Source organism: Rhodnius prolixus, unplaced genomic scaffold (genome assembly GCF_049639745.1).
Source record: "Rhodnius prolixus isolate KJV_2025 unplaced genomic scaffold, Rpr scaffold_27, whole genome shotgun sequence".
In the NCBI taxonomy this organism is placed as follows: Eukaryota; Metazoa; Arthropoda; class Insecta; order Hemiptera; family Reduviidae; genus Rhodnius; species Rhodnius prolixus.
The window spans coordinates 866105-938193 of record NW_027411607.1 but is presented as its reverse complement, the minus strand read 5'-3'; the positions used below and the strand labels follow the sequence as shown (position 1 = coordinate 938193).

Sequence of the window (72089 nt, the reverse complement as noted above, 5' to 3'; positions counted from 1 at the left end):
CCCAACATTTCATTAATTCTTCATTAATATTTATGTAATTTTACTGTATTAATTTTCATTAATATTTTTTAGAATTTATTAGATGTCACAGACCCTTATGCTGGCCACTTCATTTATAATATTTTTTTGTTATAATTATGATAAATCACACAAACGTACATGCATGTTAAAGTATAAAAAGACAAAGTTAGAGTAGGCTACTGTCTTGAATTCGTCTTACCGAAATATTCGTGAGCACAAATATCACACAGTTAATGTGTACAAACTTCGATTATTCTCTTCATGCTTCAACTCTAAGTAGATCTAATGTAGTGAAGGACCTTGGTGTTACGTTCTGTGCTAACCTTTCATTCAACCTCCACATGAACTCCATAGTCACAAAGGCAAATAAAATGCTTGGCTTTATATCTAGATCTACTCGAAACTTTAAAGATGTCAGAACCATAATTATCCTTTACAAAGTAATGGTGCGACCTATTCTTGAGTACTGCTCTGCTTTATGGTCTCCTTATCAGAAAACTTACGTCAACAAACTTGAATCACTTCAAAGAAGATTCCTAAGATTGCTCTGGTATCGAGAGACAAAAGTCATGGCGGAGGTACCGTACGATGACGTAATGGAATTTACTGGTTTGAGTACTTTACAGTTTCGTAGACAAACCACAGACTTAAATTTTATTTTCAAAATTCTAAATAATAATATAAACTGCCCTGAACTTTTATCATTGTTAAATTTTCACGTGCCAACAAACGGTACTAGACAAAAACAAGTGTTTTCTAAAGTGTGCCATGGTACCAATTATCGTAAGTTCAGTTATTTTCCAAGAGTTGCGGATCAAGTTAATCATCTACCCGCTGATTTTGATATATTTAACACCAACATGATCGAGATGAAACATTTGTTAAATGGCTGATTTTGCGGTGATTGGTACTAGGGAAAACTTACCGGTTATTTGTGATATAAAGATTTATTAATTGAGTAAAGTTTCTATTTTTAAAGTATATTTTATAGTACATATTTTGAAGTATTTTGTTTATCTATTAAGTAAATTATGTGTATATATTATTTCTATTTTATCTTTATTTCTATTCTACGATATATATATGTATAAATGTATGATGTATGTATATTCTATAATTATTATATATTGAGTTATTATTAAATGTTATTTTAAATTATATTTCTTTGTAACTGGGTGATTGCCCGTCTTGTAAATAAATAAATAAATAAATAAATAACAAGTAGATTATTCAACAACAATTATTCATTTCTCAATTGTAATTTAAATTAGTCTCCCTAATTTTACTTATTAAAACTGTCCGGTAGGACAGTTGTATAAGGGTTTAGTAAAATATTGGAATAATTAGCTGTCCTAAAAATATGCATATCTTATTTACTTTATATTACATATTAAATTTTTTGATAAAAAAAAGTTTTGAATTTTTTAGCCTCATAATTTTTTTTTATAACGTTTTTCTTTTCAACCAGTAATTAATAGTTTGATTATTATTGTTGGAACCCCAACTTCACTTTGCTGCATAATTGAACAGCTACATAATTTTTGTAAATAGAAAAAAAATAATTTTTATATGTACATATGATTGCTTATCAAAGAAAAATAAAAAAGGAAAAGAGGCAAATAGCCCATTTTAAAAAGTCTTTCTCAAGACTCTGGAATGGCAGTGTGGTTCTTTGGACGGTACAGAGATAGCGACGCAGTCGCGACGCCAGGGCGCAGCACGGTCGACTTCGCTATAAAAAGGGCAGAATCGGCCGTGTCTGCATCAGTCCAAGATAATTTTTCAACGGGAAAACATCCACAATAGCTACCCTAGCTGGAAGATTGCTGACTGGGCCTTACTCTCAACCTGGATCTCTGTACCGGCCAAAGGACCTCACTGTCCGGACCAGAACAAAAAATCGATCACTTAACCCCTGTATTGTGAAGAAAGAAGAAAGAAGGAAGTGCAGCACACGAGACGCCTTGGTTTACCAGCTACGAAGGCGAGCCGAACGCCAGCGCTGCCGCAGTGCGAGACAAGAGCGAGGACCAAGCCCAGCACACGAGCCGCTGCAGTTCGCCAGCTACGGAGGCAAGCCAAATCACCAGCGCTGCCACAGTGTGAGATACGAGCGAGGACCAGGCCAATTGGTACCGGGGTTTATCGGGGTGCTGGCCACACTGCCGGGGCTCCCAAAGCCGGTTGACTGGTATTAGCGAACGGCCCTTTTCAGGGCCTCTCACATCACTTTTGCTGTGGCCTCGCGCTGGGAGCAAGCCATTCTCGGAGCGGCGCAGTCACTTCAACCAACAGTGTGAACGGCCCTTTTCAGGGCCACCCAACTGTACGGCTACCCCGCTGGGGAGCGCCATAGGCGAGTCAAGCGCCGACACATTTTTTTGTGAACGGTCCTTTTCAGGGCCATCCAGTCACTTGTACCTGCGAGCGGTGAGAAGAAGAGCTTGTATACTGGACTTCATCCCTCGGCCGCATTAGTATACAACAATTGGTGACCCCGACGTGATGACTGAAGCGAGGGACGCACCGCTCGAGCCTGCACCGGACACAGAGGCTGTAAGCCTCGTGAAGTTACCCCAGTTCTGGGAGGAAAATCCAGCATTATGGTTTCTACAAATCGAAGCTCTATTTGGGGCCTACAAGATCAAGAGCGAGGCTGGACGATTTCAAGCCCTGGTTGGTCAGCTACCATATCAGGTGCTTACACAAATAGCCGGCTCAGTGCAGTCACCTGGTCCAGTGCCTTACACGTCAACGAAGGAAAAACTGATCGCTATCTACAGTCAAAGCCAGGAGAGAAGGATACTAAGGCTTCTGGAACAAACACAGCTTGGCGACATGACTCCTTCACAGCTGTTGCGACAAATGCAAAACCAAGCGGGTACAGCGATGTCGGACGGCGTCTTACGTACCGTTTGGCTGCGAGCACTACCGCAGAGAGTGAGAGGGATTCTAGCCGCTATTGAACAGGACGACCTAGACAAGTTGGCCACTGTGGCAGACAAGGTAATGGAGGTAGACTCCAATACCTCTGTTCACGCTGTGAGGGATACTGACGGCGACAGACTTGCTCGACTGGAGAAGCAACTGCAAGATTTGCATGAGCAATTTTCTGCATTGGCCACTACCATTCAGCGCAGCAACCGTGGAAGAAGTAGGTCCCGGAACCGTGACCAAGGAGCTCCCAAGGATGGGTATTGCTACTACCACCACAAGTTCGGGGAGAAGGCCACAAAGTGCAAGAAACCTTGCAAATGGGAGACCACCAGCCAGCCGTCAACAAATGGGACGCGGTAGACGGGAAGGCGGAAGCCGCTACCGCTAATAAATTCCGCCGTCTCTTCGTCACGGACATAAAAACAGGGACAAGATACCTGGTGGACACTGGCGCGGCGATATCCATCATCCCCAACTGTAACAAGGCCAGGGAACGAGACTCAGGATTCAGCCTGTATGCGGCTAACGGCACTCCAATCCCAACTTATGGAGAGCAAAGGAAGAGCTTGGATCTTGGCTTACGCCGACTGTTCGTGTGGGATTTCATCGTGGCCAACGTCACGCAGCACATACTTGGGGCAGACTTTCTCGCCGGAAGCAATCTGGTGGTTGATTTGGCCCAGCGCTGTCTAATAGACCGGACCACAGGACTCGCAACTATAGGGTCCATTGAAGTCGTGGAGCTACTAGAGCTATCTACTGTACCACCGCACGTACCATTTAGGGAGTTGCTGCTACAGTTCCCTACTTTAACGAAGGTTGGCTCACATAAGGTACGACAAAACAACGGGATATTTCATCACATTGAAACTACAGGGCCTCCCGTATGCAGCAGGGCGCGCAGATTGCCGCCAGGCAAGTATCAAGCTGTCAAGGAGGAGTTCCAGCAAATGATGAACGACGGTATCTGTCGGCCATCCAAGAGCCCATGGGCCAGCCCACTGCATGTGGTTGAGAAGAAGGATGGAACATTGCGACCTTGCGGTGACTACCGCCTGCTGAATAGCAAGACCGTGCCAGACCGATACAATGTGCCTAACTTGCACGACTTCACGATTCAGTTATACGGCACTAAGATTTACTCGGCTCTGGATATAAACAAGGCGTACCATCATATACCAGTGGCGGAAGAAGACATTCCGAAGACGGCTATAATCACACCGTTTGGCCTATTCGAGTTCGTCAAGATGACGTTCGGTCTAAGAAACGCAGCCCAGACCTTCCAGCGATACATGGACCACCTTTTTAGGGACCTACCATTCGTGTTCGTCTACGTAGACGATATACTCATTGCGTCCAAGGATGAGCGAGAACACGAAGCCCACCTAAAAGTAGTGTTCCAGCGGCTGAGTGAGCGAGGGCTGACGCTAAGGACTGATAAATGTGTACTGGGACAACCGACAGTCAGCTTCTTGGGGTACACCGTGTCACCAGACGGGATCTGCCCACTCCAGGAGAAGGTGAAAGCTATTCGGGAACTACCAAAACCAGCCACCATCTATGATCTAAGGAGATTTCTTGGGATGGTAAACTTCTACAGGAAGTGCCTTCCCAACGCAGCCACCACCCAGAGAGAGCTCAACAAATATCTCCACCACGCTAAACGCAGGGATAAGACGCCTATAGTGTGGTCGAGGGAAGCAGAAGCGGCCTACGAGAAGACCAAGGAGGACCTTGCGAATGCAACATGCATAGCACATCCTTCACCGGACTCTCAGCTATCAGTAGCTTGTGACGCCAGCAACATCGGCATGGGAGCAGTGCTACAGCAACAGGAAGAGGGCACACTACAGCCGCTAGGTTTCTTCTCTAAAGCGTTCAACAAGGCGCAACAAAACTACAGCACCTACGACCGAGAGCTTCTGGCAGTGTATGAGGCAATACGCTACTTCAGACCCATGATTGAGGGCAGGCATATCCTAATATACACCGACCACAAGCCACTAACCTACGCAATGCTACAGAGCAATAAGACCTTGTGTCCCAGGAGATTACGGCACTTGAACTACATCTCTCAATTCTCCACGGATATACGCTACCAGCGGGGAGAGGACAACACCGTGGCTGATGCTTTATCGAGGATTGCGGAGGTAACTGTACTGAACAACTTTCAGAACCTAGCTGAAGCTCAGAAACGGGACGAAGAAATCGATACCCAAGAGAAAAGGGAGACTCTTCGCCTCCAGCTAGTTCCGGTACCTGGTGCAGAGTACAGTCTTTTCTGCGAGACCACAAAGGGAACACCCAGGCCATACGTACCAGGGGAATTAAGGAAGCCAATCTACGAGAATCTGCACAGCCTTAGCCATCCAGGGATCAGAGCATCAAGGAAGCTGGTGACCGCTAGATTCTTCTGGCCAAACGTGGAAAAGGACGTAGCATATTGGGCAAAACACTGCATACCCTGTCAACGGGCCAAGGTCAACCGACACACCTCGACATCGCTTGGGTCCTTCATGCCGTCCAAGAAATTTGAACACGTGCACCTGGACTTAGTTGGACCACTCCCACCATCAGACGGGAAAGAATATCTCCTGACAATGGTCGACCGAGCGACCGGGTGGCCGGAAGCGATACCTCTGACTAGCATCACCGCTACCGCTGTGGCAGAGGCCTTCTATCGCCACTGGATAGCTCGATATGGAGTACCAGTCCGCCTAACAACTGATAGAGGAAGGCAATTCGAGTCGACGCTGTTCAACCAGCTAGCGCAACTTCTAGGGATCACGCATCTCAGAACAACGGCTTACCATCCACAAAGCAATGGAATGGTAGAAAGATGGCACCGTTCCCTGAAGAGCGCACTTCGGACGAGGCTAGAAGAGGCCAGCAAATGGACAAAGACCTTGCCTACGGTCCTGCTAGGACTAAGGTCGGCTCTAAGGAGAACCACCGGGTTAAGCGCAGCAGAGGCAGTGTTGGGACAGCCACTACGTTTGCCCGGAGAAATATTCATGCCCCCTCGAACACAAGAACCCACCGACGCCAGTTTGCAACTGTTACGGCAAGAATGGGCACGAACCATCAGTCCAACGCAAACGAAATGTTTTGTCAGCCCGGACCTGGAAAAGTGCACACACGTATTCTTACGAGAAGAGGTTCACAAGCGGTCACTGACGCCACCTTATTCAGGACCGTACCTAGTGCGGAAACGGGATGACAAAACGGCTACAGTGCAACTACCCGGCAGGGAAGACCGAGTTTCGTTGGACCGCCTCAAGCCAGCCTACCTACTGGAGGAGAGCCAACAGGATGCACCAAAACCTCCGGAGCCTTCTACCGCCAACGATGAAGGAAGCGAGCATCGGTCAACTAGACCATCGAGGACCATCAGGCGGCCAGTGCGATTTGCAACGTAGCTCTTCAATTAGGGCGGAGGCATGTTGGAACCCCAACTTCACTTTGCTGCATAATTGAACAGCTACATAATTTTTGTAAATAGAAAAAAAATAATTTTTATATGTACATATGATTGCTTATCAAAGAAAAATAAAAAAGGAAAAGAGGCAAATAGCCCATTTTAAAAAGTCTTTCTCAAGACTCTGGAATGGCAGTGTGGTTCTTTGGACGGTACAGAGATAGCGACGCAGTCGCGACGCCAGGGCGCAGCACGGTCGACTTCGCTATAAAAAGGGCAGAATCGGCCGTGTCTGCATCAGTCCAAGATAATTTTTCAACGGGAAAACATCCACAATAGCTACCCTAGCTGGAAGATTGCTGACTGGGCCTTACTCTCAACCTGGATCTCTGTACCGGCCAAAGGACCTCACTGTCCGGACCAGAACAAAAAATCGATCACTTAACCCCTGTATTGTGAAGAAAGAAGAAAGAAGGAAGTGCAGCACACGAGACGCCTTGGTTTACCAGCTACGAAGGCGAGCCGAACGCCAGCGCTGCCGCAGTGCGAGACAAGAGCGAGGACCAAGCCCAGCACACGAGCCGCTGCAGTTCGCCAGCTACGGAGGCAAGCCAAATCACCAGCGCTGCCACAGTGTGAGATACGAGCGAGGACCAGGCCAATTGGTACCGGGGTTTATCGGGGTGCTGGCCACACTGCCGGGGCTCCCAAAGCCGGTTGACTGGTATTAGCGAACGGCCCTTTTCAGGGCCTCTCACATCACTTTTGCTGTGGCCTCGCGCTGGGAGCAAGCCATTCTCGGAGCGGCGCAGTCACTTCAACCAACAGTGTGAACGGCCCTTTTCAGGGCCACCCAACTGTACGGCTACCCCGCTGGGGAGCGCCATAGGCGAGTCAAGCGCCGACACATTTTTTTGTGAACGGTCCTTTTCAGGGCCATCCAGTCACTTGTACCTGCGAGCGGTGAGAAGAAGAGCTTGTATACTGGACTTCATCCCTCGGCCGCATTAGTATACAACAATTATAAATATCTAGATATTACAGTCAATCTACAGTGCTACTTGAACATATATTTTGTAGACGAAAATGGCCAGCATAAGGGTCTGTGACATCTAATAAATTCTAAAAAATATTAATGAAAATTAATACAGTAAAATTACATAAATATTAATGAAGAATTAATGAAATGTTGGGTGCTTGCTGATTTGTGTACCTTTTGGCGTTTAATCAACCCTTATACTTAACATTTTAAACTGTAAGTTTTTGTTAATACATTGTAATATTTGAGTGTAGTAGATTTTTATTTTAATTAAATAAAAGGTATACATTGTAAAATAATGCTTCAATAGTAAATTTTTAAATTACTACAGAAAAGTATACATTGTAATATTTGAGTGTAGTAGATTTTTATTTTAATTAAATAAAAGGTATACATTGTAAAATAATGCTATATAAATTTTTCTTTTTATAAAATAAAGAAAACACCCACCAATGCCCACAGGTATTCAACATTGGTTAATAAAACACACCCAAACGTTTCGCAATAATATTGCCCGCGTATTTAACTTTATTTCTCGTTCCCGCTATATTTCTTTAACTTTTTTTATTTTATTTTTTAAACCATTTGCATAAATGTAATAATAAAAAACGAAAATAAGCAAAGTATACACTGTTTAATAATTTAGGTATACATTGTATAATATACATACATTTCATATTGTGTAAAGAGGAAAGAAAGTACTAAAAGTGTAAAAATCTAATTATTCAAGAAAGAAAAAAAGTTTTACAAAATTTTCAATTATTATTATTATTATTATTATTTTTTTTTTTTTTAATAAACTTGTATACATTTTGTTTAAGAAATATTTAATAAAATAAAAATTCTAAAAGTATACACTCTCAACATTGTTTAATTATTAAAGTATACATACAATGTAAAGTAGATTTTTTTTCAAAACTAAACTCGTATATAAGCTAATTAAAAAGTTATGGGGGAATCACAAAAGTAAAAACTATTATTAATAATTTATTTTTACTTGCTTATAATATTACAACTGTTTCAAGGGTTTGACTCCAGCATTTACAGATAAAAAAAAAAAAAAAATAGACTAATTAAATATATTCACTTCAATCAAATCAAATGGAAAAAAACTATTTATTAAATTAATAAATTAACAAATTTATAGAATTAAATGCATAAATACCTTATTTTAAAACACGTTCTCTAACACAAAATTTCATATTGTATAGATAAAGTAAAGTTTATATTTTGTACATATGTAAGTATTTAAAACATCTAACATCGGGCAGATAATTAGGAAATGAATCTTTATTGTTGCAACATAGCGGGCAGTTGTAATCAGTATTAAACTTATTTAACTTACTGAGGATGTATAGTTGAGGGAATAATAATCTTCTCAGAGATTAATCTTAGTTAAACGGCAATTCTGATCACACCAATGTGACATTTAAAATGAACATATTGTTCACCCAATCCAAAGCTGCTAATATCTATGAGGAAAGTGTTTAATCTGGCGTTCAACATTCTTACTAATTAGATTATTGTTAAATCTAATCTTGCCATGATATCAGATAATTTACCATAGTGAGTATATACTGTTTTTCCCAGACATCATCGGAACCAATAATCTAAAACTACTTTCCCAAATCAGCCAGCGGTCCAATTAAAAAAGATGCTAGGGCTGGCTATCAATGTTTTCAAGCAACACGTCAAGCTAGAAATCTATTTTCAGGCATGGCTAAAATTTTCTACCATAAAGAGACTGTTGGTTTAAAATTTTTTGAAATTATATGAGTATATTTCAACCTTTAACCTCACAAATGAATCTAGATTATTCCTAGATAGATTTAACCAAATTTTTTTCAAAAAAAATTAATTGTGTTCTTCTAGCAATTTCAGCATATTTGAATTTTAACAGTTTATACGAATATAAAAGAACAATAGATGCTAAAGAGTTTAATAAATAATAAAATAGAAGGAGCCGAAGTTGATCGCCAACGAAGTCTTAGGTTTATTTTAGGAGGGGGGGGGGAAATAAATTGAAGAACAGTGTTGGAACCCCAACTTCACTTTGCTGCATAATTGAACAGCTACATAATTTTTGTAAATAGGGAAAAAATAATTTTTATTAAAACTGTCCGGTAGGACAGTTGTATAAGGGTTGATCGTCAAAAACTGCACGAAATAGCGTAACGTTAAAAAACACCCAACTTTGACAATTTTTTTCTCTTTTTCTATAAAAGATAAAATTCCCAAATTTTCTTTAAAATGTAGGGCAAACCCTCCTTTATGACTGTAATTTTTTGCAACAACCCAGATTTAGTAGATTTTGAGAAAAATGTTGCCGAAAATGAGCAAAAACAGCTTTTTCAGAAAATGTTCTTGTTCTTGTTCTTCTTGTTCTTCTTGTTGTTGTTGTTACCTTTTTTGTAAACAACGTAGCGCTTAAACGCGCCGACCGATTTTTGAGAATGAGGAGTCATACGATTCGGAATTTTATGTAGATGTGCCTTTTGGGGGTCTCGACGCTATACGTCAGATGGGGGAGGAGTTAGCCCCATATAAGTGAGGCCCCATCTCAAAATTATTATTACTAATAACACTGTAAATGTTAACCCGATTTTGATAAAATTTGGCAGGATGAAAGGTTTAGGGCTCTCCTACGTAACATTTAAACGACGTTCTGCTCTTACCCTCATTAGGGGGACGTATGGCAATCGTTTCAAATGATCGACGCATGAACTAATTTTCATGAATAAAGCGTCATTCGAATCCTATATCTTGTACAGATTTGCATTATAGAAGTCTCGACGTTGTGCCACTTCAGGAGGGGAGGAAGGGGTAGAGAGGGAATACTATTTTTACTAATATTTCTTTAACGCTTAGTCCGATTTTGATAAAATTAAACAAGAAGAAATGGTTAAAGCTTCCCTACTTGACTTTAAAGCGCCATCATGCTCTTACACCCAATAAGAGGAAGCGCTGCAATCGTTAAAATTATTGACGAGTGAACCGATCAATTTACATGAATGAATTGACATTACAAATCGAAATTTTATGTGGATATATGTTAGCTTTTGTGGATCTTAATGTTCAATATTCATCAATTAATCAATATTCAATATTCATCAATTAATCAATATTCAATATTCATCAATTAATCAATATTCAATATTCATCAATTAATCAATATTCAATATTCATCAATTAATCAATATTCAATATTCATCAATTAATCAATATTCAATATTCATCAATTAATCAATATTCAATATTCATCAATTAATCAATATTCAATATTCATCAATTAATCAATATTCAATATTCATCAATTAATCAATATTCAATATTCATCAATTAATCAATATTCAATATTCATCAATTAATCAATATTCATCGCCCGATTTTGATTAAATTCGGCAGAAAGAAGGTTTCAACTTTTACTGCATTACTTTCTATTATTTAATACCCCTTCATGGGATGTATTCATCATTCATCATTTCATCCCATAACATTTCTCTCAATATCCATCTTCTTACCACCAACCACTTGTTACCACTCCCCCATAACTCGTAACATGTTTTTATTTTCATTCTACATCTTCCGACTAGTTGTTCACTAATCCTCCATAACTATTCTCAGTCTGCATTTTCTTCCTGCCAACTTGGCAACATTCCCCCCTAACTTTTCTCTAGTCTTTATCTTCTACTCACTGATTTGATAATGCTACAACTACCTTCCACTAACTTGGTATGAAGTATTAAAGTACAATGTATAAAACTATTGCCTATCCCATATGTTGAAAAAACCTGTAAACCAGAATAGCAACTTTACAGAATAGACTTTTAATGGTTTGGAATATTTTGGAAAATGATAAGGAGATAGTCAAGGAGGGGAGTTTGCCTCACCTAAGTTAACCCACTCTAAAATTATCATTATTAACTCTGAAAATCTTAGCCCAAATTTGATAAAATTGGCGAGGGAACAGGGGTTAAATTATATTGAAGTGCCATTCTGATCTTTCTCCACTAAGGGAAAGTATTGCAATCGTTTTAAATTATCGATGGGTGATCTGATTTTCATGAATGAACAATTAAACACAAAAAAATGTTTAAAATTTAAAAAGAAAACATACGACTTTATTTTTACAACAGGTTTGTTCAAAAATGTTTATTATTATTAAAAATATTATACCAGTGTTTAAAAAAGCACACAGACACACCGTATTATTTATTTTGCATTGTAACCTTCTGTGTCTCTAAACCTTGTTATCTGCTAAGTCAACTAGCGCGCCCCACTGTGAAAACTTCTAAAATTTTAAAAAGAACAACGATATGTCTATACTGATAATATATTTACAACTTAATGCTAACTTAATAAAATATATTTTACTATACTTTATTCTTTTGTCTGAGGTTGTGAACAAAAAAATAGTGTTTTACCTAATAAAGGTTATAGTATTGTGATTCCCCTCTCCTTTATGGTTTGTATACACTGTAAAATAGAAGTAAAGATATAACCTAACCTAAATCAAACGTCTTTTAACAGTTGTTGAAATAAGTGTTAGCAATTTTTGCGATTTTATTATTTATTAAGCAACTTTGTTGAAGACTTCATATTCATACATTCTTCTTAATTTTGTAAGTAGATATTTTGCTATTACTTAGTTTCATATAATTTACTTCAATAATTAGCTGAATATATGTAGAGCTTGTTTTAGTAAGATTGAGTGCACCTTAATTGCTGATGTCTCGTCAAAAAGTGAGCCTAGTTATGATTAATTGTTAAGTTTCAAACATTTCTTATTTCGATAAGTTATTATATTACATAGATTGTTTTCGTTGTTTGATCAAAAGAATAAAGTAATTACTTGCTAGATGTAGTTTTCTGATACAAATCCTCTTATTTTATTTATTTTTCTGTCTGTTTTTCGGAATGGATGTCCCCTTTATTGATCAATTCGCAATATTTTTTGTCTGCTTCTGGTGTGGAAAATATTCCAATCGTGTCAAATTTTGACACAAAATAGTACAAGTCGATAATAAACTTTCAACCGAAAGTGTCAACCACTTTATAAAATAGTTTTTCACTTTCACGATTACTAGAGCCCAGTTTACACCTATTTCAATAAATAGGTTTTATTCGAAACATTTTTCGAAGAGCTTTCTTTATCAAATAGGATTACCAGAGTCATAAATTTCCATGTTTGAAGATACTTCCAGTCTTTTCTCAATTCTCTGTCATTGTAAATATTCTTGTTTCAAGTTCAGGTTTTTTATTTTCATAATTTTAATTTCCTTTTGGGGTTTTATTTGGTTTTGTAAGTTGCAATCTGCAACTTAATATTCCATAACTCATATTCAGCTTGGTTAACAAAAATTTTTTTCTTCCATTTCTGTTTGTAGTTATGGTCAACTATTGTTCTGGAGTTCCTTTTTTTTTATTTTTTATTTTTACTAAAATATTTCAAATTACTTTTTGAAGTTCTATTGCAACAAACCAAAATCACTTTTTTTTACGAAGCTAAAAAATAATTTTTTTTTTGTTTTTGTTTTCAGAATCTAAGAAAAATATACGTTAAGTATTTACCTTCTGTATTAATTATTTACTTATATTTATTATATATTTACCAAAATGCCTTCTAAGTACCGAAAAAGAAAGCAAATAATTAAAAATTTAGTAACGGGTATTAGACAGACAATTGACAGCACTGCTGAGCTCGAGAACTACAATTTTATGACTCCCGACGCCACTAAGCAACAACGGTACTACGTTAAAAATCGCGAGGGAATAGTAAGAAAACAGCGACAATATAATTTAAGACAAAAAGAAAAAATCCAAGAGAAACAGGAAGTGTACAATTTAGAACATAAAGAAAATATTAAAGAGAAACAGAAAGAATACAATACAGAACATAAAGAACACATTAAAGAAAAACAGAAAGAATACGATTTATTTCATAGAGAGGAGATAAACAAAAAACAGAGAGAGTACGATTTATCTCATAAAGAGGAGATACAGAAAAAACAGAGAGAGTATAATTTATCTCATAAAGAGGAGATAAACAAAAAACAGAGAGAGTACGATTTATCTCATAAAGAGGAAATAAAGAAAAAACAGGGAGAATATGACATAGCTCATTCAGAACATAAAAGAAAGAAGCAAAGTGTATATAATGTTGTCCATAAAGTTGGCATAGCAAGGAAGCAGAAACAAAAAGACAGAACAAACAGTGAAAAGAAAACTGAAACACAAAGAAAGTACAATGAAAAGAAAAGAAACAAAGTCAGCAGTAGACAAAAACGTTATGATGGAAGAAATCGAGCTGTTATCAACTTAAAAAGAAATATCCGGTACTTTTTGACTCGGCAAAACGTAAATAAGCCCTCGGTGTCATTCGCTAATTTATTGAAAAAACGGATACAGACTCGAAAAAAGATAAATAGGTTTCAAGGTGAATGCGCGTTAATAAACAGATTGTGTGCAAATTTAAAGCTAAATAGTAAAGTTAATAAACATTATATTGTCAAAAATAAAACTAAACGCACAGTGTTTTATTACCTGATAAAACATTCTAATCATTTAGTCGGAATCGCTCGATCATACTTAAGATTTCTAAACAATAAATTAAAAGCCGTTGTTGATGAGGCCGTTAATAAGTTCGAAATCAATAAAATTAAAACCCTAACTCCTAAAAATATCGTGAAAGTATTCGGAGGTAAACAGAAACACACTGCCCATTCTGAACCTTATTTCTTCGAAAGCTCTTATAGCGCGATTCCTCCCGGTCATACATTACTTGCTAATAGCCAGCACGTTTTCGTGAACGCACACAATTTAAAAAAGTACATTACTAAAGGTAATAATATTGTAGAATGGCCTTGCGGTATCACATGTAAATTTTCTAAACAAAGTATGAGCACTACTTTAAATAAATTAGTTGAATTTGTTCACGGCGATATAAATACTGTGTCAATCAAAAAGCTTGCGAACAAATGTCGGTACAGACATCACGAAAAAAAAGGTCACACCATACACTGCGCCTCACACAACAGCATTTTTAAATGCAGTACACTTCTACAACTTCTATCGGAATTATCGGTCCACTACACCGCGTTTAGGAACATTAAAAGACAGATTTACATCATTCGTAATCTATTTTTCAAAATTAATCGTGTAACATCGTGTATAAATAGAGCAAATAATGTCGAATCTATTTTACGGTCCGTTAATGATTTAAAAAAGTTTCTCGGAACACTAAAAATCGATATAAACAAATTTAAGAAATATGTACCTTCTACTAGTTGCGACACCAATGAAATAAATATTCTGCATAAATATAAAAAAAACTTATCTTCCTTAAAACGTACAGTTCTTTCCTTTCCGGAGACTTTTTGCGCGTGTTGCAATATGTTAATTTATGACGAGGATTTAAAAGATTTCATAAATTTTCAGATAAACAATAACAAATCATGGCAATCTATAATTCTTTATATTAATAAAAATTATGATAATATTCACCGACGCAGTCTCAAAATTTGTTTATACTGTGCACGAAAATTGAATCAAAATTGTATTCCCGGACGCGCCGCGTATAACTGTTTAGAAGTAGATCCCGTGCCTGCAGAAGTTGGTAAGTTGAATATTTTCGAAACTATGCTGACTCAATTAGTTAAATCGTTTCAATGTGTAATTCGTCTCCAGCCGAAAAAAGGGAAAATTGCGGTCAGTGAAAAACTTAAAGGGTTAAAGGGTCGCGTCACTTATTTACCCCTCCCTTTGCAGAAAAACGTGGACCTACTTCCGAACGAACTGCCCCAAAATCATGAAGTGGTTGTACTGGTTAATGGCGTACCTACACAAAACCGAGTCATATGGCAAGATTTAGTGAGCGCGAATAAAATTTACAAAGCGATTGCCGCTTTAAAAGAAATTAACCCGTTGTACGCGAACGTAAATCTAAATGTAAAATTGTTACCCAATATTAACGAAAATATTGGTAATAAATGTACTTTTAAGGATATATCCGGGGCTTCCATAAAAAAAGTAGATAGTGCAACTTTTTACAAAACCGGATTTTATACTTTTCACTCCCTTCATCCGATAAATATGAATGCAGTGGAATCGAGTGAAATTGAATCGTATCAAATGCAGCAAATGAAGGGAGATTACGTGTCGGTTTTTGATAAAAATTTAGATTACCTAACATTTCCTCATCTATTTCCTAAAGGCAGGTTCGGAAAATTTGATGTAAATAGAAATATTCCTCTGTCGGACGCTGAGTACCGTAAAACGCGAATATTGAATAAAGACGGGCGGTTTCGGCGGGATCCTTGTTATTTATTTCACTTGTTAAACGATAGTGAATTTAAATACCTAGGCGGGGCGATTGCTCACTTGCTAAACGTTCGCGCTTACAAACCGTACACGGTGAATGATATTTTGACCAAAGTTTCCGTTAACGATGAATTATTAGAACAACAATTAATCAATCTATTTAGTTCGTTGCGAGGTACTAAAGAATATTGGCAACGTCGACGTCAAGAACTCAATGCCATGACACGCGATTTTGGGGCGCCGACTTTTTTTGTAACATTGTCGTGTGCAGAATATGATCATTCCGAATTATTGCAGTACCTTGTCAAAATTAATAAATATGTTCCTAACGTGGAGAAAATGTCCGCCGGAGAGTTATGTGCGTTAGATCCGACTAGTGTGTGTAGATATTATCACCGCCTCATCCGTAATATGTTCAAGTTTCTAATAAACGATAAAATAAATCCGGTATTAGGTTTCGTGGAACATTATTTTTGGCGCGTAGAATATCAAGAAAGGGGGGCGCCGCATTACCACATGTTATTGTGGATTCGGGATAGTCCGGAAATTAATAACGATTGCTTTAAAAAGGTTGCCGATTTTATTAATACATATATTTGTGCTCGGTTACCGGATCCTTTAGAGTCACCTGTCTTGCACTCGTTTGTCCGGAAATATCAAATGCATAAATGTAACTCGTACTGTCAACGTAAATATCGCGTTAATCAAAAAATGTATACTAAATGTCGGTTTGGATTTCCGCGTAAAGTTACCGACGAATTGATAATTAATGACATAATTTCCACAATCGCGTCTAGAGTTAAAGGTTTCGGTCCGAAACGTGTTTATGACTTGCCCAGACAGAGAAGTGAGGTACGCATTAACGACTACAACCCTGTCCTTTTATTAGCTTCCGGCGGGTTAACGTTCACGTGCAATTTGTTAAAGACGGAGATTTGAGATTAGTCATTTACGTAACTAGTTATATATCGAAAAATGAAAAAACGGAATTAGAAGATTTGTGGGCTGATATATGTAAAGAATCGAATAAAAAAGCGTTATGGAGTTTAGCTTTAAAAAAATTAACGCATCGTCAGATCGGGCTATACGAAACAGTGGATCGGTTACTCGGGCATCATTTGTACGGTAAATCGGAAGATATGAGATATATCAGCACCACGTTTCGCGAGAATAGAAAACTATGTTTAAAACCGTTTAACCAATTACAAAATATGCCGGCTAATTCAACGGATGTATATTTGAAGTCATGGCTAAACGATTACTATCCGAATCGACCCGACCATCTAGAAAATTTAAACTTATACGACTTCTGTCGTTATTACGATCTTTCCCGCGATCAATTAGAAGCCGATAACCGAATAAAATTAAAAAGTAATGTTGTTTTAAGAAAGCGTGGAAAACCTTACGTAATTCAACATCCGATGTACAAAACGTTAAATACAGAACAAGACCGAAATAAATATTATCATTCCCTTTTACTTCTTTTTAAACCGTGGCGAAATGAATCGGATATTTTAAAAGGTTTTCGGACGTACCAAGAAGCGTTTGACCATTATTCCGCGGAATTAAAACAGGCCATGACTTATCACGATAAATTAATTATGATTGAAGAAGGAATCAAAGAGCTTCAGAATAAAATTGCGGAATTCAAAGAAGAGAATTTCATTAATTTAGAAGAGGATAATATTATCCGAGAAGTGCAGGATGCAGACGTGGCGATGTTGGAAGTTTGCGCGGCGATGTATACTAGTAATGACGATCGCGATAATAATTTATTTAACTTAAATGAAGATCAAAGCCGGATTTTTAATAAAATAACTAAAACACTTATCGACCAAAGTAATAATAAATGCAACAGTCAAATTAAATTATTCGTTTCTGGTGTAGGCGGTACGGGTAAATCGTATCTCTTAAAAGCGTTAAAAGTTTGGATTAACAACACATTTCCGCCTAAGAAAGACACTGTTTCAGTGGCTATAACGGCTCCGACCGGCCTGGCTGCATATAATGTAAATGGCGTCACCATTTACCGGCTTTTATCGCTCCCGGTTGAGCACCAACAAACCGCCGAATATAATAAATTAAACGTTGAAAGTTGTCGGGCGATTAGGCACGTCCTTAAAGATATGAAATTATTGATAATCGATGAAATTAGTTTAGATTCGAGTCTCGTTTTTGCTTATATTCATCTTCGGTTGACGGAAATTGCCAAAAATAATGAACCTTTCGGTAATTTTAATATCTTACTTTTCGGAGATTTGTTACAATTGCAGCCCGTCAGTAGAGTAAAAAGGAGGCTTCTGGCTCAGTAAAGATGGCGGACTATGATGAAGTAGGGGTGGCGGGTGCAGTTTATTCCTGCTCTATCCTTCTCTCCACACTCTTAAGGTGCATCTTTCTCTTCTCTCCACACTATTAAGGTACATCTCTCTCTCTCTCTCTCGCCCATCCATATTAGTTAAAACTAAATAATAGTTGATTTGAATTGTGAAAATAAAATACTTAAATGGGTGAATAACCTGAAAAATCTCAACTAGTCTGCGTGAACATGCTCAAACTCTCTCTCTCTCGGTTAGTTTCTCTTGCTGCAGACATCAACTACATATATAATACTCATCATGTGTAGAAGCGGTGTAGTCCCACACATTCTCTACTTAGAGAGGGACCGGTTTTAAAAGACTATATAATAATACTATTGCAAATACGACACAGTCAGTCAACTTGCTTTGACTCCATTGAGCACTTCCTGCAGATTCTTCTATTATTAATTAAAAAATGGCAGATCAATGGAAAGTGATTTCAGTGAGTGATAATTATAATAAGTTTGTTACAACATTTCCCACCATTACACTAGCCGATTTGGATTTAGTACTAGCTTATATCAATCTACGTGATGATTTGAAATCTTTAGAAAAATACTCTAAAGAATATATTGTTAAGGCTGCTAATGAACATTATATTAACTGTGTTTGGTCGAATCCGAAGCAGACTGTTGGGCCAGATACTTGCCCTTGTTCGAACATTGCTTGGTTATCCCACCACATTACCAAAGAATTAAATCTGCTATGCAAAGGAGGGATAGATGATGAGAATTAGTGTAACATAGTCAGTTTGTGACAAGATGGCGAGTGGTACAGGATTGCAGCTTACAACCAGCTTCTCGTTGAACGCCAAACACTCAAAACAACTGGTAACAGGCTTGTCTGAAGATGGTGCACCACTTATTGCATTCAAAACAAAAAAAACAGTTATCTACTTAAATGAGGAAGATTGGTCAACTCTACAAGCTAACAAGCAAGTATGTGATGATTTTTTTGGTAAAAAAAACGGATCCGTACCGGCTGAAGTACAACTACAGCATGCAACAGTTTTCTTTGAGATGTTCACCCATAAAACTATGGTTATACGAGGAAAACCATCATGGTTAGAAGATCTCCTTCAATATCACCCTCCGAAGATAATTTTTTTAAAAAATGAATATTTTAAACTAGTGAGTTTAATAGACGATGTTAATAAACAATTTACTTATTTAAGAAAAATATTAAACTGTTGTAACACTGGTGTAAAAACTATTGAATAAATTTTGTTTATACAAAATAATCTGTTTTCATTTTTTATTATGTTCCTTAATGATGTGGAAGGTTAATTAAAAAAAAAAAACAAAAAAAAACTACACAATTTTATTACAAAAACTTTATTATTCTACTAAATCATTTTTATTTATCCAAGAAGGTTTCCTAAAACCTAACCACTTTACATACAGCTTATCTTGTTTACGTCTTAGTATTTTTTCTACAAGATATACATCTTTATATTTAGTTTTCTGCAGTTCTTGTGCATAAAATGCTCCTTGAATAGGTTGTCCTGTCAAGTCTTCCAACAAGTAAGTATATGGAATAGTGTTGCGGACATTTATAATTTTAAATACTTCGGTGCTCCAATTGGGTGTGTAACCTCTGCTAAATATAGTTCTCTTTTTCGAAACACGTACATAGTCTCCTTCTTTAAAGCGTTGTTTATCTATCCTTTTTACTTTAGAAGAGTATACATTAGCTAGTAAGAATGCTTCATTACTAGAATTTACTTCCGATGGTGTCATACCAACCGTACTGTGTACTTTGTTGTTGTAGGTATCTATGAGATCAGGTAAATGCTTTGTATAATTATAGCTTCCTCTGAGACTAAATAAGCGATACAACATAGATTTAAAGGTTCTATTAAATCTTTCTACAATTGAACTTTTAACTTGGCTGTAAGTACTATAGTGATTAATGTTGTGCTTCTTCATGAGTTTCGTGAAGGAAACATTGTAGAATTCCTTCCCATTATCAGTCTGAATATTTTTCGGTACTCTTCCACTTGAAATAAAAATATCATTCATAGCTTTAGTGATATCTTTAGCGCTTTTGGATTTAACAGGTTCCACCCAGGCGTACTTTGAAAAACAATCAATCACTGCTAATATATATTTGTAACCACTATTTTGACGAGCATATGGTATCATTTCCATTAAATCAGCTTGCCACAAATCATCAATACCTTTGAGCAATGTACGCCTTCGAGGGTAGCGTGAACGTGCTGGTCTGTGAAGTTCAACAACTACAGCCTCTTTGCTAGACATGACTTTATGGTTCAAAAATCGTTTTAAGCGTAGCAGCAGTTATAGGAACATTTGGATTCAATAAACTTATTCGATTCCTAAAAACAGTGAATAAACCGCGCACAAAATTATCTGTCACTTTTTTTCGGGCTTGGTCATACGTTTCTAAAAGATAACGTTTACTAACAAAGTGTTCTTGTAAATATGTATTTGTTACTAAATCTAACTCTTTTATATACTTTTCCAATTCTTTAGTTACAAATTGTTCAAGATAAATCTTATTAACAGCATCTGAACTATCAACTGGATTATTGATTCCAAGTAATCGTTTATTTTCAAAGTCGATATATTCTCCATCTTCATCATCACTAGCATGAAATACTGTTTTTAAGTGATGCAAAGGTCTACCAAACTTGTCTATAGACATATCGAAAACCAAACAACAACTGATAATTTATTCCACAAGTAATTCCTAATAAATAATATCTGCCTCTCTCAACTCTTCGATTATAGAATGAATTTCATTTCCATGTCCAGTGTGACCAGCATTTGTTGATGCATATAAGAGCCGAAGTCGATCCACTAATTCATTTGGATCATCCCAATGTTCATAAACATTTTGCCCCACATCCATACCTTTACCAGTAGTAGTGGTCGTATGTCTTAGACCGTATCTTCTTTTAATAGGCTTTGTTGCAATTGTAGTCCGAGGTGTCCTAGTAACTTGATCTGCGGTTGATGGTGGTGTGAAATAGGGTTGAGCCGACTGTTCACCCTTAGAAGGATAAAATAAAGGAGCTATTATATTTTTGTATTTGAATCCTTTGCTTGAGCTAAGATGTTTTTCATCACTAAATTGTTGTTTATGTGCGTTACTAACTTCTAAAATATCCTTATAATTTTCCAAATCTTCTACAGTGTATTTGTTAGGCTTTTTTAAAAATAATAATTGTAATAACCCAGGAGTACCTTTATACCAGTTTCCATTTACATTGATATCATTATCCTCAATGGCTACCTGTGCATTTCCTATCGTCATGCCTCCAGTAGGTAACACTCTAATGCCGTATCTATCATCTAGATCTTTAGTATCTGAAGTCATATGTTTCAATAAATATGGTTTTATTAAAGATCCTATATCTTCTACTTCTTCTAAGCTTTTCTCCAATTCCTCTTTACTATGTATTTGTTTTATTTGCTCTAGAGGAGAATCATCATCTTCAAACGTCTCTTCTTCCATTTTAATATCTAAAACATCCTTTCGTGGTATAGGAGTTGAAGCTTTAAGCGGTAATTTTACTTCTTCTTCTTCTTTGAGCGGTAATTTAACATATTCTTCAAGTGATGTCGTAGAAGTCGAAGCGTCAGATTTTAAAGCGGCTTTTTTAGAACGCTTTTTATTCTGTTCAACTAACTCTTGAAGCGGTTTTGTAATGGGCTTTAAACTTCTTTCCAGATCTTGCTGTGATAATTGAAGACCTCTCTTTAAACTTTTGAATTTTTCTCGCAGAGATTTAGAAGTTTTGATAAGATGTTGTGTAACTTTAGGATCCATAATGAAAAATGATAGACCGATGGAAAATATTGCTCTATATATAGATGTATGTATCTAAACCTTTTCGAAATCTACCATTGTGTACGTCTCTTGTTTTATCTATTGTTAGAAAACTGTACGGTGCATCCCAGCAGACCTCACACATTTCTTTAAAACTATTAAATGACACACTTGGTGAACTTACATGATCGTTATAGATATGCCTTAAATTTAAATCATCCTGCGTAAAAATTATAATAAAATTGGCATTATCACGTATAAGATGTTTAGGAATCCTTGCATAGCTTTGTGTTAAATAGAAACAATCAATTCCTCTATGCCTACCCATACTGAAATACTGTCTGATTATATCCTGTTGATCCATTGCAATATCATCAAATACTATGATAGAATTCTTTTCAGCATTGTCAGGAGTGATTACCTGCTGCGTATCGTTGATTTTGTGAAAACCTATTTCTGGTACTAATTTGAATACGTTTTCTAAATATAAATACTTTTCTTGTTGGAGAGATCGGCTACATAAGTACACATTTCCAAATTTTAACCCATTCGGTTGTAAAAGCAAACATGCTATGAGATTAGTTTTACCAGACCCCGAACTACCACAAATAAGTGCACGTATATTATCAGGCAACAATTGGCCATGGTGACCTTCATTTGCTTCCTGTTCTTCACCTGAAGGAATCACGTTATAAACAGGTAGACGTTCACGTTGTTTCTCCAAACGCATACTGATGATGATGGGTCTAATTCACAACCTATATAAGCATAATCAGAGCGAAAATAGTCATCATAATGAGAAAGAAAACAACGGGTAAAGGTCTAATAAATTCAGTGATTAACAAGCTTCCATTTGAAGCGCATATTCCAGGATATAGATTTTGTGGCCCCGGAACTAAATTACAAGAAAGATTAAGCCGTGGTGATAAAGGTGTTAACCCTCTAGACGAAGCCTGTAAGGAACACGACATTGCATATTTTAAAAACAAAGATTTGAACTCAAGGCATAAAGCTGATCGCATCTTAGCGGAAAAAGCTTGGCAAAGAACAAAGTCAAGTGACTCATCTTTTGGTGAAAAAGCTGCTGCTTGGGCTGTTACTAACGCTATGAAAATGAAAGTAAAATTGGGAGGAGGTGATGGTATCAAGAAGAAGAAAAAAAACTTACAAAGATGTAATAAGTGCTGCTCGCGTCACATCGCCTACATCAATTAGTGGAGCCTCCAAAGCGGCACTCAAAAAAGCTAAAAAGTTTTTATCAAAATCAAAACTAGACAAAATACCAAGAATATTACCAGTTCCAAGAACTGGAGGTATTCTCCCTTTTCTGGTACCATTATTTGCAGGTTTATCTGCTCTTGGAAGTCTAGCAGGTGGAGCAGCTGCGGTTGCTAAGGCAGTTAAAGATACGAGAGATGCTAGAGACCGTCTAGAGGAAATGAGGCGTCACAATCTGAAGATGGAGGAGCAAAAAATTGGCCAAGGTTTCTACCTTAAACCTTATAAAAAAGGATATGGTCTTTATATTAAGCAATATTGACTACTACTACCTAACAGAGCTCTCACAAATATAGAGTTGATGAAATTTGCCAAAAACGTACCTCATTTTAGAGGTGTTTATATGCGTGATTCTTTGCCAAGTTATCCTAAAACTAATGAATGTGCTATTGTAAATCTAGATTCAGTGAAAAACATAGGTACTCATTGGGTCGCCTATATTAAAAAAAATAATAAAGTAATTTATTTCGATCCTTATGGAAATCTAAGACCACCGTTAGAACTTTTACATTATTTCAGAAACTGTGATATTACATACAATCGTAGAAGATATCAAGATTGGAATACACCATATTGTGGGCATTTATGTTTGAAATTTCTATATAATAACGATGAATAAGCATTTACGGAATTCAGTCATGTCGTACACCTTTACCTTAACAGGAGCTTCAAGCATTCTTAGTGCAGATCTTTTTCCACCAATTAATTTATTAGACAGTGGTGGTGATTATAGCATTGGTTTATTAAGTTTTCAGTCATACAATTCCATACCGAATATCATTGAAGGAGTTAACAATCTTTTTCATTATGGAGACAATGTTATTAGTTTACCTACAGGAACTTATGAAGTGGAAGCTATAGCACGTTATCTTAAATCACATATAAGTTCTACAGATTCATTGAAATTGAAAGGTAATACCAACACATTGAAGGTGGAATTAACATGTACACAACCTGTTTACTTCAATAAAGAACATTCGATCGGCCCTTTACTGGGCTTTACTAAACATGAGGTGTTAGAAAAAATGATCGCTCATAAATCAGACGAAATTGTACAGATTCATAGTGTCAATACAGTTGCAATTAACTGTAATATAGCATCCGGTTCATATAGAAACGGGAAACCAGGACATACTATATATGAATTTTCACCAATAGTTCCTCCAGGATTTAAAATCGTACAAGAACCTTCTCCAGTCATTTACTTTCCAGTTATCGGTGAAGTAATCAACAATATAACACTTGTTATAACAGATCAAAACCAGAACTTAGTGGATTTTAGTGGAGAAACAATTACCATCAGATTACATCTAAAGAAAAATGGGTATTGATTTTCGAAAGTATAAAATGGATTACGCTGAAGTGAAATCAACTAGTATTCAACGGTCACCTTACCGAGCGTTAACACCATCAAATATTTACTTCCTACAAAGTATAGGACTTTTGATTAAACCAAAATGGAAGAAATACTAAATGTGGATAAAAAAGTGAGTTTTGAGGAGAGAATAACGGACTTTGAGTTTCACTCTCATCAGCCTTACAATCAATCATTAGAAAATTCTGACGAAATAATAATTGCAGTTCAACAGCAAGACATCTTCACTGTTCCATCCAAGAGTTTTCTCTACATTCAAGGACAACTGGTCCAAGAAGGAGTAGCATCTATAGATCCAAGTGTATTGAGTTTAGTGAGAAATGGATTTTTGTTTTTGTTTGACGAAATCAAGTATCAGTTGAATGGTGTATTAATTGACCATGTTCGGAATCCTGGAACTGTTAGTACTTTAAAAAATTATGCATCTTTTAGCCCAGACAAGGCATTAGGATTAGAAATGAGTGGTTGGATGATGCCTGCTGAATATGTGAAATTGGCAGATGAAAAAGGTAATTTTGATGCTTGTATCCCCCTAGACATTGTAATGGGTTTCTTCGAAGATTACAATCAAATAATTCTACAAGGAAAACATGAATTAATTCTACATCGCAGCAGAACAGATAATGATTGTATAAGAGTTTTAGGGGATCATACCAATGTTAAGGCATCTATTAAACTGAAGTCTATACAATGGAAAATGCCTTACGTTAAGGTTTCTGACGAACAAAGGTTAAAATTTTTAAATTTCATCAACAAAGGAAAAACGGTTCATATGGCATTCCGTACATGGGATTTAATAGAATATCCTTCTCTACCAAAGAAGCATACTTGGGCAGTGAAAACTACAACAAATTTGGAAAAACCACGATATGTCATAATTGCATTTCAAACAAACAAAAAGAATAATATACAAAGTGATATGTCTCAGTTCAATCATTGTAATATATCAAATGTTAAATTGCATTTAAATTCTGAGGTTTATCCTTATGATGATCTTAACATAGACTTCTCCAAGAATCACTTTTCAATTCTATACCATATGTATCAAAAATTTCAAATGAGTTATTATGCGAAGGAAAATGAACCTATTTTAAGCAAAGAACAATTCAGGGATGAAGCTCCTATTATTGTAATAGACTGTTCTCGTCAGTCTGAGGCAATTAGATCATCTTCAGTTGACATTAGAATAGAATTGGAAGCATCAGAAACTTTTAAACCAGATACAACAGCCTACGCTTTAATTTTTCATGATTCATTAGTTGAATATAATCCACTGACAGGTTTAGTTAGAAGAATTTAATTGGTTAGAGTGGGGGAAAGAATCATATAAGTGTAGAGCTGTACACGGTTGCTTATAGTTCACCAATATGCATGCCGCAGTGATAGATATTCAATGTTATCAAAGCGATGATCCTACTTTCATCGTAAAGGAGCTGGCAATTGTTGACGTCACCGGTCAACAGAAACATTGGATGTTCAAACCGCCCTCATATGGAAACCCGTACTCACCACCCAATAGATGGGTGTACAGAAACCTACATGGAATCAATTGGGAAGATGGCGACATGGATTATTCTGAATTTGACAATGTTTTAAAGGGTGAAACTAAAAACTACACCTACCTCTATGTAAAAGGAGTTGAAAAGAGCAAGTTCTTGGGGGATATTATGGAAAAAACTGTGTATAATCTTCAAGATTTTGGATGCCCCAGCTTAAAACAACTTTGCAAACAGCATTATTCAACCAAATGTGACTATCATTGCGGAACTAAATATAACTGTGCTTTGCACTTTAGTAAAATATTAGTGCATTGGCTGCTGAACAACTACTCCAAAGTTGATTTTACTAATTCTAGTGTTCGGGAGAAATCTTTCAGCGGGTGGAAATCAACTGTAAGTCCGGAATTACTTGCCTTTAACGGCTACATCAAGATAAGAGACAATTGTGTTCAATGTATTTATTGTGGACTACAGATTTTAGAAGATGTAATTAAAGAATGTCCATGTAAATTACACAGTATTCATAATCAAAATTGTATATTGCTTAAAAAACATGGTATTAAATAAATGTATTTTTTTAAATAAAAAGAATGGTAATTTTTTTCTCTCCTTTTTTTTCTCTCTAAACTTAGGGGAAGAAATAACACATTTCTTAATTATTTTTGTTCTTTATTAGCATAAAACAAAATACATATAATCAATATTACATTTTATAATATGAATATTACTTATCACTAATTTAATACAAAAAAAAGTAAAATAAATATTTGTATAATCATCATTGACCATTTCATCTATTCATTTAAAATATGCCCCAGAGCTCGAGTATTAATTGAATCAACTATGTACCTTTTATTATCTAGGGGACATAAACTTACTTTATTCTGTTCTACAGTCATCATAAGGTGATGCTTACTTCTAAACATAATCATTGAATGTCTAATTGCTTCGTTTGTCAGTAAGCAAGCAATATAATCATCAAACTTTATGGAATGTTTTAGAACCGGCTTTTTTACCCCTTTTGCTTTTTTTATTATTTTGGAATCTCCCATTCGAAGCGAATACATTTTTGGACGGAATCCAATAAATTCTGTTATTATTTCACCTGCAGCTTCATCCTTAAATTTACCTATAGCTGCTTTATTCTTTTGTAATTCATTATTTATATCACATGACGCTATATCTTTGAATTCATGACGAAAGATTTGAATCAATGGGTGGTCTGATGTGGTGGGATAGTTGGACAAATCTAAATAATTTCGCATCAGCAGTGAATCTTTAAATAAATTATCTGTTTCAATGAGGTAAATATATGCATCGGTATCCATATAGCAGAGATGTAATCTATCAGGCCCATAAAATAGAAGCATTACATCATAATGATACCAGTACATATGTAATTTCGATAAATCCAAAACACTAAGACCTATGTAAATAGGTTTATTAAAAAGAATACTATTCTTGGCTAAATGTACAGCCGCCAGAGATTTGTTGTATATAACATAGTCTAGACAGTCAGGTCGAGCTATTAATTTTTCTAACTTCAGCGAATTTGATACGAGTTTGATAGAAATTCTACGTCGAACATTCTCCATAGTTTTACCAAAAACTGAATTATTAAACAATTTGTATAAGTCCTTTTCAAACTGATTTGTAGCTTTCTTACGCAGTTCCGTGTTATGCTGTATATAAGGTGCTAACCACGCTGACTGTTGGAATTGCAAAACTTTATTGATTCGCGTTAATTTTAAACCATGTGCTAACGCCTGTTTTAAGACCATATAATGGCAAACATAGTTTTTACGAGGTCTAAAGTGTGGTATTAATTTAGTTTGCCCATCTACTAAAGTATTCTCTGCTAAGAATGGCAAATCATTATGACTGTTATGGAGTTCAGGTGGATACTCGATGTCAACGTCTAATATATATCCTATTTCATCACATTCTCCTAGACTATGCAAATTTATACTGTCCGGTTCAACCCATTTGAAATCACCAGATGGGAGGAATTTAGTCATTGCAAAACCGTATAAATTGTTGCAATCTTGGTATGTGATAAAAGTTGTCGGCAATGAAGGGTTATAATCATCCATGAAATGATTATTAGCTTCAGCATATCTCTTTGTTACCTGTGAAATTCCACCCTTCACCCCCTTCTCTATCATCAAAATTTGGTCATACTCAGTGAGGAGTTGTAATTTACAATGAGTTAACCTTAACATGGCATCCCAAGACAAACCTGGTAGGGTGAAATAATAAGCCGGGTCAAGTTTATGAGAACCAATAGTTACAGTTCTAAAGTGCTCAAATACGTCCGACAGAATTAGTACATCAATTTTCAAATATAAATCACTATATTCCCCCAGAGTTTTGCATGAAAATGCATCCCAAACGTTGAGGGCGTGTTGATAATCGTCTTCACTTATATCTTCACTCTTAACGCTACTATAAAACATTTCTTTAGGGGGTAATGAATTATCGCCTAACCTGTCCCAACTTGAAATATATTCATATGGGAATACACCTTTCCTAGTCACCAAACGCATCACGTCCGGACTGAAGAATTTTGATGTTTCTGTTAAATTTGCAAGGTTTTTCACTAAGCTATCCAAACTGGAGGCCATAAATCGAAATGTATCAATAAACCTTAACTTCATTTTTTCACTGACATTTTTTGTAAAAGAGATATACCGCTCTCCCGAAGTGGGGATAACGAATATTTCTCTATCATCAAATCCTAATTGGGCGATTAAAAAATGTGCGTCATAACCACTAAGATTATGGCAGAATACTGGTACAAAATTTAGTTTTCTACATAGCAAATTACATGTGTTATGTGCGGGGCCTCGATAAACGCCTGAAATGTGTGAATGATCCTTTACCTTTGCATTTTCATCAGTAAAAGATCTATCGCACATGTAACATGTACTGGCGCAGTTGAAATTTTCTTCTTCTTTATGAGTTAGGGGTTTAATGGGTGTGTTAATGTTGTACAGATTCTCCACAGCTTCGGCAATTCTCTTTAAATATAAGATACATTCTTTAGCCGCATCTGGTCCTCTGTATATGAATGGTTCTTTGGGGAGACTATGGTCTATAGCATCTAATTCATCGCTTATTTTAATGTAAACACCGAAACTCATTGGTGTGTGTAAGTGAGTAATTGTAGTGTATGATTCATCAGGGTTAGGATTACAAGTGCTCACCGGTTCCAGTATAGTTTCAAAATCTAAGTAAATTACGACAGGGACTCTCTGTATGTAACCCCCATGTTCAAATTCAATAAATGGTTTTTTTGTTGGTAAGTAGTAGGGTTTCGGTGATTGAGCCCCGAATTTTGGAGCCGCGGCCTTATGGGCGACAGGGTGAGGGAATGCAGGGGGGTACCCCCGCTTCCTCACCCCGGTCCACACTCGAATTGCGCTGTGCGCGTCCGTGCGCGGCCCCACTCCTATACACTCCTTATGGCCGAGGTTGCGCGCACACGAGCGTCCGTACGCCCTAGGTTGCGCGCGCACGTGACGTCATTTTAACACAAATCTTATCCGGTGGTTATTGTGATAACACGACTTGGAAATCTCGATTAAAGGAAGTTGATTAACAAGAATTAAAATATATATTACACTTATTAATTTTTTATCAAATATTTTATCCCAACTTGGAAATATTTTAACACATTTTAATGTTATTTTTATATATTACTTAGATTAACCGTTTTTTAAAGAATAATATGTACGATTTAAGACTTGATTAGGGTTGTGATTTAACATGAGAATATTTTTTTATCATTAAGTGGATAATCTTGACACTTTTAGCACAATAAACACTAAGAATATGTTCGTAATAATATTTTTAATATACTTACCAATAACAAGTGATTTTAGTGTAAGGTTATGGATAACCTAATGTAACCTCACACCAATTAGAATATTATGTGTGTTTTTGGTGCTTTTAATGTCACCTAAAATAGCATCTTAAAGACATTAACTAGGTATCTCACATATGAGAGGTATTGTTAGCATCTTATCACTCATTATGACGCCATTTTAACACAAAATACGACATCTTACTGAGAGAGAGAGAGAGAGACGTAAGATTATGGATAACCTAATGTAATCCCCTCCCTCACTAGATCTCACTAGTGGTGGAGGAGGAGGAGGACCATGAAATTGAAGAAGCATCATATAGTTTTACCTATTATAAATAATGATTCAAAAATTGGTGAAAACAAAAGAACTATTATGTCAAGACATAGTGAACTATTGCCGAACATTATTCGTTGTCTAATATGTGGTCCAAGTAATTGTGGTAAAACCAATTTATTATTAACCTTAATTATTCAAAAGAATGGTTTACGATTCACCAATCTTTACATTTATAGTAAATCACTAAATCAACCAAAATATGAGTATTTAAGCCATGTGATGAAACATGTGCCCAAAATTGGTTATTATAGATTTAATGATATGGATGAAATAATTAGCCCACAAGATGTTAAACCTAATTCGCTAATTGTCTTCGATGATTGTGGTATAGGTAGTCAAAATGTGATTAGTGAATTCTTCACCAGAGGCAGACATCAAAACGTTGATATATTCTACCTAATACAAACATATGCGTACGCAAAGAAACATATGCTACGTGACAATGCCAACTTAATTATTGCTTTTAAAATGGACGATTTAAATTTAAAACATATTTATGATGATCATGTTAATGTTGACATGGAATGGAAGAAATTTAAGGAGTTATGTTGTCTTTGTTGGAACGATAAGTATGGATTTTTGGTAATTGATAAGGATAAACCATTAAATAATGGTAGATATCGTAAAATGTTTGACATATATATTACTGACATATCCAAATAGATTTGTACCACCCCTTCCACCACCCCATACACATACACACACACACACACACACACACACACACATGTGCATTAGTATTAAGATGGAGCGTGTAATGAAAACAACGGAAAACGTGATCAAAGCTGCTGATTCGTTAAAACGTAAATATAAACTTTTAAAACATCAAGAACATGAACAAGAGAGTTTTATCAAGAAACAATTGAAACCAATTATAGAACCGTTAGAGCAATTAAATGTTAGAAAAAAGAAAAAAGATAATGTTGTGGAAGATGCCACCCTACCACTACTAGCAGATGGTGAACCAAAAAAAGTTAAGGAAGATGGTGACGTCACACTGGAAGATTTCACAGATGTAGATGATGTTGATGATGATGAAGAAGATGACATTAAAGTGGAAGATTTCTCAGAAGAAGAAGAAGAAGAAGGAGAAAATATATTGAAATCATATATCAATTTAAAGGGTTCAGAACGCGATTCACAATATGGTATAAAAACAGATGATGAAGGTAAAATGATGATGATTGGTAATAAAGAGATTCGAAAAGATGGAGATGATTTTATTGTCGATAAGCATCGATTTAAGGGAACAATAGGGTTATATGAATTATTGTTTAAAATAGAACCAAAACATTACACTAAAGACGATTTAAAAGCATATAAACAGATTTTGTTAATGTCAAATGCTCATAAAAGGCAATATAGCAACGATAAACGAATTAATGCTAATCGTGGGAAAAAATATACTTTTATCATATCAAAACTATTTCCTGGCACGTCAACCCCCACCACCACCACCAAACATAAATTAGGTCGAGGATTCATGAAAGATTATGATGGTGGTGGTGGTGGTGGTGGTGGTGAGACATCGATAAGCTATGAATATTACAATAATCCAAACGAATTGGTAGATAGATTAAAATTATGTTTAGCATCACAAAAAAGTGGAAATAACCGTTTAGGAAATGAAATACTATCGATTATAAGTGAATTGCAAGAAGATGGTTATATCAGTTAAGAATCAACAGGTGTGCAGAGAGAAAATGCCAATCGATAAATTTGGTAGGTCATTAGAAATACATAATCAAAGTGATTTATTGGATACATATACTATCGATAATGATATATATATCGATTTCAAAAATAAATCATTAACCGGTGTTAATGATCCCAAAAAGGATTCTGATGTGGTTAATAAAGCTTACTTGGAAAATTATCTAACTAAATTGGATATAATCACTAGAAAACGATTGGATGAAGAGGAATTTGTCACCAAAACACATCTGGAAAAAGTTATTAAAGAATATGATGATAAAAGAGTGAAAATTGTGCAAAAACTTCTACGTGATATATTTAGCACGTTTAGAAATAGAATTAGTGTATGGCCAGAACATATGTATGTTTCCATTAAGATACTTAAAGATCTTTTTACTTATTAAATATTATTATTATTATTATTATGAGCGACATAAAAAAGCAAATAATTGATGAGTTAATGAGACCTGTTAGGATCAGATACAAACGAAGGAAAACAATCATTAAAGGGATAGATGATCTCCACCAGATTGATCTTATTCACTTCCGACAATATGCAAAGCTCAATGGTAATCATAATTACATTTTAACTGTAATCGATTGTTTTTCCAAATATGCTTGGGCCGTACCAGTGAAGACAAAGAATGCAAATGATGTTACCAATGCTATGAAAAAAGTATTCCAAGATGGTAGAATACCTAAGAATATTCAATCGGATCAAGGTTTAGAATTTTATAATGCTAAATTTAAAGCGCTTATGGAAAAATATAAAATAAATCATTATAGCACATTTTCAACAATGAAAGCCTCAATAGTGGAAAGATTTAATCGAACATTACTGGAAAAACTCTATAAACAATTCCAATATAATGCTTCATATAAATATTTACATATATTACCTCAAATTGTGGATGAATATAATAATACGGTGCATAGAACAATTCATATGAAACCTGTAGAGGTTAATAAGGAAAATGAAAAACGACTTTTGAAAAATGTTTACCTAAAAGCGAGTAGTGGGGGGAGGAGGAGGAGGAGGGGGGTTACATATAATGTTGGCGATGCTGTGAGAATATCAAAAATTAAAAATATATTTGCTAAAGGGTATAAGGGTAACTGGTCAACGGAGATTTTTCATATTTTTTCAGTACATAATACAAATCCGGTTACTTACACTTTACAAGATGAAAATGAACAAATTATTCAAGGTAAATGGTACCGTGAAGAGTTATCACCGGTTAAACATGATAAAGTTTATTTAATTGAAAAAGTGTTGCAACGGAAACCACCAGATAAAGTTTACGTAAAATATTTAGAAATGAAGAGTAAAGGTTGGATTAAAAACAAAGACTTAATATTATAATTAGAAAAGTGTTATTTTTTTTTTTTGTAATTATTGTTATTTTTTTTTAAATAAAATATTTTTTTCTTTTATTTATTAATCTATGTGTTGTTTCCTTTAGCGTTAAATAAGTTTTTTTTTAGATAAGTTTAAATAAAATACTCAACTTGTTTATCGTATTATTAACATCCTTGTATGTGGTTTTTTTAGCCGTACAATTTTTTTGTTTTAAACAACAGGAAATAGTGTGTGTGGTTAACTAGCTACATGTGCACGTGTAAATTTGTTGAGTTCAATAATTTTTTTTTTTTTTTTTGACACATTTCCTTTTCTAATAATAATTATTATTATTTAAAAATATAAAATAAAACAAGATTAACACATTTCTACCAGTATGGATAAACCGTTTGTGTTAACAGGAGTAGGAGGAAAGGGTATTATCAATTCTGTAATCAACAATCTTCCTTTTGAATTACATATCCCAGGTTATAGATTTTGTGGGCCTGGAACTAAATTACAACATAGAATACATCAAACTGGTATAAATCCATTAGATGATGCTTGTAAAGCTCATGATATTGCGTATTCACAGAGTAAAAGTTTAGAATCAAGGCATAAAGCTGATCAATTGTTGGAGCAGGAAGCTTGGAAACGTCTTACAGCCAAAAATTCCTCATTATTGGAAAAAACTAGTGCATTAATGGTGGGAAATATGATGAAAGCTAAGGTTAAATTAGGAGCTGGGAATAAAAAAAAAAAACGACCAACATTTAATCAATTGGTAAAGGCCGCGGGTGTTACAGAGACGACGGCGACTGGTGGTGGTGATTTAGTAAAATCATCTCAACTTGCCTTGAAAAAAGCTAAAAAATATCTAAAAAAACATAATAATAATATTAAACCACCACCAAGAGTTATTCCATTAAGGAGAAAAAGATGGGTGGGAGGTGTACTACCCATTATTCCGATTCTAGCAGGACTTTCCGCATTAGGTTCTCTTGCTGGCGGCGCGGCAACAATAGCAAGAACGGTAAAAGATGTAGATCAAGCGAAAAAAGCACTTCAAGAACAAAAAAGACACAATATGGTTATGGAGGCGCAGAAAGTAGGTCAAGGGCTCTATCTCAAACCATATGGAAAAGGTTTAGGCCTTTACCGGAAAAAAACAACAAATTATTAAATTTACCCCATCGGGCGCTTACAAATTATGATATAATTAGAGTTGCTAACAAATATTTACCTCATTTCCGTGGAGTATTTATGCGAGATAATCTACCATCCACGCAACCATGGACCCGAGAACAGGGTATAATTAATTTGGACTCATCCAACAACGCCGGTACACATTGGACGGCGTATTCAAAAAAAGGAAATAAAGTATTCTATTTTGATAGTTTTGGCAATTTACGACCACCTAAAGAGTTGATAAAGTATTTAAAAGGTTGTGATATCTATTATAATAGGGAACGCTTTCAACATCGAAACCCTTGGAATTGTGGCCATCTATCATTACAATTTTTAATTAGAGAAGCATCGCCGCCGCCGTCAGGAAAACAACAACAATGAGCAGCTATTCTTTTCTTTTTGTGATTCTATATTACACTCAAATGTGTTTCCACCATTGGAATTGGATGCTAATAAAAGTTATAGCATTGGACTATTGCGGCTAGAGACGTACAATTCCATACCAAATGTGCAAGAAGAGGTAAACAATAAATTTCATTTCTCATTCAACAATACACCTCACATTGTGGAAATACCAACAGGTACATATGAGATTAACGCTATTGAAAAGTACCTTAGAACGCAAATATTGGCTTTAAATAAACGTTGTGTATTTCATTTAACACCAAATCATAACACCTTAAAAACTAGTATTAAAGCAACATTTGATATAGATTTTTCACAACCTCACAGTATAGGTACATTACTAGGATTTGACAAGGTGATGCTGGCGGCCAACAAAACACACATATCCAACAATATTATCGATATAGCACCCGTGAATGCAATCAGTGTTGAATGTAACCTTGTGAACGCATCTTATAATAACGGACAGTTAAGCCATAGTTTGCACACATTTTCACCATTAGTGGCCCCCGGCTATAAAATAGTGGAAACACCCACACCAGTTATCTATTTACCCATTAATACTAATTATATTGATGAAATTAGTGTAAGATTGGTGGATCAAACTGGTCGATTGATCTCTTTTAGAAAGGAAAGAATTACACTTAGTCTACATTTAAAGGATAATAATGGGTATTGATTTCATAAATAATAATTCCTCCACATTATCGAGACCGCTACTGCCATCCTTTTCTTCTTCTTCTTCTTCACTTAAAGCTAAACAGACAAAGAGTGTTGACAGCAGTGCGTATGTGAAAGGTGACAAGCAACAACCGCCGACGCCGCCGCCGCCGCCGCCACCACCATTATCATTACGTAACATTAAATTTTTAAAAACGCTTGGATATAGGGTGAACAGATATGGATCACATATTAAACATTAATCAAGAGGTTATTTTCAACGATAATATTGAAAATTATCAATTTCATTCTTACCGGCCATTTAACGCCGACAGTCTTTCTTCTAACGATGAGATAAGGATTTCTATGTTTCAAAATGACATTTTTACATTGCCCAGTGAAAGTTATCTCTTCATCGAGGGCAAATTGGAGAAGAATAAGAAAAGCGGTGGTGGTGATGTTGCCGACGACCCCGCCGCCGCCACCACCACCACCTATGCTAAATTAATAAACAATGCTTTTGCATTTTTATTCGATGAAATTCGATTTGAAATAAATTCCGTTGAAGTGGACAGTATTAGAAATGTTGGAATTGCTAGCACGTTGAAGATCTATTCATGTGTTTTCCCCAATCAAATTAGAGCTTTAGAAAATGCTGGAATTGTTGATCCAAATAATAATTCTGATAACATGACATTATCCTCCTCCTCCTCCTCATCCATCATAAATGAAGAAGACCAGAGATTTAACGTTTGCCTACCACTCAGCTATCTGTTGAATTTTTTCGAAGATTATAAGAAGATATTGGTAAATGTGAAACAAGAGTTAATATTGAAAAGATCAAGAAGTGATGTGGATTCACTAGTTGGTGACCCAATAACGGCTAAAGATTGTACTATTAAATTGGAGAAAGTTATTTGGAATATTCCACATGTTAAGCTATCGGATAGTGCAAAATTACAAATTTATAAAATAATTGAAAGCGCAAGTAGAGAGGATTTGCCGATTCTGGCGCACCTAAAATACAAAATGGCGGCCATCCCCTCCCCTCCCACCCCCCTCCCCGAACCCTACCCCCACCCCTCCTTATTGACCAATCATCGATTTCGACGAGGGTTTAAGCCACGCCCCCTACCCCCACCCCACCTTATTGACCAATCATCGAACTCGACGAGGGCTTTAGGCCACGCCCCTTCCCCCACTCCACCCTTTTAATCGACCAATCAGCGAAATCGATGACACCCCTTTTACCCCCACTCCTTCCCCCACCCATAATTATTGACCAATCAGCGAATTCGACGACACCTCATTACCCCCCACCCTAGCCCTACTCCTATCACGTGACACCTACCTTTACCCCCTCCACTCCCACCACCTCTAGGTCGTCGTATTCGTTGGCCTCCTAAGCTCCTCCTACAAGATGCCGTCTCTTCCAACAGCTGTAGTACACAAGATGGCGGACCTCGTACCAGCTGATGACCACAAGATGGCAGACCTCATACCAGCTGTAGACCACAAGATGGCGGACCTCGTACCAGCCAATGAAACATACCCCCCCCCCCCTCGCCCATTGATAGACAGGAGGGTGAATTTTTTTTATTTTAATTATTTTTACTTACCTGGGATTCGATCCTACAATCTTCGTGCTGGTAGACACGTCATCTGCACCAGTCGGCCACAGTGGTAGTCTCGCTTACTCTAGTTTTGAATGTTCTCTTATGTTTTAACTTGGAATTATTTTTAAAAAAATCTAACCCCCCTTACCAAGAATTTTTTTTTTTATTTAAATTACCCCCACTATCACAAAAATATTCAACTTAAATAAAAATGGATAACCTCACTTTAGGTAATAGAAAAATTATTTACTTACCCCCTCTACCTGGACTGCTTCCGCTGCTGATGACGCGACCTACACTCACTGAAAACTAAACCCGAACTGACACTTGGACTGCGATACTAGCATTAACCCCCCACCACAATTACGTCACACTCTAACTAGCCAATAGAATTGCATCTTTTTTTCCAAATGATTACCTCACTGGACAGGTCTCTGTAGCAAGCCCCCCTTTCCCATCCACAGCTTTTATCGTACCTGTTAGTTTATATATATATATGCCAACAGCTGTTTTTTTTTTTTTTTTTTTTTTTTTTTAAATAAGAAAAATAATTTACACTGCTAACATAATCATCTGCGCATGCGCATATACTAGTAAATTGTATGATACCTTAATACAGCAGGCAGTTGCAATATCGATTATTCCTATCGATTATATGCATTGATTAATATCGATATAATTCTTAATATAATATATATAACCACTGCTGTTTAAATAGCAATATGTTTTACACTGCTAACCTAATCAACTGCGCATGCGTAAACCTTGGTCAATTGTACCAGCTGTTTTAAATAAGAAAATAATTTACACTGCTAACTTAATCAACTGCGCATGCGTAAACTACAGTCAATTGTGTGATACCTTAATACAGCAGGCAGTTGCAATATCGATTATTCCTATCGATTATCACATTGACTATATGTATTGATTAATATCGATTTATTTCTTAATTCAAGTAATATATATATAACCACTGCTATTTAAATAAGAATATGTTTTACACTGCTAACTTAATCATCTGCGCATGCGCAAACTCCTCTAAATTGTGTGAGACCTTAATACAGAAGGCAATTGCACCCAAATACATATGCGCTGCATTTATTAATTTTTTTTTGAAAAATTAAATAAAATTTGAACTTATTATGACGCAACTTGTTGCAACCTTAACTAATTACCATATCTTCCGTTTACATACAAACCTGTATGAGCATGTCCTTTTTGTTGCTACCGTAACTAATTAGCATATATCTTATTATTTCCGTTTACCAACTATACAAACCTGTATGAACATATCATCGGTGTAGTCTCAATATGTGTGATTACCTGAACATGCTCCAACAAGTCCGGACATGTAGCCAGCTGCCTCTTTAGCTTTAATTATTTTTTTGTTATTATGAAGTTAAAAGTAAATTGAACTTTGAACTTTTTAATAAAATATAAATGTTTTAATTTACTTTTCTTTATTTATCACATAATTTGTATATGGCTTAATATTGCTCAACTTGCATGTCTGAGCTTGCCCTGTTTGAATTGGTCAGTAACTAACTGATGTCTCCCACCCTTGGGCATGACGTCACTAATTGTTAGCCAATGGCATTTCGTGTTTTTACTAATAATCGATTATCATAATCGATTCTTCTGATAATATAAAAGTCGCTCCGAATTCTGCTGCGGTCATACAGTGTTTAGTGTTCTTAGTGTCAACAGCTTTTCCAGCGTCTTGCCTTCTTTGAACTGTAAGTACTTTTTTTATTAATTTTCAACAAATATATATATATTCGTTTTTTTTTTTTAATTATTTCACTTTTTAGTATTTCATTTTTATAAGTTTTCAATTTTAATTTCATTTTATATAGTTAATTTTGTTTCTTGTATATATTTCTTTAGTAATATCTTAGTCTAGTTTATATTCTTTATTCCTTTTTATTAGTAATTTTGAAATATTCGTGGTTTAAATATATATATATTTGTAGTTATTATTTTGTGTTACGTACTATTTTATTGATAATGGAGTGCCAATATTGTGGAAAAATGTTTTTACGGGGGGACTATAAGGAGCGTCATGAACGTGCTTGCGCCGCAAATGAGCAATCTCGTCAATGCCCTAATTGTAGAGAAAGTTATTCTTCTCGAAAAACGATGCTTGCTCATTTGCGACGCTGCGGTACTGAAACACCAGTCATGGCAAAACGAGCTCGTATTGAGGCAGCTCAAGGCCATTTATATGAAGTGGAGTCAGCTTTTGGGAGGACACTTCGAACTTTTTTCCTTCCAAGTTCCGGGGCAGTCGACGCAATGGAATTTCTAACAGGTCAGATAGAAACATTACGTCGTCTGCTTCAGGAAGTAATGGCAGACAGCGATTCTCCCCTGAAATATAACTTGGTCTTGGAGGCGACCTTTGAAAACATCAAAGGTGAAACTTGTGATCGCGCCTTCAAGACTAAGAATAAAGTAATTTATGAAGACTCCTCCATAGACGATTCTCTTAATGAGAGCTTCAAGAAGATTGTAGTAGAGATGGAGGAGTCAACACTAAAGGGGAGCGGCTGGTGCCTAAAAGAGTTCGACGGAGTCCTCTTAAAAGTAAATAAATTTACCCCTCTCGGCGGCTCCAGCTTCATTCCCCTTCCTCCTCACATTGCCAATAAAAAAGCCGTCATCAATGTCCAAAATACGGATGACCGGTGTTTTCAGTATGCGATTCTTTCTCGCTTCGTCACAAAGGATCCACAACGTGTTAGTAAATATGCTAATATAGAGCACAGGTACAATTTTGACTGCATTTCCTTCCCCACTCCTCTCCATGAGGTGAAAAAATTTGAAAAGTACAACAACATTACGATAAATGTTTTCACCCTTGGAGAGAAAGGAAACGTGTACCCTCTAAAAGTGGTAAAGCAGGAGAAGGAGGACCATCGCGATCTCCTTCTCCTGACTTTAGAGAATGGACGGAGCCACTACACTTACATTAAAGATTTTAATAGATTAGTGGTCCGACAAATTACTGCGCATGGAAAAAGGGTACACGTTTGTAAGCGGTGCTTTACCCATTTCAACTTGGATGGTGAAAGCATCGCCGAGCGGGTGAGGGAACATATGGAGTATTGTGGAGTAAATAGACCGACCCGGATTGTATTGCCAGCCTGTAACGACGATGGGACCCCTCCAAAAATATCTTTCACAAAAATACAAAACCAAATGAGGGTTCCCTTCGTCGTTTACGCTGATTTTGAGGCAATTTTAAAAAAAATTGATACAAACGGAAACAATCTGGGCCGGTCATACACAACTCCCTACCAGAGCCACCTTCCTATGAGTTTCTGCACTTATGTAAAAGTTGCAGAAGACATACGCCACTGCCTTCCTGCCGATTTTCCTGCGGAACCTTACATCTATACGGGTGAAGATTCCGCAGAGAAATTTATGGCTTACATAAAGGCGGTGGCCGAGAAGGTGGCTCTGGTATACTCCATTAAGCGGCCAATGCTACCCCTGACACCATCTCAGCTGGAAGACTTTAAACGGTCCCCAAAATGTTACCTCTGTAATCTTCCCTTCAACAGAACCGATCCTAAAGTGGCGGATCACGATCACATCACTGGTGTGTATCGTGGTCCTGCTCACAATTCCTGCAATATCCTTTACCGCACTCCTCGTTTCCTTCCCGTCTTCCTCCACAATCTGAGCGGCTATGACGCCCACTTTATTGTTCGCCAGTTGGGGTATGACTCAAGTCGCATTGACGTCATCCCCAACAGCGAAGAGAAATACATCTCATTTAGCAAGCAAGTGGGCGCTCTAACCGTCAGATTTGTGGACACCTTCCGTTTCATGTCTTCTAGCTTAGATAGGTTGTCCAAGAATTTGCCCAACAATAAATTTATAGACACGGGCAAATTCTTCCCCGCCGACAAGATGGATCTGGTCGTAAGAAAAGGAGTGTACCCCTATGACTACACAGATTCGTTCGAGAAACTTAGGGAGACGGTTCTACCCCCTAAGGAGGCATTCTATAGCACCCTTAATGAATGCCACATCTCGGACGAAGACTATCAGCATGCCCAGTCAGTTTGGGAGGCCTTTGAAATTAGAACCCTAGGGGGGTACAGCGAACTCTACCTTAAAGTAGACGTAATGCTCTTATGTGACATCTTTGAAAATTTCAGAGATGTTTGCATAAGAGCATATTCGCTGGACCCTGCCTGGTATTTCACGGCCCCAGGACTGGCTTGGGATGCCATGCTGAAGTGTACAGGGGTACAGTTAGATCTACTCACTGATTATGACCAGCTCCTGATGGTTGAGCGGGGTATTAGGGGTGGCATTTGCCAATGCAGTCTTCGCTATGGTAAAGCTGACAATGCTTATCTGTACCCAGATCGAGATCCCCATAAGGAATCTAGCTACATTGCCTACCTAGATGCAAATAATTTGTACGGGTGGGCAATGTCAAATCCGCTTCCTTACGGGGATTTCGAATGGGTATCAGATCCGGATACTCTAGACTGGGGCAATATGCAGGAAGATGGTCCCTTCGGGTATATTGTCGAAGCCGATGTTGAGTATCCGGCCGAGTTGCACGAACTGCACAACGATTTCCCCCTTCTCCCGGAGAATAGGGTGCCTCCGGGACAGGTTAATAAGAAATTGTTGGCTCCATTGACCAACAGGGAGAAATACGTTGTTCACTTCGTCAACTTGAGGCAGGCTATGGGTTTAGGTCTGCGGTTGGTACGCGTACATAGAGCGCTGCGATTCAGGCAGTCCCGTTGGCTTCGTCCCTACATCGACCTCAACACCCAAATGAGACAACAGGCGACCAACGACTTTGACAAAGACTTCTACAAACTAATGAACAACGCGGTATTTGGTAAATTCATGGAGGACGTACGAAAACGAACAAAAATAGAACTGGTAACCGACGAACGTAGAATACGGAAACTAATAGCGAAACCTACTTTTAAAGACAGGACGATCTACTCAGAGACGCTGACTGCTGTACATCTGGACTTTGAACAGATCACGATGAACAAACCAATTTATGTTGGAATGGCCATTCTTGATCTGTCCAAAGTCCGGATGTATGACTTTCACTACAGTACAATGCTAACCAAATACGGACCTGACAAACTAAAACTTTTATACACAGACACTGACAGCCTCATGTACTTGGTACAGACGAAAGACTTTTACGAGGACATAACTACAATGATGGACGAGTTTGACACCAGTGACTACCCTGACGGACATCCATGTAAGAGCAACAGAAATAAGAAGGTGTTGGGGAAGTTCAAGGATGAAGCCAGTGGAGAGCCTGTCTCTGAATTCGTGGGCCTCCGCGCAAAGATGTACGCAGTACGCATCCGCGGCCTAGAGAAGAAGCGGGCGAAAGGGATAAAGAAGGCAGCCGTAGATAAAAAAATCACCTTTGATGATTATATGGCTGCCCTGTTCGAGGGAAAAGAGTTTACAACAACGTTTAGAACAATAATTTCTAAAGAACATAAACTCTTTTCCGTCGAACAGAGAAAAGTATCCCTTTCGCCCCACGACGACAAACGCCATCTAGTCGATCGCATTCACACTCTCGCCCATGGCCACTTTACCATAGCGGACTAACCTGTGTAACGTTGTGGATTTTTTGTAAATATATATGTATATTTCATATACTATGTACATGGTTACCTTGTTTAGAGTAGGTCTTTTTTTTTTTTAATTGTTCTAATCAATATTTATTTATTAATTTTTTTAAACGTAATTTTGTAAATATTTTTTTCATATATTATTATTTTTGTAAATATTTTTTCCATATATTGTTAGTATTTAGTATTAAGTTTTTTCTAATTAATAGTTTATTAAAATAAAAAAAAAAATAAAAAAAAAATTAATAAATAAAAAAAAAAAGGTGGTGGGTATTAGTTTAAGTTATTTTATGTAAATAGGATGTGTGAATGATGGTGGCGGGTGTGTGAATGCAATGTAGATAGATTTCCTGTGCCATGTACATAGCTTAGTAATATATATATACAGAAGCGAGAGAGCGTTCCTTATTAGTTCCCATCATGCGCTTGATAAAGCAACATCACACCCTCTCCGTGCAAAACCTTGACGACAGGGCCTCTTCCAAGAAATGTTCCAAACACGGTCCGCTTTTCCCAGATTCCATTAGATGTTTAATATGTGGGCCGTCCAATTGTGGGAAAACTAACCTGATGTTGAGCTTAATATACGATCCAAAGGGGTTGAGATATGAAAATATATATTTGTTTGCAAAGTCATTACAACAGCCCAAGTACCGGAAGCTAGCTCAAATTTTAGAACCTTTAAAAGATATTGGGTACTTTGAATTTGAAGACAATTCTCAAGTTCCCCCACCTAAAGAGGCCCTGCCAAATTCAATAATTATTTTCGATGATATAGCATGTGACAAGCAAGATAATGTAAGAGCCTATTTTTGTATGGGGCGCCACAGTGGAGTTGATATATTTTATCTAAGTCAAAGTTATACTAGAGTTCCTAAGCACTTAGTAAGAGAAAATGCAAATTTCCTAATACTCTTTCGGCAAGATGAATTAAATTTGAGAAGAATTTACGATGACCATATCAATTCCGACATGGAATTCAAAACTTTTAGAAAAATTTGCCACTGGTGTTGGAAAGAAAATAGATATGGTTTTCTAGTGTTGGACAAAGATAGACAGATTAATGAGGGAAGGTATCAAAAAGGTTTCGAAGCCTATATAATACCTTAACTATGTACTTGAAGATCATTGTTCATTGAGCCATGGAGGGGTCAACTAGTGACGTTGTAATGCGTGAAATAATCGAAACCAGAAAGACGATTCAAGAAAAGTGTAATTTATTGAAGAGAAACAGAGAAGAGACCGATGAATATTTGAAAATGAAATATCAACCTTTATTGAGTCCATTGAAAGCATTGGTGGAAAAGCAGGAAAAGCCACGACTTGAATTAAAACAATCTCCTAAACCGGAAGTAGCTACTTATGAAACACCCCTTCCACCTCCAAAGAGACTAAAATTTCTGAGGCTGGAATCGGCTACAACACCAACGTCAAGATTAACAAAAACATGGCATGAAGAACTTTCAACCCCAAAGCGACCGGAAGTTCTAAAGTTATCTTCTTCTGCTTCTGCTGAAGCAGCCAGCCCGCTTCAAGAGGTACGAGAACAAGCACAAACGCCCGAAGGGAAGGAAATTTCAGCAAAATATTTGAAGGAAGTTGGAGAAATGTCTTCAAAATATATCAAAAAATTTGTCAAAAATGAGACCAAGGACTTGGATATGATATATGGTGTAGTTTATGACGGTCGGAGATTTAGTATTGGTGACTCAGTGGTCTCCATCAGCAAAGATATTCTATCTGTTGGTGATAATACCTATTTCGGCACACCAGGTCTTTTCGAGTTATTATTCATGACAAATCCAAACTTGTCTATGGTGAAAAAGACGGATTATATCAATTATAAGAGCATACTGCAACAGACGAACGCTCATAGAGAAGGGCACAGCCCTTCCGGACCAATTAAAGTTCTAAACACAAACATGAAATACAAGAATGTGATTTCAAAATTGTTTTCAACAAAAAGAGGTGCCGGATATGTAGATCCTAACATGCTCGTAGATCGATTAAGAAGCTTACTTGGCACCAACAATGCCAGCGCGGAAATAAAAAGTATTGAAGCCCAGCTGAGAGATGGAGGTATAATAGCGTAGTGTGGACATGAGCAAGCTTCATTTCATCATGGCCTCTGTTAAGGAACAGATCGTTAACGAGTTGCACAGACCAGCAAGAAGAGTGTTCAAGAGAAGAGCAGTCCTTCTGAAGGGCTTGGATGACCTATGGCAAGCCGACTTGGTGGAACTAATACCCTACGCTAGATTCAATAAAGGCCACAAATATCTGTTGACCGTGATTGATTGTTTCTCCAAATATGCATGGGCGATCCCTCTGAAGAATAAGACAGCCCTGGAAGTGAGTCAAGCATTCGAGAAAGTATTAGCCGAACGGAAGCCAAACAATTTGCAAACGGATAATGGAAAAGAGTTTTACAACAAGATATTTGGCAAGCTGATGAACGTGAACGGTATAAATCACTATTCTACCTATAGTAACTTAAAAGCTTCAATAGTGGAGAGATTCAATAGTACTCTGAAAGCGGCAATGTGGAAAAAATTTAGTCTCCAAGGATCGTACGACTGGTTAACCAGTATTAAATCGCTAGTGAACAAATATAATAACACTAAACACAGAACTATCAAAATGACACCGGCTTCAGTACGGGGAAAAGAAATAGAAGAACAGCTGTTACGAGAAGTATATGCGAAGAAAACTTTGAAAAACGCCAGCATTCCCAAGTTCAAAGCTGGTGATCATGTACGCATATCCAAATATAAAGCGCAATTTGCTAAAGGCTACTGCCCTTCATGGTCTACAGAAATATTTAAAGTTGCTGAAGTGAAAAATACCATACCGATCACCTATCATCTGAAAGATTATAAGGGGCAAATGATTGCTGGAGGTTTCTATCAAGAGGAACTGCAGCTGGCCAAACATCCCGACAGTTACCTAGTGGAGAAGGTTATTAAACGGAAAGGTGATAGAATTTTGGTGAAATGGTTGGGCTTAGATAATTCACACAACAGTTGGGAGAATGTTAAAAATGTTCATATATAAAGCCAGAAACAACTAACAGCGATTCAGTTTATCATGAGACGTGCTAAAGATAAGAAGAAAAAGAAGAGAATCATCCCCACTCCTAGACGGATGGGTGGCAAATCTTCAAAATTGAGCGGAAAAGCTAAACGAATGCTGGATACGCTACCTCGCCTGCGACTAAGTAATTTTGATCTAATTAAGTTGGCAAAATCAAATAAAATTCCTCATTTCAGAGGAGTGTTCATGATTGATGAATTTCCAAAGAAACCTTGGAAAAATGAACGAGCCATTTTTAATTTGGATAGCAGTGTTGGCAGTGGTACTCACTGGGTTTGTTACAAGAAGAGAGGAGAATATGTTCAATTCTTCGATAGCAGTGGTGCCAATCCCCCTGCTGAATTTGTCCGATATGTAAAGGGAAGTCGAATTTCATGGAACAGGAAGCAGTATCAGAAAGTTGGCACTAACAACTGCGGTCAGCTTTGTCTACTCTTCCTGCTGGATGTCTTATAAAAGAGAGGCTCACAACTGAAGTTGGCCATTTGATCACTAGACGGAGATGGGGTTAGACTTTAGAAGAGGCGATAAAAGGACAGTTGCGGAGAAAAAGAGCATCATTCCAGTGAGAACAGTTGCCGAGCGAACATCGCTGACCAACAGCAGTATTCGATTTCTTCAGGCTGCAGGTTACTACGTTCTATCATCATCATGGAAGTGTTAGATTTGGAAGAGAAATGTCAGTTTGACAATTCAATCGAGTGCATAGAATTGCATTCCCATCACCCATATGCTTCTTCAAAACTACTGCCAGGCGATGAAATACGCATTAGTGTACAACATCAAGATCTATATACGCTACCCAGTCAAAGTTTGCTCTACTTGGAAGGCAAGTTTTTAAAGGAAGACGGCTCTGCAGTTCCTGTTTCATCCAAATTGACCAATAATGCTTTTGCATTTCTATTTGATGAAATAAGATACGAACTAAGTGGAGTTGAAATAGATCGAGTAAAAAACCCAGGAATAGCTTGTACACTTAAAGGGCTGGTTTCGCTTAAGGCAGGCTGTCAGTATATTACAAACTGGGGCTGGTGCTATCCTCAAAGCGATGCTCTCAACATCACTTCAGCAGAAGGATGTTTTAATTTATGCATTCCGCTGTCATCGCTGCTGGGATTTTGTGAAGATTACCAGAAAATTGTGATTAATGTTAAACAAGAATTGATACTTGTTAGAAGCAGACAAGATGGAAATGCCTATAAATTCAACAGATTGAATGAAGAACAAGCGGTGGAGAGGTGTAAAATTGAAATGGTGAAGCTTTGCTGGATGCTGCCCTATGTAACAGTCAACGAACATCAGAGATTGGCTCTTATGCGTCATCTTAAATCTGCTAAGGTATTTGCTCTAAGTTTTAGAAGTTGGGAACTCTATGATTACCCTTTGTTGCCGGCCACTCAGAGGCAAATCTGGTCAGTAAAGACTTCTAGTCAAATGGAAAAGCCCCGATATATCATTCTAGCTTTTCAGACCGGACGTGCTAATAATGTGGAAAGCAACGCTAGTCACTTTGACCACTGTTCTATTTCAAATGTAAAACTTTATCTTAATTGTAAAGCTTTCCCATACGGCGATTTGAATGTAGATTTTTCGTCTAACCGTTTTGCCATTCTATATCATATGTATGCTTCCTTTCAAATGTCATATTATGGAGAACAAATGTATCCTCTAAGTTCTTTACAAAATTTCAAAGAGAAAACACCCTTAATTGTAATAGATTGTTCTAAACAGTGTGAATCTATCAAATGTGGCCCGGTAGATGTTAGATTGGAATTTGAATCAAAAGAAATGTTCCCGCCCAACACCACTGCATATTGTCTTATTATACACGACAGAGTGGTAGAATATAATCCTTTAACAGGTATTGTACGTCGTATGGTATAAGAAGGCTTGAAGAGCTAGTTCAGTGTTCAGTATGGCTCAAACAGGCGTGCTGATAGCTGACTTCCAGTGCTTTGTAGACAGTGTAGGAGGTTATATTGTTAAAGAGCTTTCTCTATTAGACTATAATTTTCAATCAGTCAGACATTGGATATTCAAGCCACCTGCCCAACATAAACAATGTGAAAAAAGTAGAAGAACCAATTATTGGTTAGAAAATTATTATCATAAAATTAAATGGAATGACGGGGATATTGAATATGAAATGATTAGAGATATTTTCAAGTTTATTGATTGTAATTATAAATTTGTGTTTGTTAAGGGTTATGAAAAGAAAAGATTTCTTTTGCAAAATCTGTACAGTTGTTGTGTAATTAATTTAGAAGATTATGACTGTCCAAAACTTGATTCATTAGAAGCAACAGGAAATCAGTGTATTATACACAATACTTGTAAAGAGAAATGTACGCAATATCGAATTAAAGCCATCAATTGCTGGCTCAATAGTAAGTTTGGTTGGAATGAGACGGAAATATTTTTGCCTTGAAGAACGAATGTGGTCACTGGCGAATGCATTGAGTTGCACACAAACCTGAATGTTGGTCACTGGCGGGGTGTAAAATCCCCGTAAACCATGAATGGATTTGTGCAGATTCTGTACAATGTATGAATGCGATTGATGCAAGGCAGCTAAAATTCCAACAACCATTAAAATAAACTGATTCGATAGCAAAACATTTCTTATTTATTTCACTTTAATGTACTAATTAGAAGTTAAATATTTTATTTGTATTTGAAGTTGATTTTTAAGTTTTTATATTTTTCTGTAGATATGTATCTTTTTAAGTTTTATTTCAATAAATGTATTAAGTTAAATTATTGCTTTATTTTTCAATTATTCCTTTTATTATTATAAAATTATTTTTAAAAAAATAAAAAAAATAAATAAAAAAAAAAAACAATCTTCCTCGATGACCTCCACCTTGACGTGGTGAGGAAGCTTAAGGCGGAAGCCGAACTAAGAGGGGCGCATATACAAAATTTATTTAGTTAAAAAAAAGAAGAAAAAACTAAGCTGCAGCTTTTGCACGTTGAGGATATGACAATGGTATGAGTCATCATTATTTTTTACTTGCCTGTTCAAACATGTTGTGCAAGCGTGTTAACATTTTTTAAAAAGTAAGTTTTTAAGTCTACAAACATTCAAAGTTTTATTATTTATAAAGCAATAAAAGCTAATAAGGGCAAAGTTCAGTTTTAAAAATATTGTTTTTTCTAAGAAACATATATGAAGTTAACGGACAGGTTGAGTCCTGCATCAAAGGTGGGAGGTATGATTCACCTTAGAGAGAGAGACACTTGCAAGAGAGAGAGGGAAGACAAGCACGCAATTCTATTGGATAACTATAAGTGACGTCATAGAGTGGGGGGGGGCCATCCGTAACGGTAGAGTAGTGAAGCTTGTAAGGTAATTCGTCATTCGTTGCCCACAGCTCGAGAGGTTAACTTCATACTTCAAAGGTAAGTAATAATACTTTTTTATTGAAACAATATTTTGATAATGATGTGATACTTTCATATAATATTCTTCTTTTAGATGTCTAAGTTGGCAAGCTTTTTGAATGATGTGAATACAAGGTCTGCGGGCATTGGCAAATTATCAGACCTAAGAACCGGATACTCATACGAAGTGAAGCAATTCGAAAGAATCAACACTAAATTTGGAGATGCCATCGTTGCCCATTTACATTATATTGGCCCGACAATGGACTACCCAACGAGGATCTTCCTTCCACGCAGATTTGCGGCAGTGATAACTGATGAAATGGTGGAAGATTACCAACAATCAAAGAAAAAACTTTTAATAATGTACAAAGGCTTTAATAATGGAAGATATGACATAGAATTTAAATAAAATTTATACTGTGAAATAAATGTTACTATTTTACTTGTATACTTCCTTTAAATAAAAATAAAATGTTTTAATTAATGTTTGTTCATTCTTATTTTTACTATATACACTTAAAAATTACAGGAAAGTTTTATGGGGTTAAGGTAAATAAATTATTAAATATAACCGGAAATAATATGAATCATTCTATTAGGGCAAGAAAGCAGGGCAAAAAGGACATGCTCATACAGGTTTGTACAGTTGGTACTGCATAAGTTCTTAATTTTCTATATTGATTCAAAAATATAAATAAAACGGAAATAATATATGAGTCATCATATTGAGACTACAACGATATGATCATACAGGTTTGTATGTAAACGGAAGATATGGTAATTAGTTAAGGTTGCAACAAGTTGCGTCATAATAAGTTCAAATTTTATTTAATTTTTCAAAAAAAAATTAATAAATGCAGCGCATATGTATTTGGGTGCAATTGCCTTCTGTATTAAGGTCTCACACAATTTAGAGGAGTTTGCGCATGCGCAGATGATTAAGTTAGCAGTGTAAAACATATTCTTATTTAAATAGCAGTGGTTATATATATATTACTTGAATTAAGAAATAAATCGATATTAATCAATACATATAGTCAATGTGATAATCGATAGGAATAATCGATATTGCAACTGCCTGCTGTATTAAGGTATCACACAATTGACTGTAGTTTACGCATGCGCAGTTGATTAAGTTAGCAGTGTAAATTATTTTCTTATTTAAAACAGCTGGTACAATTGACCAAGGTTTACGCATGCGCAGTTGATTAGGTTAGCAGTGTAAAACATATTGCTATTTAAACAGCAGTGGTTATATATATTATATTAAGAATTATATCGATATTAATCAATGCATATAATCGATAGGAATAATCGATATTGCAACTGCCTGCTGTATTAAGGTATCATACAATTTACTAGTATATGCGCATGCGCAGATGATTATGTTAGCAGTGTAAATTATTTTTCTTATTTAAAAAAAAAAAAAAAAAAAAAAAAAAACAGCTGTTGGCATATATATATATAAACTAACATGCTGTATTAAGGTATCACACAATTGACTGTAGTTTACGCATGCGCAGTTGATTAAGTTAGCAGTGTAAATTATTTTCTTATTTAAAACAGCTGGTACAATTGACCAAGGTTTACGCATGCGCAGTTGATTAGGTTAGCAGTGTAAAACATATTGCTATTTAAACAGCAGTGGTTATATATATTATATTAAGAATTATATCGATATTAATCAATGCATATAATCGATAGGAATAATCGATATTGCAACTGCCTGCTGTATTAAGGTATCATACAATTTACTAGTATATGCGCATGCGCAGATGATTATGTTAGCAGTGTAAATTATTTTTCTTATTTAAAAAAAAAAAAAAAAAAAAAAAAAAACAGCTGTTGGCATATATATATATAAACTAACAGGTACGATAAAAGCTGTGGATGGGAAAGGGGGGCTTGCTACAGAGACCTGTCCAGTGAGGTAATCATTTGGAAAAAAAGATGCAATTCTATTGGCTAGTTAGAGTGTGACGTAATTGTGGTGGGGGGTTAATGCTAGTATCGCAGTCCAAGTGTCAGTTCGGGTTTAGTTTTCAGTGAGTGTAGGTCGCGTCATCAGCAGCGGAAGCAGTCCAGGTAGAGGGGGTAAGTAAATAATTTTTCTATTACCTAAAGTGAGGTTATCCATTTTTATTTAAGTTGAATATTTTTGTGATAGTGGGGGTAATTTAAATAAAAAAAAAAATTCTTGGTAAGGGGGGTTAGATTTTTTTAAAAATAATTCCAAGTTAAAACATAAGAGAACATTCAAAACTAGAGTAAGCGAGACTACCACTGTGGCCGACTGGTGCAGATGACGTGTCTACCAGCACGAAGATTGTAGGATCGAATCCCAGGTAAGTAAAAATAATTAAAATAAAAAAAATTCACCCTCCTGTCTATCAATGGGCGAGGGGGGGGGGTATGTTTCATTGGCTGGTACGAGGTCCGCCATCTTGTGGTCTACAGCTGGTATGAGGTCTGCCATCTTGTGGTCATCAGCTGGTACGAGGTCCGCCATCTTGTGTACTACAGCTGTTGGAAGAGACGGCATCTTGTAGGAGGAGCTTAGGAGGCCAACGAATACGACGACCTAGAGGTGGTGGGAGTGGAGGGGGTAAAGGTAGGTGTCACGTGATAGGAGTAGGGCTAGGGTGGGGGGTAATGAGGTGTCGTCGAATTCGCTGATTGGTCAATAATTATGGGTGGGGGAAGGAGTGGGGGTAAAAGGGGTGTCATCGATTTCGCTGATTGGTCGATTAAAAGGGTGGAGTGGGGGAAGGGGCGTGGCCTAAAGCCCTCGTCGAGTTCGATGATTGGTCAATAAGGTGGGGTGGGGGTAGGGGGCGTGGCTTAAACCCTCGTCGAAATCGATGATTGGTCAATAAGGAGGGGTGGGGGTAGGGTTCGGGGAGGGGGGTGGGAGGGGAGGGGATGGCCGCCATTTTGTATTTTAGGTGCGCCAGAATCGGCAAATCCTCTCTACTAGCGCACAACCCTTACCACTAGCTTTTAGATCTTCAGAATTGCATGAATATCCAAATTTACCTTCAACTAATAAACTCTCATGGCATGTGAAAACGTCAAATCAATTACACAAACCAAGATATGTAATTATAGCATTTCAAACTGATAGGAAGGATAATATTGCTAAAAATCGTTCTATTTTCGATTCAGCGGACATACGCAACGTTAAATTATACTTGAACGACAATCAATATCCATATAATGATATGCAATTAGATTTCACATCCGGCAGGATATCGCAGCTGTTTGAAGAATATATTCGCTTTCGTCAAGAATACTATGGAGTGGGTAGAAGTGAGGCGTTGTTTGATAGAAAAGGCTTTTCCAAAACACCTTTTGTGGTAATTAATTGTGCAAAACAACCAGATAGATTGAATACCGGTGTAGTTGACATTCATATACAAATTGATACCAATAAACCGTTTGCGCCCAAAACATCCGCCTACTGTTTAATAATTCACGATATGCTTTTACATTATGTACCATTATCTGGATTAGTGCAAAGATATTAAATTGTAAAAATTAAATAAAAAATTATAAAGAATTTTTTTTTTTTTTTTTAAATAAAATAATATTGTATAAAGAATGTGGTTTTTATTTTATTAACCCTGGGGAATATTTTCTTATATGCTTATCTTAGCTTAGGTTTCCATAATCAAGGAAATTTGCGGCGGATAAGCGGATATCATACAGAGTATAAATTAGGCACATTTTTTCACATAGATTTATTATGCCACACACGCGCACACACATTATGCCAGTTACAAATAGTGCACTTTCAAGTTATTTAGATGCTGTTCCCTGTACGGAATATTTATGCATTAGTGGTGAGTTTATTGCGACTCAATTCAAATATTTAAATAATCGGGAAAGTTATGTAGGTTGGGATGATGAAGATATGCTTAGCTTTTGTTTTAATTGCGGTCCACCATGCATAGACTTACATCACTTTACCGATCTTAACGCAACGTTTCATATTGAACACGGTGTGTTATTGAGACGCAATAGCACTCTTCACAAGCGCTTAGGTAAGTGTTTTATATGTGAAAAATACTTATTTCAATATAAACCAAGTACCGCGTGCGCAACATGCAGACAATTTCTTAGGGATAGCTATTTAATTTATACTTAAATGAGTGAAGATTCCGCCGCTATGAACATCATCAACAACAACAACAACAACAACAACAACACATTTGAAGTAAGTAAAATACTAGTACAATTATTTTTTTTTTTTGGTTGGTAAAAATAAGTAAACTTACTTGTTTTTTTTTTTGTTTCACACATGCGCAGATAATTGAAAGAATTTTCTTTCACCCAATGGTTGGGAACATCAGCACTGTTAGACAAATTCTTCAAGTGTTTAATAATTTGAATATTGCTGCACTGGCAATAGAAGACCTCGAACTCAACGAATACCACATTTTCATAAACATCAAGAACTTTTTTTCGGGGAGATTCGTACCAATCATATTGTCAGCAGTTAACACATTAACACTTGTAGAAAGAGAAATAGTGAATGGTGTTCCGTGTCTAACGTTTAGAAACAATGCAACCATTTTTATCATTAGATGTAAACCACAAGGTCCTTTAACGATAAGCAATTACGAATATTCATTGAGAATAAATCGTAGTAGTAGTAGTAGTAGTAGTTGTTGTTGTATAATTCATAATAATTATTTACTTCCATTAGTTAATAACTCTGATTCATTACAAATTAAAAGCCTTAAAGCACTTATCACCAATTGTTTGTGATGTGATGGTGGCTGTGTGTGTGTGTGTGTGTGTGTAAAAAAGATACATGAATCATGTACAAATCTCATTTTTATTTTTATATACTAAGATGTGTGCAAAAATAGTCTTCACATATATGTATGAATTTTTTTTGAGTGATATAGTATATATATTTTTGTAAATACCTTTAGTACTCACACTATCCAGATGTAATGTTTGTAATATTTATGTATTGTTTTTTTTTTTACCTATGTATATATATATATATATATATATATATATATATTTAGGGTGGATGCAATTAAAAAAACCATATATTTTTTTAAAATTTGTATATTAAAAACTTAATTATATTATAAAAGATAAAAATAATTAAAATTAAAAGAAAAAAAATAAAATTCTTCATATGCCTGTGAAAAAAAAAAAAAACACAATTAGTATTATTATTATATATATATAGAAACTAACATATTTTTTTTTTTTTTTTAGTAGAGAAACCTCTTACCATAAACCACACCACCATCCTCCTCACGGCGTTGGTGGTGGTGTTGGATTAGCACTAATACTATGGAAAGAAAAAACAAAAAATAATTAGGAAACACATGATGGAAACAATCATTTTTTTTTTTTGCTAAATCATTACTTTTAAAACACTTACATGATGGGGCGCAACGTGCCCATCGCCTCACACACCGGGCACCTCCGGGGAGGTGCCCAGGTGTTGGGCAAACAAATTAGTGTGCTACACACTGAGCATGTAAACTGTAACAGAAAATTGTGAACTGTAACAGAAAACATACACACGAATTTGGAAAGATTCCAAACATATTTTTTTTTTTTTTTTTTCAAACAATTTGTACATAATAAAGATTGTTAAAGGTACTTACAAACTGGTGCATCGTTCCGTCCATTTTGTTGTTCTGAAATCGTGGACAGCTTGCTTTTATACACAAAACTTATCGTTGTTATGAACTTCCTTTTTTTTTTTTTTACTCACATTCTAAACCCCACTACAATTCTTAATAAATAAAACACAAAATCTAACCGAAAATTTTTTTTTTCACTCACATTCTAAACCCTACTACAATTCTTAATAAATAAAACACAAACTCTAACCAAAATGTGGTTTTAATTGTGTGAGATATTTCTAGTTCCTATGTTGAATATTGTTTTATAGATTACATTTTTTTAGATATGTTCTATTAAATAAGTTCATAAATATCGACTCTTTTTTTTTTGTTTATTTTATAGCAAGTAAGGAATACTATGCTTAACAATTATTACTCAGTACACAAAAATTATGTACTTCTTAGACCCACATCATGTTCCAATCTTTCATACTTAATTACTCCATACATACACAAAACTTAAATATACTTAATACTCTGTACACATAAAACTCAGTACACAAATTATGTATTTCATAGACCATAATCATGTTCCCATCTTACATACTTAATTACTCCATACACAAAAAAACTTAAAACCCAAAACTTAATTACTTCATACATACACAAAACTTAAAACTCAGTACACAAATTATGTATTTTTTTTTTTTTTTTTAAGTTTATGTTTATGTTAAAATTATGTTTAAGTTTTGTCTATGTATGGAGTAATTAAGTATGCAAGATGGGAACATGGTTGGGTTATCAACATGGATTACATAAATTTTTTTTTAACCCCCTCATGATGTTTCCATTCATTCCCATACTTAAAATAGTAAGTAAGTAATAATATACTTAATACACAATACACAAATTATGTATTTCTTAGACCCACATCATGTTCCAATCTTTCATACTTAATTACTCCATACACAAAAAAAAACTTAAAACACAAAACTTAATTACTTCATACATACACAAAACTTAAAACTCAGTACACAAATTATGTATTTTTTTTTTTTTAAGTTTATGTTTATGTTAAAATTATGTTTAAGTTTTGTCTATGTATGGAGTAATTAAGTATGCAAGATGGGAACATGGTTGGGTTATCAACATGGATTACATAAATTTTTTTTTTTTAACCCCCTCATGATGTTTCCATTCATTCCCATACTTAAAATAGTAAGTAAGTAATAATATACTTAATACACAATACACAAATTATGTATTTCTTAGACCCTCATCATGTTCCAATCTTTCATACTTAATTACTCCATACACAAAAAAAACTTAAAACACAAAACTTAATTACTTCATTCATACACATCACTTAAAACTCAGTACACAAATTATGTATTTCTTAGACCATAATCATGTTCCAATCTTTCATACTTAATTACTCGATACACAAAAAAAAACTTAAAACACAAAACTTAATTACTTCATACATACACAAAACTTAAAACTCAGTACACAAATTATGTATTTTTTTTTTTTTAAGTTTATGTTTATGTTAAAATTATGTTTAAGTTTTGTCTATGTATGGAGTAATTAAGTATGCAAGATGGGAACATGGTTGGGTTATCAACATGGATTACATAAATTTTTTTTTTTAACCCCCTCATGATGTTTCCATTCATTCCCATACTTAAAATAGTAAGTAAGTAATAATATACTTAATACACAATACACAAATTATGTATTTCTTAGACCCTCATCATGTTCCAATCTTTCATACTTAATTACTCCATACACAAAAAAAACTTAAAACACAAAACTTAATTACTTCATTCATACACATCACTTAAAACTCAGTACACAAATTATGTATTTCTTAGACCATAATCATGTTCCAATCTTTCATACTTAATTACTCGATACACAAAAAAACTTAAAACTCATTACTTAATTACTTCATACATACACAAAACTTGGTACTCAGCACACAAATTATGTATTTCTTAGACCATAATCATGTTCCAATTGATCCATACACTTAAAACTCTGTACACAAATTATGTACTTCTTAGACCATAATCATGTTCCAATCTTTCATACTTAATTACTCCATACACGAAAAAAAAACTTAAAACACAAAACTTAATTACTTCATACATACACAAAACTTAAAACTCTGTACACAAATTATGTACTTCTTAGACCATAATCATGTTCCAATTGATCCTACTTACACAAAAAAACTTAAAACACATTACTTAATTACTTCATTCATACACAAAACTTGCTACTCAGCACACAAATTATATATTTCTTAGACCCATAATCATGTTCCAAAAGTGACAAGATTATCCTCCTAATGATTAAAATATTCTCATGTTAAATCACAACCATAATCAAGTCTTAAATCGTACATATTATTCTTTAAAAAAAAAGTTAATATTTATCCTCTAATGAAAAATAAAAGCGCCAAAAACACATTATAATGGATGTGTAAGGTTACATTAGGTTATCCATAACCTTACACTAAAATCATTTGTTATTGGTAAGTATATTAAAAATATTATTATTATGAACATATTCCAAGTGTTTATTGTGCTAAAAGTGTCAAGATTATCCACTTAATGATAAAAAAAAAAAAAATATTCTCATGTTAAATCACAACCCCATAATCAGGTCTTAAATCGCACATATTATTCTTTAAAAAAAGTTAATATTTATCCTCTAATGAAAAATAAAAGCGCCAAAAACACATTATAATGGATGGGTAAGGTTACATTAGGTTATCTATAACCTTACACCAAAATCACTTGTTATTGGTAAGTATATTAAAAATATTATTATTATGAACATATTCCAAGTGTTTATTGTGCTAAAAGTGTCAAGATTATCCTCTTAATGATAAAAAATTGCACCTACAGCGCACTCCTGCGGCCTGTCTCGTTATTTATTAGACACCTACTCGTGTGGACCGGTGGTATTATAATAATAATAATGGAGGAGGTTACATTAGGTTATCCATAACCTTACACCAAAAATCACTCGTTATTGGTATTAAAAAAAAAAATAACATTAAAATTGTGATCAAAAAATGTCTTAATAAGTGTATATTATATTTTATTCCTTGTTATCAGTGGATAAGATGTTGTGTGATGACGTCACGTGCGCGCGCAACCTAGGGCATACGGACGCTCGTGTGCGCGCAACCTCGGCCATAAGGAGTGTATAGGAGTGGGGCCGCGCACGGACGCGCACAGCGCAATTCGAGTGTGGACCGGGGTGAGGAAGCGGGGGTACCCCCCTGCATTCCCTCACCCTGTCGCCCATAAGGCCGCGGCTCCAAAATTCGGGGCTCAATCACCGAAACCCTACTACTTTGGTAACTCAACTCTGGCAGGTTTGTGTGTGTAACAGAATAATTTATGGTCTTCGTATCGAGATTCCCCGTTGTAACGTTCATCAAAATGGGTGAAACATCTTTTACATATATATTTTGATGATTTGCGTTTGGATATTTGCTTACTGACAAGCCTATTAAAATTTTTTATATAAACATAGTGGTAATTGTTATTTGAATTTAGCAGTAACAGATCGCGATGGTCGTCTAATTCCTTATAAACTACCTTTAGAGGATACACATCATTGTTATCATCCAGGCCAAATACATTGATGGAAATATTATTAACAGATTCAAATTTGTTAACGTCTTTAAGAGGGCTTGGGAAATTTACACAAGAAAAATTATATTTACTCTCCAATGATTTGTATTTGTTTGGACCCCCCGAATTTTTCCCATCAATAAATTTGGCCAGTATTGCATATAAAAAGCATTTATTATCAAAATTTTTGACATTTATACATGCCTTCTTGCTCTCAATAGATTTAGGCAAAGGTAAATATGTTGTAGCTTTTAAAGGATTGTGTTTGCTTACCCTCACTCTTAGTCCATCCACTGAAACCAGTGACCAACCACTCTTGGTCATAGCCGCTTCTTCTAGTTCTTTCTTTAATTTGCTGAAGGCTATATCTAGAAAGCTGTTGACGTCATCGGATAGGTATATTGCTTTGTTAGATGTTTTCAACGCCTTTTCGATTTTCTCTCCATGTATATTTTCAAAAGTGCAGTCCACCCACAGATTAAATTTTATGGATGAATGCGTTACCAAACTTTGATGAATGATGTCTAGAATTTTTGAACGTACGCTTTCTAGAAATATTGGAAGATCCATACAACTTGGTGAGCGTACAAAATATGACGCAAGACGTCCCTGAAAAGCGGTCTCATACGGTGTTACATTATTTAGCCCTGTGGATAATCCCAAGAGCTCTTTTCTGGAAGGTTCTCCCAATCTTGATCTTTTACTTCCACAGACAGCTTCATGTAAACGGCCATTGTGTATATCAGCTTGTACACAGTTACAATGCCTGCACCTGAGAAGAAAACAAATTAATAATACGTAAATAATTACAACTTCATTTATTTATTTATTTATTTTTTGCTTACATGTAGCGGCCTCTGGCTGTACACTTCTTCTTATGAATTTGAAGATCTTTTTTGTAAAAATACGCTTTTCCGCATGTGCAGCCATATTTTTCTCGCTCACCGTGAGTTAAAGCTCTATGAAGTTTAAACTGATAGGAGTTTTCAAAATTAAGGTTGCACTCTTTGCACTGAAAAGATAAGAAGCTTTTCTTTTTTTTCTTTTTTTTTTTTGACTTTGATATGCTAACACATGAGTAATAATAATGGTAAAACTTACATGAACCATGATGATGAGAGCTGATGAAAAGGTATTTATTTTACTTTTTTCTTTTTATTTATTATTATTCTTAGTATCGGCTAAAACAATAATTCTAATATGAACTTCCGCCTTGTTAGAATGCAAATGCGTAGTCTAATGTAAAAGATTTTTTAGTGTTCTAATCATGAATTTAGCAATTTAAGAAGCATAAATAACTATTCATATTAACCATTAAATTTAATATATAAACAAACACGGACACGCTAAAATCCATAACCGCTTAACAAACAAATAAGTAATTTTTAAAAAATTTTCAAATGTTTTTTTTTTTAATTATTGAAAAATTGATGTTTACGCAAACTCTAATTTAAAAGAATTATTTACACCGATTCCTCGGTATATTAAAGACATTTCTAATGTTTTATAGTTATTTATCATTAGATCAGATATTTTTAATCCATACGCTTTTGGTAGAAAACATTTAATAAATTTTAATTCATCTTGTAACTTTACCACTACCGCATTGCCTACTTTGGTATCAACACGAACTATTGAAACGATTGGGTATTTTTTATCTATTTGAAGTTCTTTTATAGATTTTGTTTCGACTATATCATATTTCACAGAATTTAAGGCTGATTTTAGATCAGACATCTGTGAAAAAAAGAAGAAAGTATTACATAATATTAGGAATTACATATAGCAAGATTGAAGTGTATACCTACATAAAAAAATATTGTGATTAGGTACTCACTCTGACAAGGCTGAAGTTCTCACAGACCGACCTCAATGAAAATGAAGTGAAGAGCTTAAAGAAGGCTCCTTTATATACAATGCATGACCACAATATTAAATATATATATATATTTAGCTACTTTTTGTTGTATTTATTTAAGTTTGTTACGTTGGTTGTAAAGTTTACCACGCATATATATATTTAGCTACTTTTTGCTGTATTTATTTTAGTTTGTTACGTGGGTAATAAAGTTTACCAGATGTACGCTAAACAGCATATACACGTATGTAAATGAGTATACAATTTATTTGTATTGTGAATTCAAAAATCAAATTAAGCGTCAAAAGGCAAAAAGTGTACGCCTTTTTTGTCGACTTCAGTGCGGCATTCGATCGAATTGATCGACATGGACTAATTTATAAATTATACAATAATGGGCTCTCTTATAAAATAATTAAACTTATTTTTGGTCTTCACAATGATACTTATGGCAGGGTGTGGTGTAGGGAAGGTTTGTCAGACTCATTTAAAATCGCGATGGGAGTTAAACAGGGTGCACTTTTGAGTCCTCTCCTTTTTTCTGTATTTATTAATGATCTGGAGGAGTATTTAGATGGCGGAGTGAATATTGGTGCATCTAATGTTAAACTTTTAGCGTACGCCGATGACATTGTCTTGCTTGCGTCGTCGCCCATTTCACTACAAAAAATGATAAATTCATTGCACAGTTATTGTAGTACTTGGAATTTGGTTGTTAATCTTGCAAAATCAAAAATCATTGTTTTTAGAAACGGCGGTAAAATCTCTTCAAATAACAAGTGGTGGTATGGAGCTGAACAAATTGAAATTGTAAACAATTATAAATATCTTGGAATCAATATCACGCCAACCCTTTGTCTGACTAATCATTTTAAAAATAAATTAAAAAGTTCAAAGTCTTGTCTAAATTCCGTTTGGAAAAGTTTTATTTTAAACAAAGATATTGGCTTCGAAAGTAAATTAAAAATATTTAATTCTATATCTAGAGCAAGTATCTGCTACGGAGCTCAAGTGTGGGGGGGCCAAAAATTTAATGATGTGGAAAAATTATTAGTATTCTTTATTAAGAAAGTATTTAAATTGCCAGTAAATACTCCAAATTATTTATTATATCTTGAGACAAAGCTTTGCCCATTATTTACTTTCACGCTTAATTTACATCATAAATATATTTTAAAAGTACTGAAAATGCCCGACTTTAGATTTCCGAAAATTCTTGCCCAGTTTGCTATAAAAAAAAATTTATATTGGTTCAAGATTCAAAATGAATTGTTTCATTCGCACGGAATTCGATTTGATGTGGGTGCTGTAAATCCAGAAGCCCTTAATAATAGCTTTAATAAATTAAGAGAACAAATAAGTTTTAAATTTCTGGAAGATTGCGTAAATGCAGCTACCTCGTCTAAAACCTCAGTAATTTATAAAGATTTAAAATACGATTTAAACTTCATAAATGAGTGGCTCTCCTTAAATGATCTTACCTGGATAATAAAAGCTAGAGGGGAATTGATTTGTTTGAACTACAAACGTTATGGAACAAGCGCATCATCCCTCTGTTCGCTTTGCAATCTTTCACAGCAGGAGGACATTTACCACTTCATTGCAATCTGTCCAATACTAAAAGAGTTTCGCGTGAAGTGGTTAAAAAAGGCTGTACTTACACGGGAAGAATTAATAAACTACTTAAATGGTGCCGATTTTAAAGCATTGATTAATTACTGCAAAACGGCCTGGCAGTACAGGTATTTCCTAGTACAGGAATTTAATTATTAATCTTTAATGTAATAATCCCTATACGTTCCCTTTCATTTGTATTTCATTGGTTTTGTTTATAAAATGTAGTATTTATTTTTATTTTTGTTTGTTAATTTGGAGTATTTTTGTAATGTATCCGAGTCAGAAGTACCATCTTATAACTTATATGCAGAATGTTGTTTTATTTTTATTTTATTTTTATTATTTATTGTGTTTATTAACGCCAGCTCCCTCTGATGGTTTATTAAACCAAGAGTATTATCTTTATATTGTCAGTGATTGTTTTGTTTTCATCTCTTTCTAATTTGGCTTAATAAAGATATTATTGTTGTATTGTGAATTCATTTCAGTATTCCTAGTAAGGTAATGCCAGTAGGCGTGATTTAATGTCTAAAACAACCTGTATATGCATTTGAGATGCACAACTTATAAGAGATCGCAAAACATGAATCTCCTAGTTTATGCCTACATACATTGTTAGATGAAGTTAAGTACTAAGCAACCAGTGGGAGCACTGGAATATTTAATAATTGCTTTAAATGTAGCATGGTAATTTCCAGTAAAATATTATTTAAATATTTTATTTTCACAATTCAAATCAACTATTATTTAGTTTTAACTAATATGGACATAGATAGGACGAGTTAGATGAAGTACTAACCAACCAGTGGGAGCACTGGAATATTTAATAATTGCTTTAAATGTAGCATGGTAATTTCCAGAAAAATATTATTTAAATATTTTATTTTCACAATTCAAATCAACTATTATTTAGTTTTAACTAATATGGACATAGATAAGACGAGTTAGATGAAGTACTAACCAACCAGTGGGAGCACTGGAATATTTAATAATTTCTTTAAATGTAGCATGGTAATTTCCAGAAAAATATTATTTAAATATTTTATTTTCACAATTCAAATCAACTATTATTTAGTTTTAACTAATATGGATGGGCGAGAGAGAGAGAGATGTACCTTAATAGTGTGGAGAGAAGAGAAAGATGTACCTTAATAGTGTGGAGAGAAGAGAAAGATGCACCTTAAGAGTGTGGAGAGAAAATAAAGATGCACCTTAAGAGTGTGGAGAGAAGAGAAAGATGCACCTTAAGAGTGTGGAGAGATGGATAGAGCAGGAATAAACTGCACCCGCCACCCCTACTTCATCCTAGTCCGCCATCTTTACTGAGCCAGAAGCCTCCTTTTTACTCTACTCCCGTAAAGGTAATCAAGTTTTTAAAAAGTTAACCCGCATCGAATGTAAATCCAAACTCGGATCCATCGGTTCAGTTGATCTTTGGTCGATGTTCGAATATGACGAATTAAAAATTAACGTAAGACAAAAAAATGATAAAAGCGGTTTTATAAATACCTTGCTCAATATTCGGTCGGGTAATGTCTGCGAAGAAGACATCTCACTATTAAACTCACGTCTTCTACCAAATAACGATTTAAATAATGTAATTCAAAGGTATAAGGAATTAGTCGATTCCGGTAAAAATCCGTTATGTCTTTTCGCGACTAAAGCTCAATGTATAACTTTTAATAAACTTTATTCGGATAAATTCGCGAAAGAAATAGTTACAATTGATAGTATCGATGAAATTGATTATAATTCCAAATTGTCAAATAAAAAAATAAAAGATTTGAACTTGTTAATTTCTAAAATTTCGGAAGACGTCTCTCGCACAGCTAATCTATCTAAAACTATAAATTTATTTGTGGGCGCTAAAATAATGATTAAAAGAAACATTGATATTGCTAACGGAATTGTAAACGGAACAATTGGTGTAGTGGAACGGTTTGTTTATAAAGGAAATTTCGTTGATTCATTAATTGTCGTCGTAAATAATAAACCCTTTACTTTAGAAAGGGTACAAGCGCGATTTCAATTAATAAAAAATATTTACGTGCATAGGAAACAATTTCCGGTGTCTCTTTCGTACGCGGTAACCATCCACAAATCTCAAGGCTTAACCTTGGATTGTTTGTTCACGAGTTTAGGTAAAGAAGTGTTTGCACCGGGCATGCACTATGTAGCTCTCTCGCGGGTCACTAATTTAAACGGTTTGTATTTAATTGATTTCGATCCGTCAAAAATAAAAGCAGATACGGACGCGATAAGTGAATACCATCGTTTAAATAAAATGATCCAATCACCATGTTTGCATACTGCGAATAATAATATTTGCGTTTCCCCCACCATCAAGTTAACAAAAACAAAATGCCTTCCTCAATCATATGATAATCGCGAAATTTGTTCGAAAACGGAAATATTTGGCTTAACCAATTCTGACGGCGTTTCATGTTACGCGAATGTTGTTGCACAGTGTTTGATTAATATAGATCTCGTTAAATTTAACCTAAAAAATAACCTGTCCAATAATATAAAAATAAGATTTCCGGATCCAAAAACTCGCGAGAACTACCAAACAGTGAGCGTAACTTGCGAATTATTAAATATTTTAACAACCGGAATAACTCTTGGTACTAACAAATCAAATACTAAACGACTCCGCGAATTAATTGCTCACGATAGCGACATAAACTTCAACGCTAATATTCAGCAAGACGCGCAAGAGTTTCTATCGTTCGTAATAAACGCTTTAGTTACAGAAAATAACATTCCTTGCAGGTTATTTGATTGTACGGTTAAATTCGTTCGAAAATGTTTCAATTGCAATAGTTATTGGGATGACGTTCCCACTAATCCTGAAGTAATGTACTTTCTAGAATTCGGGGTTGTCCAAAATAACGAGCCGGTTACTTTTCACTCGTTATTCGACTATAAATTATCGGATATAACTTGTTCAGAATGCGGGGAAAATAAAATTTATATTCGAAGTAAATTAAATTCGGTATCGGATTATCTCATTGTAATATTAAAGCGTTATCAAGAAAATCGTGTTTTAAATGAAATCCGTTCTTTCGATGAAAATAATGTTAAAATTGACGGTTTTAATTTCTCACTGGCGTCCGTGATTTATCACTACGGTTCGGGCCTTAATTCCGGTCACTATGTTTGCGCGATAAAAAGTCAAAATAATTCGTGGACTTTGCTAAATGACGAGATTATTAATTATAATTTTAAATTTAATCCGGGATTAAAAGACGCGTACATTTTAATGTTAAAAACAAAAACAATGTGAAAACAAAAACAAACCCGATGAATTTTAAATTTAAAATCTTTAATTTCGGTCGTTAGAGAGCCTGCAGGTAACGGACATTTGGACTGACTGCATGTGATTTTTATTTAATGATATTATTAATCTGTTTGTGCATGTTTCTGTTAAAAAAATCATTGATATAAAATTTGTTTTTCGCAATGAGTCTTTTTTGTCCCGAAATATTTTTTTTCATCGATGTGAATGAAAATACATTAATGTTATTTTGTTTTTTTGTAAGAAATGGTCCATCCTTTTCAAAGAAGAAATATATTTCATTGTAATTTACATTTATATTTGCGATTAAAACAAATTCTATGTCATATTCAACGATATTTATAAGTTAATTTCTTCATTTTATTAATTTGCATATTTTGAACAATTTTAGTCTATATTTATAAATTTTTGAAATTCTACGTACCTATAGATGAATCTTTCACAGCTGATGACTATAAACATTAAATTAAAAAGTTCTTGTTCAACTTCTTTTCCGATTTTTTTAAATCTTACCCTCGTTTTTTGTTTTTTTTTAATAATGCAGAAAAGTTTAAATTGCCCAACCAAAATTAATTTTCTGTTTGATGCAGTTGTCAGAAGGATTGCATACCTAATTCAGAGGAAGCTAAATACATATTGTTTAATAAATACTCCTCACTGTGAATGGTTTGTTCTATATAATTATTTTTTTACATCAATTGCACTTTTTTGTTATGTGTGACTAAAACTAACTGACGGACTAAGTCCGCCGAAGCCGGTCCCAAGCCCAGGTTGTAAAAGGATGAGGGGTCCGTTACATTATGTTGCAGATTAAAGGCAAACTGTACGCAGAGAGATCTTATTCAGAGATGTCTATGAAGTTTAAATATTGTTCGTCATAGGACTATGAAACTATAATTAACACTTTCTAAAAGGTACAAAAATCTCCTTAACAAAAACTTACAGTTTAAAAAGTTAAGTATAAGGGTTGATTAAACGACAAAAGGTACACAAATCAGCAAGTACCTATCATTTCAATCATACTACAGCTCGTAATAATTTCAGCCATTTAGAAACATTTTCTAAAAGCTTATTTTATTTAAATTGGTTTCTAATTTTTCGCGATTTTTATAAAAGATTTCTCTTACTATTAAGTTTTCCGAGAACATTCCCCTGTGAACAGTGTCTTAATATATCCTTACAGAAGATATTAGAAAAAGAATCCATTGTACTTTCGAAACAATTGATATCATTTAAGTATAACTTTACTGCATTAAATTTTCATTAATATTTTTTACATTCTATTACACGTCACAGGCCCTTATGCTGGCCATTTTTTTATCAATAAAATATTTTCTGCTAATATAAAAATGCAGTTTATATTACGGCTTAATAAATGTTAGTAAACAGGCATTTTAATTTAACTCCGTTCCCAATTATTTTTGTTTTATCTTTACTATGCTCTTTATTTTGAATAATCATCACTCGACCTGGCAAACCCTACTCAAATCACACGCACAATGAAATAGAAAAAGATAAAGCTAGAGTTTTTCTATCACTGTTAAAAATTGAATCACGGAGTTAAAAGGAATTCCACTCTTGAATGGCTAATAGCCAATATATACCTATTTGTAATAATAATCCATTCTAAATTATAAACAAATGAAGTCCCTTTAATTAAATACTTATATAGAATTTTAATAATCAAATAATTAGTAAAAGTAACAGTAATGTCCTGATCTAAAAATATACGTTATCTTAATCCATTTTACAGAGGAATTAAAAAGCTGTAGAAGGAGTGACAGGAGAGTAGACGGATAATAGGCAGACCTAAAAGGAGGGGAACTGAGGAACTGAAGGAGCATCTCAGAAAGCTGGGAATAAGGCAATGGAAAAAAAGTTCTGGACAAAAATGCTTTGAGAACCATTACTGTGGAGATAAACGTCCTATGCAGACTGTTGCACTAAAAAACAAATAAGAAAATTCATATGTATAATCAGATGAGGACAGATTTAAAGGAAGCTGTATACATTAATATATTGTATTACTATAAATATTTGTAATTAATTAACTCTTATTTTTAATTAACATTTGACCATTTGGTACAGTATAGTGCCAATCCGTTTAATCAAAGGATGAACTTAAACCGACGATGTATAATTTCCTAAATTGCACTTAAATGTAAACAAGTAAAAGTAATAATAACAATAATTGCGTAAATATATGTTGGTAAGGTGAATTTTCTTAAAAACGTATTATGATTTTTTGAATTGTTTAATAGAATAGCGTCTCATTAAAAACCTATGCATTAATCGTTTAATAACTCCTATTACAATCAATATGAGCTAGAGGGGTGCTACTCTTCCCTGAGCAAAAATATTTTATTGATAAAAAAATGGCCAGCATAAGGGTCTGTGACGTGTAATAGAATGTAAAAAATATTAATGAAAATTTAATGCAGTAAAGTTATACTTAAATGATATCAATTGTTTCGAAAGTACAATGGATTCTTTTTCTAATATCTTCTGTAAGGATATATTAAGACACTGTACACAGGGGAATGTTCTCGGAAAACTTAATAGTAAGAGAAATCTTTTATAAAAATCGCGAAAAATTAGAAACCAATTTAAATAAAATAAGCTTTTAGAAAATGTTTCTAAATGGCTGAAATTATTACGAGCTGTAGTATGATTGAAATGATAGGTACTTGCTGATTTGTGTACGTTTTGTCGTTTAATCAACCCTTATACTTAACTTTTTAAACTGTAAGTTTTTGTTAAGGTATGTATATAGAATTGTTTATTAAAGAAAAATAAAAAAGGAAAAGAAGCAAATAGCCCATTTAAAAAGTATTTCTCAAGACTCTGGAATGGCAGAGTGGTTCTTTGGACGGTACAGAGATAGAGACGCAGTCGCGACGCCAGGGCGCGGCACGGTCGACTTCGCTATAAAAAGGGCAGAATCGGCCGTGTCTGCATCAGTCCAAGATAATTTTTCAACGGGAAAACATCCAAAATAGCTACCATAGCTGGAAGATTGCTGACTGGGCCTTACTCTCAACCTGGATCTCTTTACCGGCCAAAGGACCTCACTGTCCGGACCAGAACCAAAAATCGATCACTTAACCCCTGTATTTTGAAGAAAGAAGGAAGTGCAGCACACGAGTCGTCTTAGTCACCAGCTACGAAGGCAAGGCGAATCACCAGCGCTGCCACAGTGTGAGATACGAGCGAGGACCAGGCCAATTGGTACCGGGGTTTATCGGGGTGCTGGCCACACTGCCGGGGCTCCCAAAGCCGGTTGACTGGTATTAGCGAACGGCCCTTTTCAGGGCCTCTCACATCCCTTTGGCTGTGGCCTTGCGCTGGGATCAAGCCATTCTCGGAGCGGCGCAGTAACTTCAACCAACAGTGTGAACGGTCCTTTTCAGGGCCACCCAACTGTACGGCTTCCCCGCTGGGGAGCGCCATAGGCGAGTCAAGCGCCGACATATTTTTGTGAACGGTCCTTTTCAGGGCCATCCAGTCACTTGTACCTGCGAGCGGTGAGAAGAAGAGCTTGTATACTGGACTTCATCCCTTGGCCGCTTTAGTATACAATAATTGGTGACCCCGACGTGATGACTGAAGCGAGGGACGCACCGCTCGAGCCTGCACCGGACACAGAGGCTGTAAGCCTCGTGAAGTTACCCCAGTTCTGGGAGGAAAATCCAGCATTATGGTTTCTACAAATCGAAGCTCTATTTGGGGCCTACAAGATCAAGAGCGAGGCTGGACGATTTCAAGCCCTGGTTGGTCAGCTACCATATCAGGTGCTTACACAAATAGCCGGCTCAGTGCAGTCACCTGGTCCAGTGCCTTACACGTCAACGAAGGAAAAACTGATCGCTATCTACAGTCAAAGCCAGGAGAGAAGGATATTAAGGCTTCTGGAACAAACACAGCTTGGCGACATGACTCCTTCACAGCTGTTGCGACAAATGCAAAACCAAGCGGGTACAGTGATGTCGGACGGCGTCTTACGTACCGTTTGGCTGCGAGCACTACCGCAGAGAGTGAGAGGGATTCTAGCCGCTATTGAACAGGACGACCTAGACAAGTTGGCCACTGTGGCAGACAAGGTAATGGAGGTAGACTCCAATACCTCAGTTCACGCTGTGAGGGATACCGACGGCGACAGACTGGCTCGACTGAAGAAGCAACTGCAAGATTTGCACGAGCAATTTTCTTCATTGGCCACTACCATTCAGCGCAGCAACCGTGGAAGAAGTAGGTCCCGGAACCGTGACGAAGGAGCTCCCAAGGATGGGTATTGCTACTACCACCACAAGTTCGGGGAGAAGGCCACAAAGTGCAAGAAACCTTGCAAATGGGGGACCACCAGCCAGCCGTCAACAAATGGGACGCGGTAGACGGGAAGGCGGAACCCGCTACCGCTAATAAATTCCGCCGTCTCTTCGTAACTGACATAAAAACAGGGACAAGATACCTGGTGGACACTGGCGCGGCGATATCCATCATACCCAACTGTAACAAGGCCAGGGAACGAGACTCAGAATTCAGCCTGTATGCGGCTAACGGCACTCCAATCCCAACTTATGGAGAGCAAAGGAAGAGCTTGGATCTTGGCTTACGCCGACTGTTCGTGTGGGATTTCATCGTGGCCAACGTCACGCAGCACATACTTGGGGCAGACTTTCTCGCCGGAAGCAATCTGGTGGTTGATTTGGCCCAGCGCTGTCTAATAGACCGGACCACAGGACTCGCAACTATAGGGTCCATTGAAGTCGTGGAGCTACTAGAGCTATCTACTGTACCACCGCACGTACCATTTAGGGAGTTGCTGCTACAGTTCCCTACCTTAACGAAGGTTGGCTCACGTAAGCTACGACAAAACAACGGGATATTTCATCACATTGAAACTACAGGGCCTCCCGTATGCAGCAGGCCGCGCAGATTGCCGCCAGGCAAGTATCAAGCTGTCAAGGAGGAGTTCCAGCAAATGATGAACGACGGTATCTGTCGGCCATCCAAGAGCCCATGGGCCAGCCCACTGCATGTGGTTGAGAAGAAGGATGGAACATTGCGACCTTGCGGTGACTACCGCCTGCTGAATAGCAAGACCGTGCCAGACCGATACAATGTGCCTAACTTGCACGACTTCACGATTCAGTTATACGGCACTAAGCTTTACTCGGCTCTGGATATAAACAAGGCGTACCATCATATACCAGTGGCGGAAGAAGACATTCCGAAGACGGCTATAATCACACCGTTTGGCCTATTCGAGTTCGTCAAGATGACGTTCGGTCTAAGAAACGCAGCCCAGACCTTTCAGCGATACATGGACCACCTTTTTAGGGATCTACCATTCGTGTTCGTCTACGTAGACGATATACTCATTGCGTCCAAGAACGAGCGAGAACACGAGGCGCACCTAAAAGTGGTGTTCCAGCGGCTGAGTGAGCGAGGGCTGACGCTAAGGACTGATAAATGTGTACTGGGACAACCGACAGTCAGCTTCTTGGGGTATACCGTGTCACCAGAAGGGATCTGCCCACTCCAGGAGAAGGTGAAAGCTATTCGGGAACTACCAAAGCCAGCCACCATCTATGATCTAAGGAGATTTCTTGGGATGGTAAACTTCTACAGGAAGTGCCTTCCCAACGCAGCCACCACCCAGAGAGAGCTCAACAAATATCTCCACCACGCTAAACGCAGGGATAAGACGCTTATAGTGTGGTCGAGGGAAGCAGAAGCGGCTTACGAGAAGACCAAGGAGGACCTTGCGAATGCAACATGCATAGCACATCCTTCACCGGACTCTCAGCTATCAGTAGCTTGTGACGCCAGCAACATCGGCATGGGAGCAGTGCTACAGCAACAGGAAGAGGACACACTACAGCCGCTAGGTTTCTTCTCTAAAGCGTTCAACAAGGCGCAACAAAACTACAGCACCTACGACCGAGAGCTTCTGGCAGTGTATGAGGCAATACGCTACTTCAGACCCATGATTGAGGGCAGGCATATCCTAATATACACCGACCACAAGCCACTAACCTACGCAATGCTACAGAGCAATAAGACCTTGTGTCCCAGGAGATTACGGCACTTGAACTACATCTCTCAATTCTCCACGGATATACGCTACCAGCGGGGAGAGGACAACACCGTGGCTGATGCTTTATCGAGGATTGCGGAGGTAACTGTACTGAACAACTTTCAGAATCTAGCTGAAGCTCAGAAACGGGACGAGGAAATCGATACCCAAGAGAAAAGGGAGACTCTTCGCCTCCAGCTAGTTCCGGTACCTGGTGCAGAGTACAGTCTTTTCTGCGAGACCACAAAGGGAACACCCAGGCCATACGTACCAGGTGAATTAAGGAAGCCAATCTACGAGCATCTGCACAACCTTAGCCATCCAGGGATCAGAGCATCTAGGAAGCTGGTAACCGCTAGATTCTTCTGGCCAAACATGGAAAGGGACGTAGCCCATTGGGCAAAACACTGCGTACCCTGTCAACGGGCCAAGGTCAACCGACACACCTCGACATCGTTTGGGACGTTCATGCCGCCCAAGAAATTTGAACACGTTCACCTAGACTTAGTCGGACCACTCCCACCATCAGACGGGAAAGAATATCTCCTGACAATGGTCGACCGAGGGACCGGGTGGCCGGAAGCGATACCTCTGACTAGCATCACCGCTACCGCTGTGGCAGAGGCCTTCTATCGCCACTGGATAGCTCGATATGGAGTACCAGTCCCCCTAACAACTGATAGAGGAAGGCAATTCGAGTCGACGCTGTTCAA

General features: G+C 36.1%; 4 protein-coding genes across 5 annotated transcripts; 2 read left to right on the top strand and 2 right to left on the bottom strand.

Annotated features, from left to right (window-relative positions):
• The first annotated feature begins 11878 nt into the window (after window positions 1-11878).
• LOC141455104 (uncharacterized) lies at window positions 11879-19322 on the top strand. 2 transcript variants are annotated; one of them, XM_074129966.1, is made up of 2 exons: window positions 11879-12037; window positions 12956-19322. In XM_074129966.1, exon 2 carries the CDS (start codon window positions 16874-16876, stop codon window positions 18044-18046), a length of 1173 nt encoding a protein of 390 aa, XP_073986067.1. In that variant the 5' UTR covers window positions 11879-12037; window positions 12956-16873; the 3' UTR covers window positions 18047-19322. The 2 variants fall into 2 exon arrangements, with proteins under 2 accessions (XP_073986067.1, XP_073986066.1); XM_074129965.1 differs by having other exon boundaries at window positions 12956-17863.
• Window positions 19323-24624: 5302 nt separating this feature from the next.
• Window positions 24625-25842, top strand: LOC141455166 (uncharacterized). The gene has a single exon (XM_074130026.1). The coding sequence runs from the start codon at window positions 24625-24627 to the stop codon at window positions 25840-25842; it is 1218 nt and encodes a 405-aa protein (XP_073986127.1).
• Window positions 25843-26835: 993 nt separating this feature from the next.
• Window positions 26836-29184, bottom strand: LOC141455165 (uncharacterized). The gene has a single exon (XM_074130025.1). It carries the CDS (start codon window positions 29182-29184, stop codon window positions 26836-26838), a length of 2349 nt encoding a protein of 782 aa, XP_073986126.1.
• A 28717-nt stretch (window positions 29185-57901) lies between these two features.
• LOC141455106 (uncharacterized) lies at window positions 57902-59491 on the bottom strand. Its single transcript, XM_074129968.1, has 2 exons — window positions 59370-59491; window positions 57902-59296 (listed from the first exon to the last, which is right to left on the bottom strand). Coding segments are annotated over exons 1-2 (1062 nt in total). The 5' UTR covers window positions 59372-59491; the 3' UTR covers window positions 57902-58236.
• Window positions 59492-72089: the final 12598 nt, after the last annotated feature.

Coding starts and splice junctions, on each gene's coding strand:
- LOC141455165 (XM_074130025.1), bottom strand. CDS start 29,184: ATGAGTTTCGGTGTTTACATTAAAATAAGCGATGAATTAGATGCTATA.
- LOC141455104 (XM_074129965.1), top strand. CDS start 13,032: ATGCCTTCTAAGTACCGAAAAAGAAAGCAAATAATTAAAAATTTAGTA.
- LOC141455166 (XM_074130026.1), top strand. CDS start 24,625: ATGGAAGAAATACTAAATGTGGATAAAAAAGTGAGTTTTGAGGAGAGA.